Raw genomic sequence first — 72,089 nt, 5'->3', positions numbered from 1 at the left:
ACAAGGAAGCATTTCAAAGACAAGATCCTCCAGATTAGCATGTACTCTTGATTTATTCTGTAATTAATGATAACTCACAAACAGAATGAGAGGTTCCGAGAGACAGCGAATGAATATGAGCCAAATGAAAAAGGAATCTGGGATGTCAAACACGGTGAGATGTGTGTTTTGTCCCTGTCTGTGAGCCGTGGTTTGATCAGGCAGGCTCTAGTTGAGATAGGGGAATATGGAGGGAGTTTAATTTGACTTGCATGGCTTAGAACACAACATCATCCCTGGCTGCAGAAATTGATTTGAGAATACAGCTCGCCTGTAGCTTTCCTTCTGTGTTTGCCTTCAGGTTTGAGAAGAGGCTAGAAAATGCCGGATTGCAGGGGGCTTGTACCAAGTGCTGGTGAAACTGGGAATTTGCCCAGCTATTTATCTACCTCTTGATCCACAGGGAATCCAAAAATAAGAGGTCACGCTGTATTAAAAACTTATGTTCCATCAGACGCTGGTTTAAGCACTCAGTGGGTATGTCCTTCTATTTTTCTCATCCAACCTCATGAAATAGGTGGATTTTGCCCTTTGATTTAGACTAGAGGCCTCTACCTGGACCATGTTTTAGTGGATCTATTTCGGTTCTTCTCCAGATGTATCCCTCCCCAGAGGGTAAGAAGTGGCTCCATGAGGGCCAGAGGACATGTCCACCAGACACCAGGGACAAAACAATTTCCTTCTGTCATATCCCTGGACCAAATTGAGTTTCTGAGCAGGCCTCCTAGCTAGGTCTGTGTTCCTAATGTGATCCCATGTCTCCATGCCAACTGCATGGCCCACAGACACACAGTGTTTGTGTGAACTGGACTGCTAGCAAACTTACCTCCTCAGGACTTGCAGTGTGGGGAGGAGCCAGGTATGGGAAAGGGAGAGGAGGAACGTGAGCCTGGGGTGTGCTATCTCCTATACCATCAAGAGTTCTAAATTCAAACCTTGTGCTTCCAGGTGACTATAAACATGTGTTTGTCAAGCTTGGAGGAGAGAACATACTTTATTTAATCTGTTTGCTTAACTTTTACTTTTGATATAGGCTGTCATGTGTATCTTGCACTGGAGCCTGATAATGTTAGGGATGGGCTCAATGTAGGCATGTTAACAGAAGAATGGAAAACTTAGCTACTGGTTAGTAAGTGCTGATGGCAGAATTTGAACTCAGGCAGTCTTATTACAGGACTCTCAACTAGTACCTGATACTTCTTTTTATGGGGGCCTCCAGGGGTGCTGCCCATTCAAGCCAGCTAATATCATGATGCTATCAGAGTCTTTAGACAGACATGGACAACCTTCCTTTTCACCATGTTTTAGAAGAACCCTACCTCTGAGAGGGTATGGAGAGTGTGTGTCAGGGCAGAAAGGGATCAAGAGAGAATCAGAGATATTGGAGACAAGGAAACCTGTTGGAACCACCTTGTCAGTATCCTTGCCAAAAATCTGTACCCTGAATTTAATAACGAGTGAATAAGCAAATCTGGCAAGTTCAGAATGGAGAATGTGACAGGTAGATCCCTAAGACATATCCTCAGACTCCCGGGTTTGGTTGAACATGCCCAGTGTAGCCCCTCCACCGTGGAGGGGCAGGCCCTGGGGGTGATGATGGCATAGTCAATCCCTTGATTATGGTGTGTACATGCAAAGGTGAAAGGATCTTGCTGATGTGATTAAAGTCTCTAATCAGTTGACTTTAAGATAATTAGTTGGAAGGAGATTATCCCCAGAGGAAATGACTCCTTCAGTAGGATGGTTTCGAATCAGAGCTCAGCCCTTTCCCCAGGTAAAGAAGCAACAACAGACATTCTTCTTTCAGTCTTGAAGAAGGAAGCTGCTGTGTGGTGGAGAGGGTCAAATGACACGTGGTGGCCTTGGGGAATGGAGATCCTCAGACCTACAACTACGACGAATTGAATTCTTCTAACACCAGTGAGCTTGGAGGGGAACTCCAATCCTCAGATGGGACAGCAGCCCCCAGCACCTTGAGTTCAGCCTGGTGAGACTGTGAGCAGAAGACCCGTGTAACCCAGGCCCAGGCTCCTGAACGGAAACTGGGAGATAGCAAAAGCATGTTATTTTTAAGCTGCTAAATTTATGGTAATTTATTTCATAGCAACAGGGAGCTAATAGAAGGGGGATTTTACAAGACAATGGGTTGGTACTCTTCAAAAAATCAAGATCTCTCTCTCTTTCTCTTTCTCTCTCTTACATACACACACACACACACACACACTCACTCACATACCAGACATAAAAGTAGGGGGAAGATTCTAGTTTAAGAGCAAGTAGAGAGAAAATAAATAACAATACACAACACCAACAATTGCAGAGCTCCTCTGGGCCAGCAGTGATTTATGAAAGTTGGTTCACACTGAGTTTTGACAACTCAATTTTTGTTTTCCTGCCTCTTGAATGTCCTTTTCCCTGTGTTTCCAGCAGAGAGTAGGCCTTATGGCTTTGATCTTCACAATAGATAGGGACAGTCACTGGAAACTAATTACGCTGTCCCTTTGCTATGGAGAAGTGACCCCAGTCTCCAGCAGTTGTTGGAAGGCCAGATTTAATGGCGGAGGTGGGGTTCTATGGATGAACATTAAAGGTCCACACACATCCTCCTTCCCATGGCTCTGAAGGTTTGGGAAGTGAGATTATGAGCTCCTTGGACAAATTTATAGTGACACACAATGTACTGGGACAGGACAATACTTCTGCAACAAGGAATTTGTGCTCGGGGGGCCCGGGATAACTTCTGCCGGCAGTACCCCACTTGTCATTTCCCCGGTTTGAGGACTGTACTCCCCACCTAGACTGCTGTCTGTGTTAGGGAGGAGAAAATGCCTGAAAATGGAATTTACATTAAGAGGTGAACGATCTTTCTATCGCCCAAATGGCTCCCCAGCCACCCCCACCAAATTCATACGTTGATGCCATAACCTGCCATGGGATTGTATTTTGGTTGGTAAGTAAAGTTAAATGAGGTTATAAAGGTGGGGTCCTCATTGGATGGATTGGTGGCCTTATAAAATGATAAAGGGAGAATGAGCTCACTCTCCGCACGCATGGACCAGGGAAAGGCCATGGGAGGGCCTAGTGAGAAGGTAGCTGATTTACAGCCCAAAGAGATGACTCTCACAGACACTGACCACACCGGCATCTTGATCTTGAACTTTTCAGTCTCTGAAACTGTCAGAAAGTACATTTCTGTTGTCTCCGCCCTCTAGTCTGCATTTTGTTATGGTAGCCCAAGCTGATGAATTTGGACCTTGACACAAGGCTTTATATTATCTAAAAGACTGCTGGGTGAGTCCAATGCTTCAACCACAGGACAAGCTCTCTGACAGTAGAATTTTAGTTTTTGTAACACTTTGGTATTAGAATTCAACATGAAGATCTCTGGAGGGTTCTAATGATTTTACATATGGCAGTGTGTCTATCAGAGGAATTGCAAAATATGCAATATGTGCATTTGCACACACACGCACACACACAGAGTACCAGAAAAGCTGGGTAGCAAACACATTTAATTGAGCCAGAAAAAGATTCTTGGGTAGAAGTACATTTTATTCATTCATTTGTTCATTTGACAAATAGGTATTAATCATGAACTAAGGGCATATAGGGAGACTGACATACTTCTAGGCAACAATGCTAAGTATTATAAAGCTCTGTCCTTGGAGGGTCCCAGACCTACACGAACACAAGACAATGCAGGTGTTGTTTATTAAATGCCTAAAATGAGCCTGGCCTTGTGCTACATGACTTGTCTTAGATTACTTCATTTCTATACAATCAGTCAAGGTGTATGTAATTGCTTCCATTTTCTATGTGTTCTGTGGAGTCCCAGAGAATTTAAATAACGTCCCCAAAGTCACACAGACAGAACCAAGATTTGTTTGCTCTCCAATATAGCATTCTACATGAATCATGGATAAAGCGGTGTCTGATTAACCATGTCCCTGAAAGAGAGAAATAGGCTCTAAAATGTTAGAGAAAATCAGGGTTTGATATCTGAGCTTACAGTCAAGGAAAGCTTCATGGAGAAGGCGGCACTAAATTGAATTTGTATAGAAGAAGCAGAAAGGTGAGGGAGGACCTTCTAGTGATGTCACAAGTACTGTCGTGAGGACTGTTCCAGGTAAACACGTACCACCAGCATTGTACAATAACAGACACTGTTAACGTCTCCACTGGACAGAGGAGAAACAGCTTGCGAGAGGTTAAGGAACTTGTCTAAGTTCCCACAGCTTGCACGTGGCAGGGACAGGATGTGAGCCCAGAGCTGAACTTGCAGGGAGGGATCCCCAGTGGAGAGATGGCACGTCTGGGAGGGGCTTCACTGTCCCCGCCCCCTCTCTGTTTGCCATCCTGCAGTCCACACCAGACGGGCCATGGGGAACGTGTGGAAAATTCCACGATGTCTAATTGATGACAGGGGTTTTGGAAAATGTCTCTGTGTTCCCTGAAAGAAGGAGTGTTGGCTCCTCACACTGCTTCAGAACTTCTTTATCTTTTAACCATTTTTCCCTTCAAATTTAACTCTGCTGCCTTCTGCACTGAGGATTACCTAAAGGCCAAGTTTGACATTCTTAATCCAACCATTTCTGAGTTATCTGAGAACAGAGAAGGTGCAGGGATAAGTGCTTAAGGCATTAACTCTGGAAGTGCCAGAGGGAACAGAGGGGAAAGTTTCCTTCCCTGAGGACCCTGTGGGGCTCAGCCCTAGGGGGGACCCCTGTGAGCTGGGCAGAGATAGGCTATCCTTTTAGGTCCCAGAGCTCCTTGTTTGTTTTGACTATTTTTAAAAACTGCCTACAGATAAACGATGTGGCCACTGAAATCACGGGGAAGGTATTATTTCCCCAAAAAGAGCTTACCTGGAGGAATTGGAGTCATAGGAAGGCATTGAAAAGCTCAACTGTCAAGGAAAATCAGCGGGTGTTTATTTTGCGGGTATCTGCCATGAACCCTGGGAAGGACTGGGCCGGGAGGCAGATATGCAGAAGACATAGCCTATGAAAAAACCAAAACCTATAGGAATTTTTACTTCAACTCGGACATTCTTGTGCTTCTGGCAGGAAGCAGACATAGTGCTGTGTGCCGTCTGGTGAATTGGGGACAAACAAAGCAGACCTTGTCGCCTGCCCTCACAGAACTCTTATTTTCCACCATTTATATGAAATTAAATCCCCCTTTTTTTTTCAATTATATTCTGAATAGAAACAAAATAACAGGGAGACACAGAGACAATATATTCTTCAGCTGAATGGAAAAGTAGTAGGAGATTCTGACATGTTATTCATTGCAATTATAGGGACAGTGACAGTGAGCCAACACGATCTTATATACACATACACACCCCTGTGTATGCACACACAACCCGGTCATATACACATTCATTATCTCACATATGAAGGGCATATTCTTTGTTTATAATTAGCTGAAAGAACAGTTTGTAGATTTTAGGTTTTAATAAAGAGAGAAAACAGAGGGGGAAATCCTTCCTATTAAATGTCTTACAATTGGTTTGAAAAGATCTTCACATAGGCACAAATGAGAGAGCAATTTAAGACCATCTACTCAAGTTCTGCTGTTGCCCAGGCCACTTCTATCAAATTTAAACACAGATTCTGCCTCCTTAAGGGAACAGACTGCTTCTAAGAACTTGGCATTAATTACTGGGATGCAGATGGGTACAAATAGAGACTGCCAGATAAAAATGAGTCTTATCTGTCCAATAAATTAGGCCTCCTCAGAAATACGTTATATGTCCTAAAAGTCATAAAAGTGCATTTCTTTATAATTATCCTACTTTCCTATTTTATTTCTCAATTCATCTGAATTATAGGAGTTCCCTCAATGAACCTAAAGCCTGTATATTCAAGGTATGATAGTGTATATTGGGGTAATGCCGTGAACAAAACTGTCCCCTAGGTTGCCCGACCTCATGGAGCTTACATGCTGCCAAGTGACCCAAGAACAGGTAAATAAACACATACATTGAATCACTGCAGGAAAAAAGTCTATGAAAAACAGTAAGGAGACAATGAGAGAGGATTACGGTAGGGCTCTACTTTAGACCGAGCCGTCAGGAAAGACTTGAGGAGGAGTAAGGATTAGCAAAGCGAGTAATGTGGGAGAGCATTTCTACTGTAAGTAGATGAATAGAAGGGCCTGGTGTTTTCTAAGACCCAGAGAAGACAATCATGGTCATTGGCTAGTGAACAGGGAGAAGAGTGGCCAGAAGCTAAAGAGAGGGGCGAGGATGGCCAGATCCTACAGGACTTACAAGATCACAGTAAGAAGCTTGGGCTTTCCAAGTAGAATAGGACATAAACTGAGGGTTCTGAGTTGAATATTACATGTAACCGTAACATGAAGTTTTCAGTTTGGAAATGGACAAGATCTCTCCACTTCTGTGTGGAGAATAGACCAGAGGAGGTCTGGGGTGGAAACTGGACTCAGATGAGGAAGCTATTGAACTAGTTCGGGTAAGAGAAAGGGCTGACCTGCTAAGGGTTTGGACTGTTGAGATGGAACAGGTGGACATCTAAGAGACCCTGAGAATTTGCTGCTGCCTTACTTGAGGGAGACAACAGAATCGGCAAAGTCAAGGATAACTTTTTCTTTCCCTTGAGTAAATGAGTGGCCGGAGTGCCCATCTGTGATGGAAGGGAGGAAGAGGAAATGTGAAGGAAAAACAGATTTGTAGATTTGATATTTGGAGGAAAAGAGATTTTATGTGTGATGGTTTCCATTTTCCTAAAAGAAAGTGAGATCTCGGATCAAATTTTTGTTGCAGGAAAAGTAATTTTCGAAAAACACTAGCTCCCCTGCAAGGCTCCCAAATATTTTTTGGTCCATTGCCCGTTTTTCCAATTTCCCCTCGTAGCATTTTTATGGCCTCCTTCCCCCTTAGCATGTCTACCATTTCTTCCTGTTCTCTGGTCACTTAGCTTCTAGAGTGCAGGCATCTGAGTGCAACAGACATAATCAGAGCCTCCCCCAGATACAGATTACACTGAAACCCAGACCCAGGGGAACTACAAAAGGGAGGCGGAGAAGGTTCAGTATTTTTTTATTATCATTGTCAGTCTCCCATTTTAGGGCACCCTGATTGCTCTGGGGGACTATGGAGCAGTACTCTCTTCCATTGTCAATTTAATGACCCTATTATACTAATTGTCTCTTTCACCATAATATCAACTCTTCCTCCCACATCTCTCAGACAAATGACCTATCCTTCCAAACACAATCCATGGAGGGCTTTGCCACCCACCTAAGTAGACGGCAACTGTAGCACATCAGCACTTGTACCCGTAGATGCACAATGTGAGGTCACAGGAGGAAATGATATTCTAACATTAAATGCCATCAGATGATTATCCCGTAATTTCCTACCATTATTTGCGGAATCTGAGATACACCAGGTAGAAGGATGGGGGACCTGCAGTTCAGCCATTTGTATTTAGGGTGGAAACATATTCTTCCATATGATGAGTGGAGATAAAACCTGGCGATGGGGACACAAGACTTGCCAATCTGATTCACCCAGGCATTTGTTAATTCTTTCATATCTTAAATGTTCGCTGAGTATGTGCTCAATGACCTCTCCTTATGTTCTTGTCATTAGAATTTTGAAAAATGAATATGAGCTAATTACAGTGGGACGAGAGTAAGTAGAGCTAAACTCCAAGTGTCCTGGGGACTCTGATTTAGGAGAGACAGCTGTGCAGCTGGGAGTAGGGCTAGAGAAGGTGTGGGCAGGGCGGGTCATGGTCAGAGAAGACTTTCATAAAGGGGTGATATTTATGTCTCACTTCAGTGATATTAAGTGCCCATGGCATAGGGTGTATGGGAATAAGAAAAAAGAGACGATATGAGGCAGAAAAAACATGCAGGAGCTATCGATCCATCTGGACAGGTGTTCTGCTTTGCATTTCATAAACAGCTTCTATAAACATCTTGCAAACCTATGTTTACAAGGATTTGACTGCTCTGGATATTCTATCTCTACGCATCACACTCCTCAGTCTTTCTCTACTTGGGTGTTCTTTTCTGGAAAGGATTTCCATACTGTTTAATTGGGCCTGTGATCACCCCTCAGACAAAAAGCAGTTCTCTTTGCCAAGGCTGACTTCTGACCCTGGTCTTGGTCTCCTAATCAGTCAGCACCACGTACTGTGTGGATGTCAATGAATGAGTTTTCGCGAGGGGTGATGCCGCATTGAAAGAGAGATGCAACAAGCCAGAATAAAGGAACAGAAATCTGCCTTAGTCCTCAGATCCCTCAAAATCTAATTGACAGGAGAAAACGTACTAGCTTTAAGTGACTTAAGAGCACTTGCAAATGAGTTCTTACCCTCCAAGCCGAGTACCTGAGTGCTGAGTGGACGAAGGAGAAAATGGCGAACTTCCTCTGTTTCTGTTACTTTGGGAAAGTTTGCCCAGATAGCATTTGACAAATCCATGTTTTTGGGTGGAACAAAGAATGGCAGTGTGTGGGGGGGAGAGGCGGGCAGGGAGCAGGGAGGGGACCAAAGGAAGAAGGCAATGCTGGGGAACTCAGCATTGGGGAAGCCTACTTGGGAACTCCTCACTTGTTGAGTGACTGGCACAGCTAAGAACTGGTGCTCATTTATTTGCCTGACTCTGAATCAATATTCAGAGAAAGGTGAAAATAAAAATAAAAAAAGAAAAAAGCATAGTTTCTTTGGCAAACCAATAACAGGCTTTAGGATTTTGCTTTAAACTTTTTGAATAATCCTATTAGCAGCTTAGAAAAACGAGGTTATTTTAATGACAGAGTGTATATATATCTATATATTTCCCAACCACCAGTGTCTGAAGGAGATTATCCATACTCGTTGAAGCCTACTCTTTTTGTAGGGCTTATTCCTGTCACCAGGTATAGAGAGGAAGGAGAGGGAAAGAACCACTCAGCTCCTTTTCTGGGACCGAATCTGCCAGATAATGTCCTCTTTGCCCAACGTGCCAAATGGCGCATGGTTTGGTTCTCCTGGGGGTCAAGACAGCTCACGCCTAATGGGGGCAGACTCCCTGCAGAGTCAGAAGACCTAAGTGTAGGTTTTAGTTCTGACTATGATATTTCACTTACAAAATAAGAAATGACAATGATCAAGTCATGGGGCTCTCTTGACAATTAAACACCAGGTCAAGTGCCCAAAGCCATCAATTCTGGTTGTTACTTATGAATGTCTTTGATGACTGAGAGACTGTTTTGATAGTTTTGTGTTGTTGTTTTTTCAAATCAGCTACCTTGACTTGGAGCAGGCAGGGTTTGTTTTCTGGCTGATGTGTAGCCTTGCTGGAGATAGAGCGTAAATGATTTTTTTGTGTTCTCTTCCAGCCTTAGGATCAGACCAATGAGCTTATGGAGTTAGTCTCTCTGTTAAGCCATATCATGCATCTATGAGAATAGTGGATATGTTTTTGTGAATATGAGTCGTATGATTTTTAAGAAAGAATATTGCTATATGGTTGGATTTTATTTTTTAACATTTTTTTAAAAAAATTATTTATTTTTTTTAGCGTAACAGTATTCATTGTTTTTGCACCACACCCAGTGCTCCATGCAATCTGTGCCCTCTCTAATACACACCACCTGGTTCCCCCAACCTCCCACCTCCCTGCCGCTTCAAACCCCTCAGATTGTTTTTCAGAGTTCATAGTCTCTCATGGTTCACCTCCAATTTCCCTCAATTCCCTTCTCCTCTCCATCTCCCCTTGTCCTCCATTCTATTTGCTATGCTCCACAAATAAGTGAAACCATATGATAACTGACTCTCTCTGCTTGACTTAATTCACTCAGCATAATCTCTTCCAGTCCTGTCCATGTTGCTACAAAAGTTGGGTATTCATCCTTTCTGATGGAGGCCTAAAACTCCATAGTGTATATGGACCACATCTTCCTTATCCATTCATCTGTTGAAGGGCATCTTGGTTCTTTACACAGTTTGGCGACCGTGGCCATTGCTGCTATAAACAATGGGGTACAGATGGCCCTTCTTTTCTCTACATCTGTATCTTTGGGGTAAATACCTAGTAGTGCAATTGCAGGGTCATAGGGATGCTCTATTTTTAATTTCTTGAGGAATCTCCATACTGTTCTCCAAAGTGGCTGCACCAACTTGCATTCCCACCAACAATGTAGGAGGGTTCCCCTTTCTCCACATCTTCTCCAACACATGGTTGGATTTTCTTAACAATCTTCTTTATGTTACCTCTCCATCCCTTTCCCCCAATTCAAGACTTGCATGATCCCTGGACAAGAGAAACATAGATACTGACATGAGAACTAGGACTGAATTTCTACCAAAGCCTTCCTATTTCTCTGATGTTGTTACTTGCAGGGATCAGAAGTGCATGCTGCCAGAAACATTTCTTCTATATGTTGTAATGACTCATACCCCCAGGATAATGAACAAGACTTGGCAAATGCAAGTCCCTTGTACTGAGCCAACTGGAGATGTCCACAGAGATGCTAATAGTCAGAAGGTCCAAGTAGACACTCCATTAGGAATTTGCAGACAAAAAAAAAGGCATCAGTCACCAAAATCTTCTTTGATTCTAAGAAATGATAGTTCCTATATGTGTTTCTTAGATGTATTTTCCTTCCTGATCATTTAAATTTCCCTTTGTGAATCTTTTTTTTTCAGCTACTAAACAGGTAAAGAGAGCTTTGGGAGATATTAATTTAGAGTCAAAGAAATCTATTGAGAGACATACATAGACACATTCTGTTCTTGGGAAAAATCAGAATACAGTGAAGACAAAAGTATAATTTCTTTTTCATTAAACAACCAGATAAGTTCAGTTTATATTGTGCAGGGCCAGAGGAAGGAAAGAAGTGGACAGACAGGATTGTGTCCATAGTGGGTGTTGGTCAAGTGCACAGAGGGTGGTAGGAAGATAAGAAGAGATTGATGGAGGAAGGAGAGGACAGTGACAGGTAGATGGGAAAGAAGGAGAGCATGGCATGACCGGGACGGAAGGGAGGAGGAAGACACACAATCAGACACTGGATGAATCTTGAGGAAAATGCTGGAAGTTACACTCAGCTCCTCCTCTTGTAGTTTCGGAGAACTGCTGCCTGCTGAAATTATTAACTGATTAGCTCTTTTTTTCATGCTCTTCCAGTATTTGAATCTTTAAACCAAATTCCCTGTAAATGGGAGAACCATAACAACCCCATACATTATAAATTGGTCCTGGTGGGCACAGCCAGTGGGGGTGGCCAGAGAGCCAAGGAAATCAATATAAAAGTCAGAGGAGGCCCTTGAAGTAGAGGTCCCTGGCACCCTCAAGGAATCAGAGCCTTGAGAAGGACCATGCAGGGGCATGTGTTACACCGGGGAAGTGGCCATTCCTGCTCCTGCGTGTCCCACATCTGGTTGACCTCAGGGTTCAGCCATGCTCCAGTGCCCAGGACAATGTAATGGAAGAGTAAGCGGGAACATTTGTTACTTCTACCCAGGCAGAAAACAAACAGCATCAAGAACAGCAGAAGATTCCATGTAGAATAGCCTACAAACGGCAGGCTGTAAACTCTATGGTATTGATTGAGTGCACCTGTCCGTCTTCATTTTTAACCGTGAGCTTGAAAGCTGGCAAGTTTATAGGATTATGGCTTTAATTGGATGCCTGCGTTTTACTAGATGTAAGTGAAATTTATGGCTGTGGGATTTGTGGTGCCAAGGTTTACCTCAGTCACTGCCTCTCAGCTGAGAGGTCTGAGACCTGGCAGCCAATCTGGGTGAGCTCTGGGGTTCGCCTGTGAGGAAGGCACCTCTGGGGACTGCCTGCAGGCTGGGGTCACACAGAGAGCAGACAAGACCAGGACAGGATCCAGGAAATCATGCTGCACCCAGGGGCCTTCCTAGCTCTCTGGCTTCCTCTGATGCTAAAAGGAGACCTGTGACACGCATCCTGGAGAAATTATTGATATTTAGTTAGGTCCCCAAGTACTGGCATGACACAGGCAACTGCTCAGGAGCGTGGCTTCTGGGCTTTTCATTCTGCACACTGCTACTGTAATGGCTTCTAGAAGAGTCTGAGGGTTTGGAAAGTGAGAGGAGTACAGGGAAGCTCATTAAGCCTGGAACCTACTACGCCGTTGGTGTATTCATCATGGCTATTTAATAACTTGTTATGTAAATTTAAATTATTATTTCATTTTTCAAAATGTGATTGCTCCTAATAACTCATTTGGACTGCAGAGTAGCTCTTCATTCACATTTTAATTTATTCATTTAGCAAATTATTTATTGAGTGCCTAATATGTGCCATTTCCTGGGCTTTTAGGTGAGAGAGCAGGGAGAGTCCTGATTTTCTTCATGTTGAGGCTAAGAAAATGAAAGCCCAGAAAATGTATGTCCTTTAGGTCACAGAGAGACCTCCTGGAGAACTGAGAACCAGAACTCGGGTAACTTATCCGAAGTTCAGAAAGAACCTGGCCAGCTGGTTGGTGAATCAGATTCAGAGATGACAAATGAATTGTCAGGCTCCAAACAGTAAGTGAACCCCTGGACTTCTATTTGCCTCCTCAGAAAATCCAAACCCTCATTTTCTAGTTTTACTTTGTCTTGGACAATTTTATTCACCAAATTAAGCAGCCCCCAGGGAAGTGAGAGATTAGCTACAACACTGGGTCCATTCTCGGGACCAAGGGCGATAGAACACTGCCCAATGAGATCCAATCCCAATTGTTTGCAAATGATTGCATTCCTTATTCATGAAGTGGCTTGGAATTCGGGTTCTTTGGGTGGGGTCCAAGTTGAAGTAGCAAAGATCCTTCCTTATAAAACAATTTGATAAGATAAAAATAGAAAGGGCTTCAAATGTTATGTATGTACTCGGTATTCCAGGCAGCCCTTTGCTTGCAGTATCTCATTTGATTCTTAAAACACCCATTTTACAGATAAGAATACTGATTAGAGAAATTATGTAATTTTTCCAGGGCAGACAGCTTCCAAATGGGAAGAACTAGGATTCTAAGGTGCTTTAATGTGACCACATAGCCCAAACCTTTAATCAGTACACTCTGTCTAGAGAGTGCACAGAGGCAGGTGCTATTGCTTTATAAATGTACTGATTACACACCATTTTAAAAAGAACTTGAACTGTTCACACACTGACTGGCCAGGTAGATGAATAAATACATGATAGAAGAAGAAAGAATGCTAAAAAATTAGGGTGCCCAGGAGGACAGAAGAACTTGACTGCCAGATCAAAAAGGTTGGATTTGAATCAGTGGCAGTAGGGAGACTTTGAAGACTTTTTAAAAGAGGCACTGGGGGCACCTGGGTGGCTCAGCGGGTTAAAGCCTCTGCTTTTGGCTCAAGTCATGTTCCCAGGGTCCTGGGATTGAGCCCCGTATTAGGCTTCCTGCTTAGCCAGATGTCTGCTTCCCTTCCTCTCTCTCTGCCTGCCTCTCTGCCTACTTGTGATCTCTGTCAAATAAATAAATAAAATCTTAAAAAGAAAAGAAAAGAAAAGAGGCACTGGGTAAGGAGAGCTATACTGTATGCCCTGCTGACACCCACTCATGGGGGTAGGCACCTAGTGCAGCAGGAGAGGCAGTGCTGAAGCAAAGTCAGTGGGCTTGGCAGCAAATAGAAGTAGACTAGTTACAGTTAGAACTCAATACACTGACAATCCAGCGTTGGGTGGTGGGTCTGAAATGTCTGCTCAATTCATGTAGGTATCTGGAAGAATCCAGAAATGCCAGTCTGGAGGTCAGGACAAAATGAGCAGGAGCTGGACAGATGCATTTACAAATAAATTTAGATAAAGCTGACAGTTTGAAGGAGCTTAGGAAAGGAAAGGGATCTTATGGGGCCATCAGATAAAAGATTGATCTCAGACATCTCTTTTTGAGAAAGAGGAATAGAATAGAGAGAGCGAGAATTGAGAAAACAAGGAGATTCATGGGGGATAGATTTTCATGACATAGAGGATAATCAAAAGTTTCAGATTCTTTAGAGAAGGCAAGAATGAAGATATAGAAACAATGGTTAGCTTTAGAGATTCAGAGATCACTGGTGTCCTCAGGAGAACCATTCTGGGAGGCTGGTGAAGGAAAGGCATCTTGCAGCATTAACTAGCAATTGGATGGCTAGGGTATGAGTGCAGAGGGGTTGGGAGTGCACTCTTTGGAGGGGATGGAGTAGCAGCTTAGAGGTACTAAGAGATAGCTTAGCAAGAGAGCAGAGGGACATTTTATTTTATAGGAAACGAGTGATCAAATCCTGTTTTTAAGTAGAGCAAAAATAGCCAGAGAAGGAGAAAATGATTGAAGCAGTAAGACAGAAATTGAAATTTTTTTTGATTTACTTATTGGTGGGGGAGGGGCAGAGGGATAGAGAATCTCAAGTCAACTGTCTGCCCGCTGAGCACAGAGCCTGACGTGAGGCTCCATCTCATGACCCCGAGATCATGATCTGAGCCAAAACCAAAAGTCAAAAGCTTAACCAACTGTGCTACCTGGGCACACTAAGGAGAATTTTGAGAGAGCAAGACCTTCGAGGAGATAATGGTGGGAAAGAACCTAAGTGGTGAGCTTGGTCATAAGAAGAAGCAGGAGGCCTGCTTCCAGAACAAAGACTTTGAATGAAAGGCTGAGCAGAGAATGACATTCTAGGCTCCCAAAAGATTTGCATAAATATTCTCGGGGCCTTCTGCTGGAGCACACATGGGCTGAGTGGATGAAGATGCAGCAAGATTTCAGGTAACTTCCAGAGGAAATGGAATGTGGCGTGATGAGAACTAAGCACTTGACGAGACTGCAGGAGAGGTGAGAAGCCCAGCTGAGGTGAATATGACATGTGGTTAATGAAGACTAAACATGTTTTCATGAAAGTTTCCAGTTGCATTTCATAACCTTGGAGGGTGAATACAAAAAGCACAGGATAGTTTCCCAAAGTTGAGGGGTGCCAAGGAGAAACAAGGCAAGGAGAGCAAGGCGTTTGAAGGTGGTAGTGGAATGAGTCAGCCCTAAGGTGAAGGGAGAGGGGTGAGCCAAGAATGGAGGTGACAAGTTACGGGGAAAGAAGAAATGGCACACTTATGGGAACTCAAGGCTAAAACAAAGACCAGTTTAGTAAAGGCAAAAGGGACACTGAGAAGGAGAGAGACGCTGGAAAGGAACTGCTGTGAGTTCAAGACCCCAGGTGTAGGAGAGTAGGTTGTGGGTGATGATATGTGGCTGTGAGGATACACAGATCTGCTAGTCCCTGAAGATGTTACAGTTACAAGATATCTGCATGAATGCAGGCATAAAGAATCAGGGAACAATCACAAAATGTAGTGGCATTCACATGCTGAAGTCAAGGAAGAAGCAATGAGTGTTTTGGAACTCCATAGCGAATGAGGACAGTGTGGTATAGGCTTCAAAGATGAGTTGATACCTGGCGATGAAGGGATGCTGGTTTGGATGCTGCAGGGTGCACAGGCACACACACCTCCTTCTTGTGGCTCTGGGTGGTCAGGGATGGGGACTGAAGAAATGAAGCTTATTGGGAAGCCTGCAGGGGAGACAATAATGCATGATGGTTACAAGCAAGTGTTCCTGGTCAGACCTAGTTGGTTTCTCTTCTGGTCTGTCCCTTCCTAGGTGGGTGGTCATGGGTAAGCTACTCAACCACTGTGCCCCTCAGGTTCCTCAATTTAGAATGGCAATACTAGTGGTATTTACCTTATGGGGTTGCTGTGAAGACTGAAATAATTATTAAAAGAGAGTAGCATCAATGCAATAACTATGTAGTAAGTATTCAATAAACAGTTGGCTTCCATGTTGACTATTATTGTAATAATTATTACTGTTTTTGGAATGGGTATACAAGCATTGGTGTCATCAGGGAGAAAAGTGGTTTTAGTTTCTGTAGCTGGGGCAGAGTACAGGGAGGAGTATTTAAAGAAAATATCAAGAATGTAAGTAACACTGGATGAATGGTTACATAAAATGTGGTATATCAGTAAAATGGAATATTATTCAGCAACACCCCCCCCCAAAAAAAGGATGTAAGAGATTTTTTCTACAATAGGATCGGGATTCCAAGGTTTATCTGGTTCTGCTCCTCAGAAAAGCAGTGGCTTTGAAGAGGACAAAGGAACAGCTGGTTGGGGGTGACCACGGGCTGGGACGAGAGGGAGGGAGTCACACTGAAACTTCCAGAATAGATTCAAGGGAGCCATGATAGAGAAAAGCACTTTTTGATCTGAGCTTTTAAAAAAATGTTCCATTTTTTGGCTTATTTGTCCTACAATGATTTAGAAAAATGCTTTGCTTTCCTTTGATAAGAATAATAATTCACAGCATTGCTTTGGAAATTTTAAGTTTTGAATGCAGAGAGGCTTTGGTCTTAGTTTTACCAATACATACTGAATCTGATGAAGGTCTGTTCTGTTCTTTTTACTAATCCCAGTAGTTTCTAAAAGTTTTTAAAAAAATTTTGCCATCAATTTGAAAGAAAACATGCTAAAGGGTTCGTTATTACAACTCCAGTCCCTTTCTCTGCCTTGTAAAATGACAGATCTCAAAAGAGAGAGGGGGTTGGGGGGCACGAGTTTGGCTTACTCATCACCCGGAAAGGCACAAGTGCTCCAAAGAAGAGCCCCTGTTGGAAAAAGGAGGATGAATTAAGATCCATTCAAAGAGGGTTTTATGAAGAGTTTGGGGGAGACTGAAGAGAAGGGTGAGTGATAAATCTATGTTTTCCTGAGATAAAGAAATTTGGGGAAACAGGTGTTTAAAAGCACTTTTTAAAGAAAAATATGGGGTAAAAAATATGAAGGAAATAGAAAAAATAGTTCCGTGAACAAGATATTCATCATCTATATTTGACAGTTGCCATTGTTGTTCTGTATTTGCTTGATCTAGCTTTGCTTTGTACACATTTTGTGGGGATCATTTAAAAGTAAGCTAAAGATCATGGCACTTTATCCTTAAGTTCTTTAGCATGCATGTCCAAAAAAGTATCAAAGACAGTTGCAGTTACTCTTTCTGCTTAGCAAACCACTCCAAACCTAGTAGCCCAAAGTAACAACTGTTCTATGACACTCAGGGATTCTGTGGGTCAGTAATGACTGAGGGATGGCTTCCTCCTGACCCACAATATCTGGGATTTCAATTGGGAGTATCCAATTGTCTGGAATTATCTGGAGGACTCCACAGATAAACCCAGGAATAGCTTTAAGTCTGGCCTTAGTTAGCCTGTGGAATGGGGTATCCATGTGTGTCCCCTTCCTGTGGCTTGGGCATCTTGCAGCATGGCATTCAGGTTCTGAGAAGGAGCATCTTAAGAAAGGAATGGCCATTCCAGGGGAACTTGGTAGAACCTGCTTAGGCTTTTCAGATTTAGCTTTGGAAACCTTCCAGCTTCATTTCTACCAAACCCTGTTGGACACAGAAGGTATAAACATGGCCATATTTAAGGGAGGGGACCTAGATCCCCTCCTCTGCATGGGGTAACTGTGAAAGACTTTGTTCTGTAGACAAAGACAAAGACAAACTACTATATGACAAAGGCTATTATCATACAACAAAAATAATTTATGAATGTCATCTAACACCAACGATTCCCTAATTATCTAAAAAATGTCCTTAATAGCTGATGCCTAATTATTGTTTTTTTTTTTCAAAACTAGGATCCAATCAAGGACAATGTGTCAAATTTCTTATTCTATATCTTTTTTCAAAGATTTTATTTATTGGAGAGAGTGAGAGAGCACAGTGGGGGGGGGGTGCAGAGAGAGAGGGAGAAGCAGACTCCCTGCTGAGCAGGGAGCCTGACAAAGGGCTCAATCCCAGGACTGTGTGATCATGACCTGAGCCAAAGGCAGATGCTTAACCGATTGAGGCACACAGGCACTCCTCTTATTCTGTATCTTAAAGAGAATTTTAAAGAAATCTTACGGTATGATATACAATATAACATCATTCTCCATTTGTCCAAGTAGCTGACTTTCAGGAAAATCTGGAACAACTCTCTAATGACTTCAGGGGCAAATCTGTAGTCTGTCTTTGTTTGGATACAGCACGTAAATTGAGACTGGCCTGAAAGGAGACTGATTACATTTGTATTATTCATTCATTCCTTATTCATTCATTCATTCATTCTTTCTTTCTTTCATTCAATAACTTATTGAGGACATACTATATTCTGGGCACTGTGGTAGATGCTAGGCATATAAGCACAAATAAGACAAAAATCACACAGGAAAAAAACTCAGAATCTTCACATTCAATCAACTTTTAATTAGGCAGAGTAGACAAAAACTCAATAGGCAATTATAATCTGGTAAGATATCTGGTACAACTGATCTAACAGTGGAACATAGTAGGAGTCATGGGAGCAAACAGATAGGAGGTCCTCACTGTTGAGGAGTCAGTTCAGAGTCTAACAGGGAATTTGATATGTCTGTAGATAAATCATAAGAGAGTGCTATAACAGATATAAAAGAGCACAGTGAAGAAAGTGCATATAAAAAAACATTTAATGATCCATTTCCTGTAAAATAAAATCCAGATGTCCTCGCACGTTTTGCTTTATGTCTCCTTCCTTCACTCTTCTCTGATTCATCTTCCTATGTCCAAAAGCATCTTCTTAAGAGTCTTAGTCCCATTGGGTTGCTCTTTGGTCTAGCCCATTAATCTAATTGGGTCCTCAGAACATTTTATTTCATAAGGTTTAGACGTACCCCATTATACATTTAGACTTATTTCTGGGTCCAGATACAAAGTCTGCAAATTCTACTTCCCACCCTCTGTGTGCTTCCCCTTGGGTTTTTTCCTATGGAAGTTGGAAAGCTGATGGGCTCCCACAGACTCTGCCATTTTGGACAACATCACTGCCGCTCACTAGGGAAGCCATAAAGCCTGGCTCATTTGCATGAATCTCTGCAGTGGCTCTTCTGACCCCATGGCTGTTAGAAGTACTCATTAGATCCTCTTTAATTAAATATGTAACACACATCATGCCATCAAGCATAGGGGAAAAAAAAAAAAAAAGATGGAAAGAAAAATACAAATCTAACAACGGCTCCTGCTCCTAATTAAAAGCAGGCTGTCTTTGCCTGAGAGCAAGCTGGGGACAGTGCTTTTATCCTGGGCACAGCCGTGGAACCCCTGGTGCCAAAGCCAGGGGGCAGGGATATAAGGCTTTGGATGTGCCAAGGGGGCTGAGCTTTGTTGGGTGACACAGTCTCTCTCCCTTCCCAGTAGGTGGGATCTAATTTCAGCTCCTGGTATGTGATTCAAGGTAAGGACAAGCTTTCATTTCCTTTCATCTTGCTTTTCAAATGCTCTCCAACTCAATACCATATAGTAGTGTTGTAGGTAAACAAAGTAGGAACACAGTAGGATGGTCTCACCAAGCAAAACCACATGAAAGCTCAAAGAAAAGGAACCACATGCACCAGTTGCTCATATGTGATGTCAGTAGGAAGTGGAAGAGCAGATTGTCATGGGGGCAGCGGAGGGGGGTAGACTCTTAGAGAGTCTTTATTGTATGCAGAGTAGAAGGTTGAAAGCTGCATCCATAAGTAGGAGACCTTTATACTCACCATCTCATAATATTGGTTCTTAGGTACCCCTTGAGTTTTCCTCCTCTTCTCTCCAAATCTCTTCTCATCTGCACTCCACTCTTGCCAGTTCTCTTTCTTCTAGTGAAACTCAGCAGATCCTCTATACCCTTGCACTTGAGAGGCCTTTGCTATGGTGTCCAAATCTTGAAACAGCTTCCCCATGCTCAATGGAATCAAAATACATCTTCCTTATCATTTCGCTATTCGTGGCTTCTGAATTTTTATATCAGAGGGATAAATTGGTTGGAAGGGAGGCAGGGCAGGAAAGGTGGCTGGGAAGGAATTTATCCTGATGCTACATATGCTTTGTCAGCCCAGTTTTTATTGATAGTTTTTTGTTTGTTGTATCCTTGAAGGATTAGGGACCTCCCTCCTTTGGTGCTGTTCTCAGATTAACCAGGAATTCTGGTTCTTATATAAAACCTACTTGATGTGGAAAGAATGATTGTTTTTAAACCCTGCTGTCCTCTTTAGTTTTTCACTTGGGTCCACACCCAGTGTAGTGTCCTAATAGTCACCAGGGAGAGCAAAAACGGAGGCTATTCTTGATATTTATTGGCTAGGTTTGCTGCCAGCTCTTTGGGCACAAGAGCCATTGAATCTATCAAGATCCTTGAACCACAAGGACATTCATTTCACAAATAGTTATTAGAACTTAATATGTGCCAGGACTTGTTTCAAATACTAGGGAAACAGCTGCAAACAAAGGAGAAAATGTCCTTCCTCCCGCAGAGCTTACATTTCAATGTGTGAGTCAGATAAGACAATAAGCATCTAACCATATGAAATGTTAGGTAGTAAAAATGCCAGTGAAGGAAAAAAGGCCTGGAAAATTTAGAAAGGTAGGTGAAGAGGACTCTCTGATGTATGCATCTATGAACAAAGACCTGTGTGAATTGAGGGAGTGAACTATGTGAATATCTGGAGGAAGAGGACTGCCAGGATAGCATATTCAAAGGCACTGAGGCTAAAGCTTGAAGTATTGCAGGACTAACAAGGAGGCGACTGGGCTGGAGCAAGTGTCAAAGCCCAATTTTGAATCTTGCTACTGCTTTAGATCACACCTACCTCTTCCTCTTAATGTCTGAAGACTGGAGAAAGGAGATGATTGGCCGTTATTTCTAATATCTCCAATTTGGTTGTGGTTAAAAAAAAAACAATCATGGTGAGTAGTGGAGATCTTGGAATGCACAAAGGCCTTTAGGGGGCCATGCTATGGATCCCAATCAGGACATCAGAGATGCCAGGCAGAGACAACTCTTTCAAGGCTTTGGACCTTGAAAGATGGAACAAAGGCAGGGGGTGACGCAAGAATAAGGCAGTTCTAAAACCTTTCTATTTACATTGAGTAGAGAGATGTGGATTTGGATAGAAAAGACTCTACTGATTTAGGGAATGGGGAAAAAAAGCCGAAGTAGAATCAGACACTCGAGATTCAAAAGAAAAATAGAGCCTAGCTAAAGGAAGAACTTGCAGTGGAAGTGTGAAGAATGGAATGAAGGGCACAGGTGTAGAGGCAAGGTGCTAGACTTGGGAAGGGTACCACTTCTTCCCCTGGGCCAGAAAGGACAAAGGACGTACACGTAAAAGGTCTAGAGAAATATGGAAGTTGTATCTCCAGTCCGGGATTATGTCCATGATTCAGGATTTGTATATCTAGATATATCTGGATGTGTATTGCTATTTTAATAAGATACCTGACTATGTATTATATTCAATATGATTGTATTTGTATATAAATTATACATTTATTGTATACAATTATTTATCAAATAATAGGTCCCTCTATTATATTGCATACTAGTTATTATTATATAATAACACAGTAATTATCTTGTGTGATAGATCTTTCAAACTTTCCGTGTCCATACCTAAACTACCAACCTGCTCTACCCACCTCCAGATCTGCTGCACCCCGGTCTTCCCCATCGCTGATGAAAGCAGCTCTTTCTAGCTGCTCGAGCCATTCAGAGGCCTTCTTTTTCTAGCAGCTTATCCACAACTTCTGTTGTCTCTATTCAAAATATATCCCCCACCCAGCTATTTTTCACCAGCTTTATAACAATGACCTGAATCTGAATCACGATCAGCTATTGCATAATTTACTCTAGCTGCATCTTAACCAGGCTCCCTGCTCCCCTCTACCCTCATAGTCTACTCTAACTCAGAAGCCACAGGGGCTCATTAAAGATCAATGTCACATGATACCACTTCTCTTTCCAAAACTCCGGAAGCTCTTTCCCTTTCTGTCATAGTAACATCTCGAGTCCTTACACTTGATGGGACTCTGCATGATCTCCCTCTCCGCACCCCTTACCTTCCTGACTACATCACTACCACGCTCCACCTTGCCTACTCTGCTCCAGCTACCTTGGCTTCTGCTTCAGTTCTTTAAGACACCAGGCATCCTTCCATCTAGAGCTTTTGCTATCCCGTCCCTGGATCTGGGTCCTCTTGCCTCATTTAAGCTAATTCCATCACCTCCTTTAAGTCTGCTCAAATGTTACCTTCACAGCAAGGCTTAACCTAACTCCAAATCTAGTACCTACACTTTCTTAGGTCTTTTGCTCTTTACTAAGCTTGTATTGTTGACCCTTGGACAAATGACCCTTGAATAACACAGGTGGGTTAAAGGCATAGACCCCTGCACTACTGGAAAATTCACATCTAAATTTTGACTTCCTCCAAACTATTAATAGCCTGTAATTGATCCCAAACCTTACCGATAACATAAATAGTTGGTTGAGATATATTTTTTATATGCATTATATCTTCTATTCTTATAATAAAGTAAGCTAGAGAAAGGAAAATACAGCTAAGGAAATCACAAGAAAGAGGAAATACATTTCCCCTACCATACTGTATTTATTGGGAAAAACCCACACCACATGTAAGGTTCAAATCCCATGCAGTTCAAATCCATGTTGTTCAAGGATTGTCTATATTTAACATCAGATAACACGTTAGATGTTCATTATTATATTTAGTTTTTATCTCCCTGCCAGAATGCTCCTTATGTAGTTTGTCATTTTTTTTGGTTGTTGTTTTAATTCACAGATGTAGCCTAAATACTTAGAAGAGGTTAGGTGCTTTGTTTAATGAATCAGAATGGTAAGTAATAGAGGATTTTAAGGACCTTGTACTGGGTGAACTTGGTGTTCCTGGTAAAATATGGGACAAAGTCATCTGCTGAAAGAGATAGAAAGTTGAGGGACTGAGATTTGAAAATACGTTGAACTATCTCCGAAGAAAGGAGGTAGGGAATTATCCAGGTAGAAATAAAAGTAGTACTGACAGTAAGGGTCAAGCTTTTATTTAAAAAAAAAAAAGGGGGGGTATTATGATGCCAAGATGTGTGATTATATTATTATCTTCAAAAATGCTTACCATCCAGTCTGTAGTAACTTGAATGGTGGCCCCCCAAATGAATGTGTGCATTCTGCTCTCTGGAATAGATGAGTATTACTTTATATGGCAGAAGAGTGAATATTCCCTTTTATTCAGAGAAGGTCATGGAAGGTGGAGCCAGAGATTGGAGTGATCCAGCTATAGTCAAAGAATGTCAAGGATTACCAGCAGCTACAGGGACCTGGGGAAAGCGCTGGGCCACCTCCCTTCACCCCTTCACCTTCCTTTCTAGTTCCACCTGCTCATGGATTCAAAACCATGTATTATTAATTTTTAAAATTTTGATATGTAGAGAAACAGATCAATTGTTGCTTTGATCTGTATTATGTCTACTATCCATTCCTGTTGGTGTGTGTAAAAGTAGAGCATTATTTCTGTGCCTACTGTAAGCACCATCTCTTCCACAAAGCCTTTCTAATCTTTTACCTGAGTCAACTTGCCCTTTGACAGAACATTTAATTCTTCCTTCTTTTCCAGGAGTTCTGGAAAACTCTGAGATAGGTTTGTACCTCTCTTCTATTTACTCCCGGTACATTCAGCCTCTAAAGGCAGAGTGTTTATTGCAGGTTCCTTTGTATTCTCAATAGCACTGGACCTAGTGATGGTGCATCCTTTAGGCTTCTAAGATGCTTATTAAATGCATGATGTTGATACCTACAGTATATATTTGGATGGATTATTGCATATTCATTGAAGTCTGGACAGCTTAATAATAAATACATCTATTCCTCATCTTACTGAACTATTGTGCACAATCTGCTTACTGTTTGACTTCACTTACCCCCTCACTAGCTTTGTTTCATCTCTCAGTAGCTGTGTGTTGCATCTGCTAACCTGCATCGGGCTGATGTTGGAATCCTTTCTCAAATGAAAATAAGTAGATAAACAAAATGTAAGTGGGTAAAGGATTCATCAGAATCAGAGTTCTTAATTCTAGGCTTCTTGGACTGAACAAAGGTAAAGGAGGGAGAATCCAGTAATGAAAGCATGAAGACTAACAAACAGCCCCCGAGAGCATGTATGGAGATGCCATCTGTTTACTGGGGTCCCTGCTGGAGGGAGCACAATGGTTCCTGGGGCTTGAAGTCCTGGGGCCCCTGGATGGTAGCCTTTCCGAGCCAAAGAACAAGCATACTTGGGAAAGCTGAAGTGAATTCCCCTAAGCTCAAAGCATAGAGAGCAAAACACAACTTCCTTCTGAAAAGGAAATGAAGTGTTTTATTTCTTTATTTATTAGATTTGTTACTAACCGTACCCTGTGCCCGAGGCCCCAAGGCAGAAAAGCTTATTGTAAAATAATAGAGATAATTAAATTTTATATTATGAAACAGCAATCAATGTAGCAAAAACTAGTATCTAGTCCACTGGGGATATCAAAACTAAAGAGGTGGGTTCTGCATGATGTCCCAAGGCCAAACTCCACTGCTGTCTCCATTCCTCTCTCGCCTCCTCATCCATTAATATTTATTAAAAATTGTAGTTGCTGGGTACTTCACTTTTTTCCCCCTACAAAGTATGATTGGAGTTTAATTATATAAACGACAGAGAGAAATATCTCCTGGAAAATGTTTTTGGTATTGACCCATGAAGAACTTCAAGAACTATCGTCTTCCTAAGACAGATTTGTAAAATTGATTAATTTTGTCCCCAGAGAGTTTTGACCTGTTTGATGCTGCTGTTCTCCCCTTAGAATCTTCTTCCTTAAAGTTATCAGGGTCTACATCATCCTCTCAGCTCCTCTGGATAGAGTTTCATGTAGAATGTCCCAAATCTTTTTTCAGCACTCTCCTAAAACCCAGTTTTTCTCTAAACTTTATCTGCTTTTCAGTATGACATTGGCATTTTAAAAAAATAAACATATTTGCAAATATATATTTCCCACAGGAATAACAGTGCATAAATTAAAAACAGGATTTAGTGTGTAGGAGATCTGGGTTTGATCCTGGCTTCCTCACCTAGGTCGCCACGTGACCTTGGTAATTTTCTTAGTTTCTTTTAGATGTATTTTTCTGCTTTCACCTAGAAAACAAAAATGTAACTTCACTTTTCTTTGGAAAGAAAATTAAACCAATCACTTGTTTGTTGGCTGTCAAGAATTTGCTCTCACAAGAAAAAAAGCAGATCCTGCAAAAGACAATAAGCAAAGATTTCAGAGACCACGTGACGGAGGTCTGGAGCCATGTGGATACTTGTCCAAAAAAAGTAATTGCCCAACTGAGCATTTTACCGTCACAGTGGCAATGCAGCGAGAGGTATGAAGTTTACAGAGGTGTTTTAGAGCATCACAGAAACCATCACAGATTTTCAAACTCCACAACTCATGGATACTTGAGACACCAAGAGGACTGTGTACTTACATGGTAGCTAGGGACATTAAAGTCCAGCTCTGTAGAAGGTAAGGAAGTTAAGGCACAGAGGGTCTAAGTAACTTTCTGAAGAACATGGAGGTAATAAAGAGTGGAGCTTGGGATTACATGGAAAGTCCTTCAAATCTGCTCCACAAATAAAGGGAGGGAGAAGAGGTGGGATCAATAAGCCATGGTGAATAAGGAGGGCACTTATGATGAGCACCTGATGTTGTATGGAAGTACTGAATCACTATATTGTACACCTGAAACTAATTTACACTGTATGTTAACTAACTGGAATTTGAATAAAAACTTAAAAAAAAAATCTCTGGGAACATAGAGTGGGTTGGGAATAACTGTCTCTTTAAATGAAAAATAACATGGAAACTGATTGCTCTGATGTGAACATGAGCCACACTTTATCCTGGAAGAATTATTAGAAAGAAAGGGACATAAAAAAGTCATATGTAGTTATATTTTGGAGTTGAGATTGTAAGGGTTTAATTTTTTTTTTTTGGCATACACTGATGTACATTTAAAGTATTCTACAGTGGGAGTGCATAATTGTGAAATAAAATGAAACATTATTCAAAAGAAAAAAATCTGTTCTACAAAAAGAATCAAGGTTCTTTGACTTTTGGTATCAACTTGATTCAAGAGGGCTCAGTTTGACAGTGTAGATAGACAACATTCAGTGTCATACTCTGGACTCCTGGATGAATGAATTCAATGAATTTTGAAGTAATAATGATACTCATTTAGTTAAGAATACAATTCTCCATCATTTCCTCAAACACTGGAAAGTAGGTAGTAATAATATATCTGTAAATACATTTAGCTTTTTTTTTTTTTAAAAGAAAGAGTCAGAGGGAGGGAGAGGGGCAGAGAGTAAGAGAGAGAATCTTAAGCTAGCTCTATACCCAGTGCAGGGCCCAGCACAGAGCTTGATCTCACAACCCTCTGATGACCTCTCATGACCTGAGCTGAAATCAAGAGTTAGTCACCTTTCTAACTGAGCCCCCAGGCACCACATTTCTTCTACTTAAACATCACTTCATGATACTTAATATTTTTATTCATTAATTAACTCATTTGTGGTGCATCTTTGTCTGTACTTCTACCAATGGGCACTAAATATAAAAAGTACAAAAGGGCTACCTAAGGGTTTGGGGTAGTTACTGTAGAGGTCTAAGCCAATGTGTTTGCAGAAGCAAAAACATCCTGTGGTACCCAGAGCAATGGAGCAGGTGTAGAGAATCCCACTGTGGGTCCAGAGGACAAGATATGTCATAGGGAGCACCACAGAAATGGCCAATGTACATATAACATGGGAGATTGCAAAATGTGCTGCCTTCCTGTGCACTTACATCACCAAATTCTCATAGTACTTATTTTGTCCGTTTCACAAGGGAAAAAAGTCGAGTTAAAAGAAAAGTAGGAAATGTCTTTATTGAATCTGAATACCTGAGGAGATCCTGAACAACTAGGTTTTAAAAATTTTTCTTTCCCATCTTCTCGGTGACAATAGAAACTAAGGGACATGACAACAACTTTGGAAGAATAGTCCATGTTTACACTGCAGTTGTGAAAAGAGAAAAAGATTTGGAATCAGATTGACTTAGAGTGAGTAGTGGATTCACCACCCACTAGTTATGAGAACTTAGTCTTCTTAACTGGGAAAGGGGGCAGGAGTCCTCATCTGTCATGGTTGTTATGAGGATTAGATACAATGTACATAAAAAACATTAAGTTTGGTGCCTCAGAGAAATTTCATTATTTCTAACTGTAATTGTTATTTTTATTATTACTAGAAGGAGGATATGAGAAATAATCTATTGACTATACTAATAATAAGGAAAAAAATTGGTTTTCTGCATCATGGCTTATTATAAAAGAATGATGTTCCTTTGAGGGGATGACAGAGAACCTTATTCAAACACTTGGAAGAGGGTGGAAACATACTCACCAATGTGATCAAAAAATTTTTTTAAAATAATATTTTTATGAAAAAGCAGAGGAAGGCCCAGATAAAACTGATTAATACTATGGAAAACAAAATGTGTGCCTCAGGGGGAAAATAATGAGAAAATAATGAATATAATAAGAATAATATACATGGAGTTCAGGTATCTGTATGCTAGACAGTGAATATTGTCAATAATAAAATATGGCTGTTTATTTCAATACAAAGTAATGTACATATAAAGTTACACACATATATATGGGTACACACATACATATGATCTCATTAAAGTAGTACTGAGACTGAGTGGGATTTGAAGATGGCTACAATGTAGTAATAGAGAGGGAATACCTTGCATCAACAAAATTAATCTACTAGAAATTGCAGAAGAAGAGTACCATGTAAAGATTTGAGTATCAGTAATACTCTTCAACCTGCGATTGGAGCATAATGACACGTATTTGAATGTGGACTGAAAGCAGGAACGAATAGAAGTGTTTTAATGGCAGAGTAGTGTTAGAGACAGTAAACCCACCATATAGAGGTACGTTAAACGTAGCACAGAACTCCCAGGGGAAAGATAATGACCTAATGGGCTATTGTGACTATCCAGGCAGTGCTGGAGAGTCTGAATCTTCTAGAAGTGGAGCAACTTGTGAAAACCATGACGTGATGTACTTCTATTGGTAAAGAAAGTCACAAGGAGGAAATTGTTGCACTGATTTAGTTCTGTCCACTGAGGCAAAACTGGTACTGTTGTGAGAGGAGCAAGGGCCTTGGAGAGAGTAATCTCGTGATACGTAGGAAAGCCTGCAAAGACGCAGAGGTGACTTCCGAGCAATGAAGTTAAAAATAATCAGATGATGAGTGTGGGTATGTGATCCCAAGAGACTTGAAAGATAACACAGCTTGGGAGAGATAAGATGATCTGAGCACTTGAAGCCCTATATAATCAGAAATTATTCTAATGATAAAGAAAGAAAGAATAGAAATCTAAAGGAACTAATATAGCTGAAAGTCGAGTTCATGTTTTAAAAGGACAGATATTAAATATTGAAGAAGGAGAATAAACATCAAGAGAATACAGAAGAGCAGCATGAGGCTATAGGAATAATGTTAGGTAGCCTAAATGTTAAAATAAGACAAAGATGTGAGAAAAACACACACACAAAGAAATTTAATAGCTGTGTGTAGAGCAAGATGGGCAAGAAAGGTGTTCCAGCCCTCAGCCTGGGTTTCCCTCAAAGCAAAGCTGGAAACAAAGCCTTGAAGGCAGGTCTCCATTTGGAAGCCATTCCTAAGAGCAAGCTTGAGGCAGAGGGAGTAAAATGGAGGAGGAGGGAAGGTCCATAAAGGGACTACTTAGAGTTGGTCACTGTTGAGAGAGACTGGTGCTGGAGCCCATAGAACCTTCCGAGGAGACTTCTGAGGTGGTCTTATGTCTGTCTGACCTTGAAATGAAAGGTGGGCGGACTGTCCATCAGTTCCTTCCATGTGTGCAGGTGGTGCCTTGGGTGTTTACTCCCCTGTGGGTTGTGCCTAGGTGAGAACCAAGAGTGCTACCCCAGCCATCACCGCAGATGCTAGGTGGGAGGGAATGGGAGCCCAGCACAGCGGTGCAGTGGTTTAGGTTGGCCAGAGCCTTCGTGGGACTGATGGGTGGGCTGTAGCCATGACTGGAGGACGAGCTGGAGCTGAGAGGACCTGAAGTTTATGCAGGGGTGTTCGGAGAAGATGGTGTGAGGCATACAGGAAGCAGAAAGGGAAAGCAAAAATGGCTCACCTACAACTTCTCTATTAAGGGAAAAAATCATGAAACTGTAAAAGGATAAGCCAAGCATAAATAAGGGAGAACTGAAGCCATTTAAAAATGTCTGGCTGATGGTGCCAATTTTTTCCACTCAACATTCATGAAGACACAATAAAATAAGATGCACTAAAACTAAAATTAAAAGAAAAATGATAAAGAGTAAAGTATAAAACAGTGTGTAAAGAAATCATAGTATTTATGGAAGCATTATCATGTACGTTGAAAAAGTGGGACATATATATGTATATGTGTGCACATAAAGGATTCATGTATCTCTTACCCTGCAACCTTGGATTATTCCTTTCGTCTCCTCAGTGCCTCCTTGTTTAGCTCCTGCCCTTAGAGATGCTCCCACATTATGTTCACTACTGTGTCTCTAGTACCGAAAAGGTGCCAAGCTCACTGTTAAATGGATAAATGAGAAGTTGATTGAAATATGTTTGTTACAGGAAACATTCAAATATGTCTTAAGGACCTAGGTAATTTTAATATAATAAAATATAACCCCTGGATATATTGAACTTTGTATCCTACACTCAGAGCGTATATTTTATTTTCAAATTTCAATGAACAATAAAAATTAATTAAGTTCCAGGTCACAAATAAAACTCTTAAATCAGAAATTGAGCAGGAAAATGTCCTGTCACAACACAGCAAACTGTAAATTAATAACCAAAGTTTAAAAAACAAATAAAAATAAGACCCAACAATTTGGTAATTTAAAACATTCTTAAGGAAACCTATTAGGACAAAAGAGAAATCAAAATTACAATAATAAGCTATTTAGAAAATAATGGAAATTTAAGAATTGCTTATTATTGTAGTGCAAGGCAGCAAAAGTTAATTCTCAGAGGCAATCATCTTAAATACTTTCATTATTAAAATAATAATAAAATAAAGGAATTTAACAATCAACTCAATATGTTAGAAAAACAACCACAAATAAACCCCCAAAATGGAGAACATGTAATAAGTGTAGAGATTCTTAATGAGTTCAAAAACAAAATAATATAATTTTTCAATAAATCCCAGAACTGTTTCTTTAAACACAACATTCTAATATGAAGAAAAATGACAAAAAGCTAATCCCATCAAGGCAAAAACAGAAAATAAAAATAAGCTTTTAAAATGGGGACATAATAATAGAGATTTGTTTTTAATTCAAGGAAATATTACATGCATGTTATACTAACTAACTTAAAAACTACATTAAATGGATGAGTTTATAAGAAAAAGATCAATGGCCAACAATAAATTGAGGAAGAGTAGAAAATCTGATTAGAGCAGTCATGTAAAATAAATTATCAACAGTTCTCAATAATAGATTCATGATCAAATGATTTTACTGCCAGAATTTCAAAGAGTAGGTAAATCCCAGGCTACATAAATTGTTCTAATACATTGAAAATGACAGATTTTTATCCACTTCATTTTCTTAAGATTGGATGTCACAAAAAGACCGGTATAAGAAAGCTCCCACCTATTGTGAAAAACAAAACAAAACAAAAATAAACCCCAAACCCAAAACAGCTCCTCAAAGCCTATAAATGAGTTCTCTAACAAATATTAATGCAAAATTCTTAAACTATTAGCCAAATTCAAGTTATCTTCAAATAATCATACATGACCAAGTAGGATTTGTATTAAGATTGAAAGGAGAGATGTGATTTTAATATGCTGTATCTCTAAGTCCAATACAACAAAAAATAATCTCAAAAAATGCTTTAAAACTTTTGATGACAATCAATATGCCTTTAATTTTTTTTTTTAGAAAAGTATAAACACATTAAAGAAACTAGGCTCAGAAGATTAAGCCCTCAGTTACAAAAGGGTATCTATCCAAAATCAGCAGCTAACATAATACTTGATAGCAAAATGTGAGAGCCAATCCCCTTAAAAAAAAAAAAAATCCACTGTCTTCTTTACTATTTAACTTTACTCTTTTATAATTAGAAAATAAATCCTAAAATAAGAGAAGAACAGAGGCAAAGAAATGAAAGGAAAATCATCATGCCACAAGAAGAACTGGCTGTATAACTGTGGTCAAGTTACTTGTATGAACAATTTAAACCCCGGGGTACAGAAAAAAAATGATGGAAACAATTCAGGCATCAGTCATGATGTATTTTGAAGAATGGAGCCATGCCAGAGACTGCTTGAGATAAACAAACGTTGTCCTACTCTTTCTTTATGGAAAAAGGTGGATTTTAAATTACAGGCTAAGATATTGTCAATTAGCCCTGTAAATTTAAATATATATTAAAATATAAAAATTATAAAATATTACTATACCTTATGTATATTATCTTATATATGATATATATCAGTATATATCATATATATATTAATGATAGAAGTGCTTAGCTGAGGAGACAATTTGAATTAAAATTTGAATTGAACTTGAATTTGAACTGGTATTAAGAATTCTTCATCACTACAGTGATGATATTTAGATATATGTACCAATTTTAGCCACTTTTTAAAAGAGTAGGAATGAAAAAAGATGTTGAGAATGTAGGACCTCAGGTTTGGTGCATTCTCACTTGCAGCTAGATTTTTGGCAAACTATTTTAATGCCCTTTTGGATAATATGGCAAGTATGGGCCAGGCACCGTCTCTGGGGTTTGTGTTGGATGAGCTGCTGCACCAAGACCAGGCTGTGCATGGTTGAGGCAGTTCAAACGGACTTTGGGTTTGTGAGCCAGAGGGGCTTTAATTATCAGGCAAAGTCCGCGGTTACATTTGTCGGTCTTGAAGAAGTTGCTTGAACTTTGCCCAGCTTTCAATGAGGATACTTACCTTCTGCGCAAATAATGAAGACTAAAGTTAATTGATAGGAAGTGCCTGAGACAGTGCCTGGTGGTGTACAGCACAGTGTAAGAGAAGCTTCTTCTGTTTTCCCAGTGGCTATTTTAGATAGCTTGAGTAGAAGTCTTTAGCGGCATATGTATTTTCTGATTTTCTATGTTCTTAATGCTCTGACATCTGGGACCTCACCAACTGGGAGGAGACCACCATTTCCAAAGGTTAGCTAATTGCTAGAGATGAAAACACTGTCCTCTCCAAATGCAAATCAAAGAATTGGAGCCCACATCTCCAACTGCCTTCTTTTATCAGGGGCCTTCAGTCTGGGACACTATCCCCTGTTTTAAGTCACCCCAGGGCTAAGAACTGGATAGACTACCCCTATATCCTAGAGCACACGGTAATTATGCAAACTAGACAATCCTAAACCTGCTTATCCTGTTTACCCTGCCTTGCTTTCCCATCAGTTCCCACAAAAAGCACACTGAAGGCTCACATCCATGACTTCCCCTCCTTCCTGAAAGACCCTGGTGCTTCCCTGTGTGGGTGTGCCTGACATGCTGTGCCTCTTACTTTCAGGATCTGTGAGTATCAACTTCTTCCTTCATCACAGTCATTTCCAAGTCTGTGTGTCTTACTCTATCTGATGAAAACAAATCTTGGGACATTTGAAGCCAGTATATCAAAAACATGCTGCTGCCTATCTTGCTCATTACGATTATTTTTAATATCCTATAAACATGTTTAGATAGATTTGGGTAAATTAGAGCTAAAATAACTCAAATTCTGGGTAACAATTACAATTGTTGGGTAACAATTACAAGTCTGAAAAATCTTGATAGTTGAACTTATGGGGACAAATAGCACAGTCTGAAGTTTAAAAGTATATATATACTCATATATATGTATGTATACTTCATATATATATGAAGTATATCGTATATAAATACACATATATATGTATATATACTTCATATATATGTATGTGGTATACATACATATATATACATATATATACACATACATATGTATATATACTTCATATATGTATATATATGAAGTATATATACATATGTATGTGTATATATATATGAAGGCTGAAGGCAATCTACTGAATGGGAAAAGTGTGTGTGTGTGTATATATGTATAAGAATATATACACACATATATATATCCTAAAATAAAAGTATATATATATATGTGTGTGTGTGTGTGTGTGTGTGTATCCTATACTTCAAAGAAGTGATGCATTAAATGCTGAATGGCGGAAATAAAGCCTAACCACAGTCCATCAGGGAAAAAAAAGTGCATTTATACATATCTCCACATTTGGATGGCTTCAGTTTTCCAGGATTAGGCTAATGATATGGCATGTTTACTGAAGAAGCAAGAACAAGGGCAACCCATGCTAATAGCTGATTGTCTTCTGATTTGTCTGATTTGTCATCAAGACAAACCTGAGGCTGTCTTCACCCTACTGTGTGCTGGTTGGGACAAAATTTGGAGCTTTGTTCTTTATGAGTCCTAAGAACCAAGGAACACAGAGTTGGAAAATTAGGAGAGTCAAGGCAGTAAAATAATGTTGAAGAAACACTATAAGAGAGGGGGACACAGTTATCTTAAGCATCTTAAGTTCAGGTCAATAGGAAATATCTATTCTGTTTTTTCTTTATTTGATAGAACTGCACTTGATGAATAGAAGTTCAAAAGGGAGATGTTCATGTCAGGATGAGGTAAAAGAAAAGGTGGGAAGGAACTAACATTTCATTTGTTGAGCTTATTGCACATTTGTTGTGCAAGACACTGTACTCTCTTATACTCATGTAACCTTACTTTCTAATATCTAATGTTCTCCAAATATAATATTGCTATTCTACTAATGAAAGTTCATAAAGTACTTTATAAAAATCCCATGGAAGGTAAGATTTAGTATCTTGTAAGCCCTCTTCAAATACTAAGAATTTGTAATTTGTTGGTTAGCGGTCATACTTTAGGGAAGGAGTCTGGGCCAGGAGCTGGACTATTTCTCAAGGTTCCTTGTCCCAGAACAGAAGGTGAAGTGAGACATATTCTCTTTCCCTAGCAAATTAAAACTCTGCTCCCTATTACATACCTCATATAGATTTTTATCTGCTTACCTTTTGAGAAAGGATCACATGTTTAGTAATTTGTATTTAATTATAATTCTAATTATAATCATGTGAAATTTAATATCATTTCCATGGGCCAAGTGACTACAGTTGGCTGTTTAAGGTTGGCCATAAGTGTAAAATAATCAAGGAAGAGTACAAGCATCATTGGGTAAATTGACACTACCGTAAGAGTCTGAAATATCTAGACATTGAGGTATTCTTCACTTTGTGTCTTGCTTTGATTATACATAACATAGAAAAAAATTTTTAAATCCCAAGAGATAGCTGCTATTTTGTCTCCTAGGGGACTGGCATGAGTTTTTCTTAGAGGAATATCTTACTCATATGCATGAAAGATGAAGCTCAAAAAAACTTTGGAAGAAGACCATGAAATGAAGAAACAGTTAAATTGCTTGGCATAAAAGCTAAAACTTATTTGAAGAAGCAAAAAATAAGGAGTGGGGGAAAGTTCTATTACCTGTAAATAGGGCTATGCAAATGGAGAGAAGTTCAAATGTATATGGGAAGAATTCTGTGAAGAAAAGCTGGGCAATGAAGGCAATCTACTGAATGGGAAAAGATATTTGCAAATGATATATCTTATATGACCTTAATATACAAAATTCATAAAGAACCCATACAACTCAATACCCCCCAAAAAACCCCCAAAACCCCAAAACAAATAATCTGATTAAAAATAGGTAGGGTATCTGAATAGGTAATATTCCAAAGAAGACAGATGCCAACAAATACATGGAAAGATGCTCAACATCACTAATCATCAGAGAAATGCAAATAAAAATCACAATAAGATACCACTTCACATCAGGGGCGCCTGGGTGGCTCAGTGGGTTAAAGCCTCTGCCTTCGGCTCAGGTCATGATCTCAGGGTCCTGGGATCAAGCTCCGCATTGGGCTTTCTGCTCAGCAGGGAGCCTGCTTCCTCCTCTCTCTCTGCCTGCCTCTCTGCCTACTGCTGATCTCTGTCTGTCAAATAAATAAATAAATAAAATCTTAAAAAAATAAAGATATCACTTCACATCAGTCAGAATGTCTTATTTTTGTCTTATTTTTGCTGTAGAGCAAATACAAGGAATAACAAGTGTTGGCAAGGATGTAAAGAAAAGGGACCCCTTGTGCACTGTTGGTGGGACTATAAATTGGTGTAGTCACTGTGGAAAACAATATAGTGGTCTTCAGAAAATTAAAAATAGAAATATCATACAACCCCATAATTCTACTTCTGGGTATTTATCTAAAGAAAATGAAAACACCAATTCAAAAATATATATGTACCCCATGTTTATTGTGGCATTATTTATAACAGCCAAGGCATGGAAGTAACTCAGGTGTCCATATGGATAGATGAGTGGATGAAAAAGATTAAGGAAGATATATACACATACACAATGGAATATTATTCAGCCATAAAAAATAATGAAATCTTGCCATTCATGACAACATGGATGGACATAGAGGATATGAGCTAAATGAAATAAGTCAGACAGAAAAAGACAAATACCATATTATTTTACCTATGTGTGCAATCCAAAGAACAGAATAAATGAACAAACAAACCAGAACCAAACTTCATAGAGAACAAACTGGTGGTTGATAGAGGGGACATGCATGGGGGGTAAGTGAAGTAGATGACAGGGATCAAGAGATACAAACTTCTAGTTGAAAGAAGGGTGGGTGGGAAGGAAGAAAAGGAGGGAAGGAGGGAAGTAGAGAAAGGAAAGGAAAGGAACAAAGAAAAAGAGAGAAGAAAGGAAGGAAGGTTGGACAATGAACATTTCTTGGTGGAAGGGATGGCTGGAAGAATTTTAGGAAGAATTATCTTAAATTTAGTTTTGTATATTGCTGTAATTTAATAGCCATTTGTTCCACAGAAATGTCTTTTTTAAAAAATATATTTTTATTTATTTATTTGTTATGAGCAGGAGGGAAGTGCAGAGGGAGAGGGAGAAGCAGACAACCTGCTGAACGTGGAGCCCAGTGTGGGCTCTATCCCAGGACTCTGGGATCATGACCTAAGCTGAAGGCAGATACTTAACTGACTGAGCCACCAGGTGCCCCAAAAACGTCTTTTAAGAAGGGACTTTTAGGGAATAAAGGGGCTGTGTTGGTGTATGAGTTAGTACTGGACATTAAGAAAAGAACAGGAGGGCAGGTGAGGTGCAAGTTCAATGGGAATAGTTAATTAAAAATACGGATAACCATGAGAAGGTACATTTAAGATGTGTGTCAAAATCTTAGAGCAGATATTGAGCTTCTCATTAAAGATGGGCATAGTGGTTGACATTAATTTCATGTAAGTCTCAAAGGACAGGGTGACCTCAGCTGACATCCAGATTGAATGCATAATTGCATCAACTCTTTTTTTCACCAAGCTTCTGTAGAAACATCTTGAAAGCCAAGCTTGTGAAACAATTACAAACATGTTCCCATTATCTTTTTTTAAAAGATTTTATTTATTTGACAGAGAGAGACCAAGCAGGCAGAGAGGCAGGCAGAGAGAGAGAGAGAGGAGGAAGCAGGCTCCCTGCCAAGCAAAGAACCCGATGCAAGACTCGATCCCAGAACCCTGAGATCATGACCTGAGCCGAAGGCAGAGGCTTAATCCACTGAGCCACCCAGGCGCCCCATGTTCCCATTATTCATATAGCTCAGGCTTTTAATCTTTTTTTCACCAAAAAACCTAAATCTACTATTTCATGTTGAAAGTAGAAAAGGTGATATGTCTCTTGGACATGTTTTTTCATCCAAAGGAACTCATTGGATTTGACCCTTACCTAACAGGAGACAGTTTGAAACTAGTTGCATAAATTTCAAAGACTTTGATTTTTATATGGTTTCTTTAGTAAAAAGTTAGAGGGAGTCAAAGCTCCCTGTTATAAAATACCAAAAGAAAATCCATGACATGCCACCACCCCTGAGAGTTCGGGGAGGTTTCTAATTGGTAGTTAAAGGCACATGTTCTAAACTGAAAATCCTATAGAAAAGTGGCTTCATAACTTCCCATGAGCCAGGCTCTCTGACTCCTCCTTTGCTTAAACTTCCATCTGGCAAACTAGAACTTCAGCAGCTAGAATATATATTGATGAACTTTCTTTCCGTATTTTCTTTATTGATCTAGTACAACAGCAGAGAAATACATTTCCAAATTAAAGGAAATGTGGAATTGACACCCTAACAGCTTTAGAATAATTTCTGCTTTACTAGATTCTGAACTCTTTTTTCCCACAAGTTATTTGAATGTGAGCCGAAGTGTGAACAAGGCAGGAATGAGAATCAATAATTAAGCCTATTCTCTTTATACCTACTATGCTGGGAAATCCATTTCTTTTTCTCAGCCTGATTATTATTTAGCATTTATCTAATACCTTCAAGTCAGGTCTCCAAAGCAGTAGAATAAAACTTCGCTAAAATGAAACAAAACCACCTATCAGGACAACCCCCTTAGCCTGTTTCCATGAGGGTTATTTTATTGTCTTGGAATGGTCAACTCCTGGTGGAAGAGGCTGGTATAGCATAAGAGGGGAGCTAATTTTGTTATCTGTTTTCTTGGGTGTGAAATGTCATACACCATCCCATGGGGCCACTAGCATGTGTGACCACTGGAAAAAAAATGGAAGAAGGGCCCCTGGAGAGATGCCTCATCCAATTTCTCCAGTCTGTATTGCTCACCTATAATTCTGCCAAGAAAATGTGAGTATTTCTACCCCTATTGACCCGGGAGCAGGTCATCGCAAACAAGAAATGCCTTGTGAGAATAGGTCCAGAACCTTGCACATTAAGAATACTCCATGAAATCTTGCAGCCATATTTTCCAAGGAATCAGTTATGGTATAGCAATGTGCCCTAAAAGACCAAAAAAAAAAAAAAAACCAAAACAAAAAAAAAACCCCACCCCAAAAAACAAAACAACAATAAAAAAACAACAAAAAGAAAAGATAAAAGAAACATGACCTGAGACACAGGTGATACTTGTTTATTCCATCATGGCTGGGAATGAGTTCTACTGGGAGCTCAAGTCATCTGAGTTTGCTGGTTCCAAGCTGATTGTCTGAATGCAGGGTGGGGAAATTGGTCACAGCTGGAGAGAAGCCCTACTTACATTTCTCCTTTCATTATTTTCCCCGGAAGACTGCAAATCATCTGAAAAAAACGGTGCCTCTCCCAACATCTTCCTGGGCTCTGATGCTGTCCAGACACAGTTACAGGTACCATACTGGGGCAATGTGTGGGTAGATGTTTTATTCCAAAAAGAAATGGGGCAATTCTTTATGTAATCCAGATGTCTGTTGAGGTCATACCAAGTTTGAGACCAAGTAATGTTCTAGAGAATCAGGCCTTTCATACTTGATGTTTAATATCCTAAAACAGGTTTACTCTATGTTCCTGCTTTCTAGACTCTTCTTTGGTTTTTATTTATCTAAAAATTGGCTTCTATTGACAGCAGCCTATGAAGAGGAATTAATTCATTAGCATCATTTGGGGGTTCATATGGTTTTCTCTCTTACCTCTCTAATGAACTTCTCTATTTCTCCTACTTTGCTAGCCATTGCTCAGCTTATAATTTTGACTTTTTAAAAAAGATTTATTTATTTATTTGACACAGAGAGAGAGAGATCACAAGTAGGCAGAACAGCAGGTAGAGAGAGAGGGGGAAGCAGGCTCCCTGCTGAGGAGAGAGCCTGATGTGGGGCTCGATCCCAGATCCCAGGACAGTGAGATCACGACCTGAGCCAAATACAGAGGCTTAACCCACTGAGCCACCCAGGCACCCTCAGTCTTAGCTTTTTTTAAAACCCAAATGATTTAGCTGTGTGTTCATAGTCCTTTTATTCATATATTCATTTTCTTAGTGAACTCATCCATTTTCACCTTATGCTAATTAGCCTCTGTGCACTTTGCTCTTCCTCCTCTGACTTCAGTCCTAAGCTTCCAAATGGAATTTCCATGTAATTCATGCCTCAAACCCAACCTGTCCCAACTACAATTCTCATTTTCTTCAGCATCCATTCCATACATTACCCAGCTCCGTTGTGCACCCTTGATGTGCCCCTGCCTCTAACTGCTCAACTCAATCACTACCTTCCCAACAAGGTCCTGTATGTTTTGGTTGCAAGTAATCCACCCCCCCCCCCATAAAAGCCACAGAATTATGCAATTATTTCTTTTTAAAAAAGATTTACTTATTATCGGAGAGAGTGGGAGGGGCAGAGGGAGAGGGAGGACAGTCTGAAGCAGCCTCCCTACTGGGTGTAGAGGTGGATTGTGGTCAGTCCCAGGACCCTGAGGTATGACTTGAGCTGAAATCAAGAGTCGGTTGCTTAACTTCCTGACCCAACCAGGTGCTCTAATTGTGTAATTATTTCTGTTATCATGTATATCAAACTTACTTTGTATTATTTGCATTTCAGATAACACTTTATAATTCACACAATTTGCATCTGCCATCACATTGACTCTGTTTTTCTCACTCTTCTGTAAATTTCTTTGAGGGTCCAAGATCTTGGATTATTTATAATCATACCTGCTAAAATTTCTAATACACTACATTGTATGCAATAGGTGTGCAATAAATCATTGTGGGTTAGTAGATGTCTTACATTTTAACTCTTTTTTTTCCTACACAATCCAACATTTTTTCTTAAGTAACTCAATGCTTCAATTATGCTACTTCCAAGAAATTCTTTCTCTTGTTACTCATGTCCCAAGAAATTCTTTCTCTTGTTACTCGTGTCCCAAAATATGAGAGATGAGTGGGAGTTTTGCATATGATGAACATCAGCATTTAAAAACATTGACAATGGTTGCAGATACTGGTGAAATTTTCTAAAAGAGTTGACCATAAAAGTCATACTGATTACAGCCATTTAAATGGACTGTGTACAATGCGACCCAAAACATAGTGATTCATAACAGTAATACATGTTAAATTAACTTTGTTATAAATTTTACCTGATATGATCTTCTTGATGATACTGCTAAAATATTCATGTGTATTTAATTGCCATAAGTTGTTTCAATTTTCATATGGCTGTCTTTTGAGAGTTGAAAAAGAAATCGATGAAACTGCTTAGCATGATCTTTAGTGTTGTTGGTTTTACCAGAGGTATAAATAAGAGTTGCAGTCATTAAAGAGATTGTAATGGCACTTAAAAAAATAAACATACAGTAAAATTAACATTTTTGTGGGTGAACAGATCTGTGAGTCTTAATACATACATAGATTCATGGAGCCACCATCACAATCAGGATATAAAACAGGTCTATTAATAAGAAAAAATTCCATTTGCTTTTTTTTTTTTTTTTTTACTACAGTCAAATTCACTTCCATCCCAGCTCCTTGTGACCACTAATCTCGTTTCAATCCTTTAGTTCCACATTTTGCAAAATTTTGTGTGAAGAATCATGTAGCCTTTTGAGACTGTGTTCTTCACTGAGATTCATCAGGTTACTGTGGATCAATCCTTGCTCCCTCTTTCCTCCTGAGTAGCAAGGCTGTCCCTGCTTACCCAGAGTGGATCCCTCTCAAGGCCTCCAGTGGATGCCTGAAACTGCAGGTAGTCTCAAACCCTATACATAGCAAGTATGTTTTCCCTATACAACCATGACTATGATAAAACCCTGTACATAGGGCTGCCTGGGTGGCTCAGTATGGTAAGCCTCTGCCTTCAGCTCAGGTTATGGTCTCAGGGTCCTGAGATAGAGCCCTGCATAGGGCTCTCTGCTCAGCGGGGAGCCTGCTTCCCTCACACCCGGCCCCCTGCCTGCCTCTCTGCCTACTTGTGATCTCTCTCTCTGTCAAATAAATAAAGTCTAAAAAAACCAAAAACCAAAAAACAAAACAAAAAAACCCCATACATACTATGGTTTTTCCTATACAAACATAACTATGATAAAGTTTAATTTATAAATTGATCACAGTAAGAGATTAACAACAATAACTAAGAATAAACAGAACAATTGTAACACTCGGCAGGCCTTGCAACATAGTGATACACTGCTATTGACCTTCTGAGGATGCTTCAGGGAAGTTTTAATTTTTCTAGAGTAATAAACAGCAGTGCAATTTCTGGGTCTTATAGTAATTGTATGTTTCACTTTGTAAGAAACTGCCAAGGAGCGCCTGGGTGGCTCAGATGGTTAAGCTGCTGCCATCAGCTCAGGTCATGATTTCCAGGTCCTGAAATCGAGCCCCATGTTGGGCTCCTAGCTAAGTAGGGAGCCTGTTTCTCCCTCTGCCTCTACTTCTCCCCCTGCTTGTGCTCTCTCTGTCTCTCTTTCTTTCTAATGAATAAATAGAATCTTAATTTTTTTTTAAGTATTAAAAAAAGTAAACTGCCTAACCGATTTTCTAGAGTGGCTGTACCATTTTGCACACCCACTAACAATCAAGAAGAGTTCTAACTGTTCCGTATCCTCACCAGTACCTGATATTGTCGTTTCTACTTTACTTTATCTATTTTAATAAGTGTGCAATAGCATTTCCCTAGCATCTAATGATGTTGAGTACCTACTCATGTACTTATTTGCCATCTATAAATCTTTGGAGAAGTGTCTGATGAAATCTTCTACCCACTGGTTTTTTAAAATAGGCTGTTTGTTATTGTTGAGTCTTTAGAGTTCTTTATATATTCAGCATACAAATACTTGGTCAAATATGAGAATTGCAAATGGGTCTTTTCTTTCAATTTTCTTTACAGTGTCTTTTGAAGAACTAAAGAATTTTTAATTTTGCTAAAATTTAGCCCATTTATTTCCCATTTATGGATTGCATCCTTGGGTCGTATTTTAGAATTATTTGCCAAACACAAAAAGCATGAAGACTCTCTCTTGCATTTTCTTCTAAAAGTTTTATAGTTCTATAATTTACAAATAAAAATACGGTTTAAGTTACTTTTTGTCAGAGATGTAAAGTATAAGTTTAGGTGATTTTTCTTTTTTTAACGCATGGATCTCTAATTGTCTGAATGCCATAGTTTGAGAAAACCATCTTATTCTTTCCCTCACTGAATTGCTTTTGCATCTTTCTTAAAAATTGACTTATGTTTCTGTGAGTATATCTGGACTCTAGTCTGTTAAGTGGTCTGTGTCTATAGATACCACATAGTCTTGACTGTTGTAGCTTTGCAGGTTTTAATATGATTTTAAGAGTATAGTTGTCTCTATAAAAGAAAATCCTGCTGATATTTTGATTAGAATCGTGTTGAATCAATAGTTCAATTTGGGAAGATTATACATATTTACTATATTGAATTCTTTAATCCACGAACATGGTATGGCTCATCTTTTGTTTGTTTGTTTATTTATTTATTTATTTATCCAAGGGATTCTTTATTTCTTTATACATGTTTTACCAGTGGTTGCTCAAAGAACACAATATTCGCACTTAACTGTCCACAGCCTACTTAGAATTAATATTTTACCACTTCAAATGGAATGTAAAAAGCTTGCCAGTATATAGATCCTTTTACCCTTCCCCTTTCATGTTTGACTTATCAACATAAATTGGAAGTCTCTCAGAAAATGTTATATATATTTTATATTTTAAGATACATAGTTTAAAGAATTTAAGAAGACAAAAATTAGTCCATTATATATATTCAGAATGGAAATTTCTATTGTTTTTCCTCATTTCTAAAATGCTAAGTTTTCTTGTCATAACAGATCACTTTCTCTGAACTTTCTTTAGTGTTGCTTTCAGAGCTTATCAGTTGGTGGTGAATCCTCTTGGTTTCTTTCATTCTAGAATATTTTTATTTTGCCTTTGATTCTGAATATAGATATAGAATAACTGGATAAGGAATTGTGGGCCAACAGTTATTTGCTTTCATCATTTAAACAATGTTGTTTTGTTATTTTCTGACCACCACACTCTTTCATGAGAAATCTGTAGTCATTTGTATTGACTATAATCAATTCAAGTGTTCCCCTGCATGTGATGTGCTGTTTTCTTTGGTTGCTTTTAAGATTTTTCTCCCCAGTACTTTGATTATGATATATTTGGGCATATATTTCTCAAAGTGTATCCTGTTTTGGGTACACTGAGCCTCTTCATCTGCTGGTTTATATCTTTCAACAAATTTGAAAAGCTTTTGGTAATTATTTCCTTAAAATATATTTTTTGCACCAAATCCTTTCTCCTCTTTTTCTGGGGCTCTGATAACATGTGTTTTACATGCTTTTATATAGTCTTACAGGTGTCTGAGGCTTTGTTCATTTTTTTAAAATACCAGTTTTCTAATTCTTGCTCAAAATGGGTAATATCTATTGACCTATTGTTGAGGTCATGGCCTCTTACCAATGTCATCTCTATTCTGCTATGGAACCTACCTATGGTCTTTTGTATTAATTAATGTATTTTTCAATTCCAAAATTTCCATTTGCTTCTATTTTATAGCTTCCATTTCTCTGCTGAGACTTTCTGTCTTCTTGTTTGTTTCAAGGGTATTCATTTTTACTTCATCATGGTGATAATAGCTATTTTAAAGTCCTTGTAAGATAATTTGGACAAATTATCTGATTATTCTATATTATCTCAAGGCTTCTGTTAGTGTCCTTTGAGAATTTTTCAAATTTTCTTATGCTTTCATATGGTGTATAATTTTGAATTGGTCCTGGAAATTTTGAAAATTATATTATGAGACTCTGAGTCTTTAAAAAGTCTTACAGAGATTGTGTTTTTATTTTTGCATTTTAAGCCATCGATCAATCTGGTTATGCTCATGCCACAAATTCTGATTTATCTTCTGTGGGCTATGTTGCTAAAGATCTGTTCTGTTTTTGAAGGCTTTTTAGTGCTATTTGGGCCTCCCGAGAACTGTCTGCAACCTGACAGTGGCCTCACCCATAGTTCAGTTCCCACAGCTTTTGAGAGCTTACTGGGCATTTAGGGACACATCCTTCCACGAGAAGCTGGGCTGAGCTCAGAAGTTTTCTTTCTCATAACCTGTACTCTTTACTATCTCATTCGCCATCTTTAGAACCTAGAGGTCCACTATTGTTGTTCTTTGGGGGAAAAACAAAAAAACAAACAAACTTGATATTTCAATCTGTCTGTGTTTTGCTGCTTACCTCTCATAGGTCAGCCTTTAGGGCCAAGTGTCAGATGGTTAATGGGAGAGGAAGGAACAGCATGGATACCCTGTACACCCTTTAGACCATAATTCCTCTGGTCAGAGAGAATGATTTTCCAACTTTGGAGTTTTAAGTGCATGTTTGGTAGCAACTGCTGTAGAATAGTTGGAGTTTTGGGAGTGGGATTGCCTGGGTGCCTGATGGAAGAAAGAACAGAGTTTGTCATACTTCCTCTGTCCTGTAGGGGGCGCCCCCTATCCCATTTCAGTACTCGAAGGAGAGGCTTCTCAAAGACTTTGTGTCCACACATGGTGCAAAACTCCAAGATTTATGTTGCCTTTGAACCCAGGCGGAGAGATATGAAAGGAAAAACAAACTAGGAAACTCACTGCCTAATCTACTGAAACTTACATTATGCTTTATGTCTCCACCATATGTACTACCACTTACTTTTCAGAGTCTTTAGATAATTGCTCTGTTCATTCTATCCAAGAATTTTAATTTCACTTAATGAGAGAGACATGATTTAGCATGCTCTCTCTATCTTAACTTGACCTGGAACTTATCTATAAAGTAGCTTTGGTGATGATCATACCATGCAGGAACTCACTACTGGTGAGACTGTACATTTTTCAGAACTAAATTTAGTGCTAGTTTGTAAACAAACTAGTAAATAGACTCATAAAACAAACAGAAAAGAAATTATAAAAAACTATATTTCCTAGGAGTTTTTTTGAGACATCTTGAAGGAGACCAAATCCATGGTAGGATTTGGTGAGATGAAAAGAACAAAGACATTCTCGATGACATATTCAGAGTATAGGCCCAAAGAAAGAGTGGAGATATCCCTCTAATACTAGATGACTTGGTAGATTTTCTAAGACTCAATTTATCATAACTTTTAGTCTGCTACTCAACAAGTTCCTGAGAAAGATCTACTTGCCTTCCAAGTTCAAACACTCCAGCTACTTGCAACACCTAATAATCTACTAACATATCAACTCACAAAGAATATGAGGAACTGCAATTTTTCTCAAGTAGTTCAGTGGAATTAACTGGCCCTCAAACCAAGACTTCGGACTCATAAATCAGTGCATGACCTAATTGTTGTACAGACTTTTCAAAAACCCTGAAGCTATTCTCTGTGGTAATATACAGAAAACATAACAGTAAGCCAAAGGGTTGAACCAGACCATTTTAAATCACCAGGCCACTTGATTTATTTATTAAACTATGGGAGGGCCTTTCTACCTTCTAGAATTTTCTATCACTTTCCTTCCTGCTTTGAAAGACACACACCTTTGCCTTCATGCCTAAATGCCTTCTTTAGTATTTAAGTCATCAGAAAAAATAATCTCTCCCTATGGAAGGCAAGGATTACATAAATGGATTGACAGATTGAAAATCTGTAGTTAGAAAGATGCTCCATGAAATCTGTCATTTCTGCTACCTTCTTTCTAGTCAAATCAAACCAAGATTTTATTTTTAATAAATTTTTAATTTTTTTAAATAAACATATATTTTTTATCCCCAGGGGTACAGGTCTGTGAATTGCCAGGTTTACACACTTCACAGCACTCACCATAGCACATACCCTCCCCAATGTCCATTACCCCACCCTCCTTCTCCACACTTCCCTCCCCCCAGCAACCCTCAGTTTGTTTTGTGAGATTAAGAGTCACTTATGGTTTGTCTCCCTCCCAATCCGATCTTGTTTCATTTATTCTTCTCCTACTCCCTTAACTCCCCATGATGCATCTCCACTTCCTCATATCAAGGAGATCATATGATAGTTGTCTTTCTCTGCTTGACTTATTTCGCTAAGCATGATACCCTCTAATTCCATCCACGTCGTCGCAAATGGCAAGATTTCATTTCTTTTGATGGCTGCATAGTATTCCATTGTGTATATATACCATATCTTCTTGATCCATTCATCTGTTGATGGACATCTAGGTTCTTTCCATAGTTTGGCTATTGTGGACATTGCTGCTATAAACATTCAGGTGCATGAGCCCTTTTGGATCACTACGTTTGTATCTTTAGGGTAAATATCTAGTAGTGCTATTGCTGGGTCATAGGGTAGTTCTATTTTCAATATTTTGAGGAACCTTCATGTTGTTTTCCAGAGTGGCTGCACCAGCTTGCATTCCCACCAACAGTGTAGGAGGGTTCCCCTTTCTCCGCATCCTCACCAGCATCTGTCATTTCCTGACTTGCTAATTTTAGCCATTCTGACTGGTGTGAGGTGATATTTCATTGTGCTTTTGATTTGTATTTCCCTGATGCCGAGTGATACGGAGCACTTTTTCATGTGTCTGTTGGCCATCTGGATGTCTTCTTTGCAGAAATGTCTGTTTATGTCTTCTGCCCATTTCTTGATTGGGTGTTGAGTTTGCTAAGTTCTTTATAGATTTTGGACACTAGCCCTTTATCTGATATGTCGTTTGCAAATATCTTCTCCCATTCTGTCAGTTGTCTTTGGGTTTTGTTAACTGTTTCCTTTGCTGTGCAAAAGCTTTTGATCTTGATAAAATCCCAATAGTTCATTTTTGCCCTTGCTTCCCTTGCCTTTGGCGATGTTCCTAGGAAGATGTTGCTGCAGCTGAGGTCGAAGAGGTTGCTGCCTGTGTTCTCATCAAGGATATTGATGGATTCCTTTCACACATTGAGGTCCTTCATCCATTTGAGTCTATTTTCATGTGTGGTGTAAGGAAATGGTCCAATTTTATTTTTCTGCATGTGGCTGTCCAATTTTCCCAACACCATTTATTGAAGAGGCTGTATTTTTTACATTGGACATTCTTTCCTGCTTTGTCGAGGATTAGTTGACCATAGAGTTGAGGTTCTATTTCTGGGCTCTCTATTCTGTTTCATTGATCTATGTGTCTGTTTTTGTGCCAGTACCATGCTGTCTTGATGATGATGGCTTTGTAATAGAGCTTGAAGTCTGGAATTGTGATGCCACCAACTTTGGCTTTCTTTTTCAATATCCCTTTGGCTATTCGAGGTCTTTTCTGGTTCCATATAAATTTTAGGATGATTTGTTCCATTTCTTTAAAAAAAAGATGGATGGTACTTTGATAGAAATTGCATTAAATGTGTAGATTGCTTTAGGTAGCCTAGACATTTTCACAATATTTATTCTTCCAATCCAGGAGCATGGGGCATTTTTCCATTTCTTTGTGTCTTCCTCAATTTCTTTCATGAGTACTTTATAATTTTCTGCGTATAGATTCTTTGTCTCTTTGGCTAGGTTTATTCCTGGGTATCTTATGGTTTTGGGTGCAATTGAAAATGGGATTGATTCCTTAATTTCTCTTTCTTCTGTCCTGTTGTTGGTGTAGAGAAATGCAACTGATTTCTGTGCATAGATTTTATATCCTGACACTTTACTGAATTCCTGTACAAGTTCTAGAAGTTTTGGAGTGGAGTCTTTTGGGTTTTCCACATATAGTATCATATCATCTGCGAAGAGTGATAGTTTGACTTCTTCTTTGTCAATTTGGATACCTTTAATTTCCTTTTGTTGTCTGATTGCTGAGGCTAGGCCTTCTAGTACTATGTTGAATAGCAGTGGTGATAATGGACATCCCTGCCGTGTTCCTAACCTTAGCAGAAAAGCTTTCAGTTTTTCTCCATTGAGAATGATATTTGCAGTGGGTTTTTAATAGATGGCTTTGATAATATTGAGGTATGTGCCCTCTATCCCTACACTTTGAAGAGTTTTGATCAGGAAGGGATGCTGTACTTTGTCAAATGCTTTTTCAGCATCTATTGAGAGTATCATATGGTTCTTATTTTTTCTTTTATTAATGTGTTGTATCACATTGATTGATTTACAACCTTGCAGCCCTGTAATAAATCCCACTTATTTTGCTTAGCATTATACTCTCTAGGTCCATCCATGTTGTTGTGAATGGGAAGAATTCATTCCTTTTTATGGCAGAAACATATTCCATTATGTATATGTATACAATACGTTATATCCATTCACCACCACTTGGTCGTGGTGAATGATCTTTTTAATCTACTGTTGAATCCTATTGGCTAGTATTTTGGTGAGAATTTTTGCATCTGTGTTCATCAAGGATATAGGTCTGTAGTTCTCTTTTTTGATGGGATCCTTGTCTGGTTTTGGGATCAAGGGGATGCTGGCCTCATAAAATGAGTTTGGAAGTTTTCCTTCCATTTCTATTTTTTTAGAATAGTTTCAGGAGAACAGGAATTAGTTCTTCTTTGAATGTTTGGTAGAATTCTCCCGGGAAGCCCTCTGGCCCTGGGCTTTTGTTTGTTTGGAGATTTTTGATGACTGTTTCAATCTCCTTACTGGTTATGGGTCTGTTCATGCTTTCTATTTCTTCCTGGTTCAGTTGTGGTAGTTTATATGTTTCTAGGAATGCATCCATTTCTTCCAGATTGTCAAATTTGTTGGCATAGAGTTGCTCATAGTATGTTCTTATAATTGTCTGTATTTCTTTGGTGTTAGTTGTGATCTCTCCTCTTTCATTCATGATTTTATTTATTTCGGTCCTTTCTCTTTTTTTCTTGATAAGTCTGGCCAGGGGCTTATCAATTTTATTAATTCTTTCAAAGAACCAGCTCCTTGTTTCGTTGATTTGTTCTATTGTTTTTTGGTTTCTACTTCATTGATTTCTGCTAAGATCTTTATGATTTCTCTTCTCCTGCTGGGTTTAGGGTTTCTTTCTTGTTCTTTCTCCAGCTCTTTTAGGTGTAGGGTTAGGTTGTGTACCTGAGACCTTTCTTGTTTCTTGAGAAAGGCTTGTACTGCTATATATTTCCTCTCAGGACTGCCTTTGCTGCGTGCCACTGATTTTGAATTGTTGTGTTTTCATTTCCTTTTTTTTTCCATAAATTTTTTCAATTCTTCTTTAATTTCCTGGTTGACCCATTCATTCTTCAGAAGGATGCTGTTTAGTCTCCACGTATTTGGGTTCTTTCCAGATTTCCTCTTGTGATTGAGTTCCAGCTTCAGAGCATTGTGGTCTGAAAATATGCAGGGAGTGATCCCAATCTTTTGATACCAGTTGAGTCCTGATTTAGGACTGAGGATGTTATCTATTCTGGAGAATGTTCCATGTGCACTAGAGAAGAATGTGTATTCTGTTGCTTTGGGATGAAATGTTCTGAATATATCTGTGATGTCCATCTGGTCCAGTGTGTCATTTAAAGCCTTTATTTCCTTGTTGATCTTTTGCTTGGATGATCTGTCCTGTCACCCTTGGCCCACAAGAACGACAATCAGCCTGGTATGGTGTTAATGCTTCATTCCGTTTATTTTGTCAACTTCCTTAGCTTATATGTGTCAGGGTGACCAATAAGGGGCCAAGCAATGGGGAGAGCCAATGAGAGTTCTGTTACTATGCTGATTAAATTTGAAACAGTCAATGACTATGTCCTCCTTTAAGCGGGATTCACCAGAACATTCGTTGTTTTCTTGCAGCGTATTTTGCTGGCAGTGAGCCAAGCGCCATCTTGTAATGGCAGGGACTTTCCCGGCCAGAGGCGGTCCCCGACACTGTCCATTTCAGTGAGGAGGGTGTTAAAGTACCCTACTATTATTGTATTACTGTTGATGTGTTTCTTTGATTTTGTTATTAATTGGTTTATATAGTTAGCTGCTCCCACGTTGGGGGCATAGATATTTAAAATTGTTAGATCTTCTTGTTGGACAGATCCTTTGAGTATGATATAGTATCCTTCCTCATCTCTTATTATAGTCTTTGGCTTAAAATCTAATTGATCTGATATAAGGATTGCCACTCCGGCTTTCTTCTGATGTCCATTAGCATGGTAAATTCTTTTCCACCCCCTCACTTTAAATCTGGAGGTGTCTTCGGACTTAAAATGAGTTTCTTGGAGGCAACATATAGATGGGTTTTGTTTTTTTATCCATTCTGATACCCTGTGTCTTTTGACAGGGGCATTTAGCCCATTAACATTCAGGGTAACTATTGAGAGATATGAATTTAGTGCCATTGTATTGGCTGTAAGGTGACTGTTACTGTATATTGTCCTATTCCTTTCTGATCTACTACTTTTAGGCTCTCTCTTTGCTTAGAGGACCCCTTTCAATATTTCCTGTAGAGCTGGTTTTGTGTTTGCAAATTCCTTCAGTTTTTGTTTGTCCTGGAAGCTTTTAATCTCTTCTTTTTTCAATGATAGCCTAGCTGGATATAGTATTCTTGGCTACATGTTTTTCTCATTTAGTGCTCTGAATATATCATGCCAGCTCTTTCTGGCTTGCCAGGTCTCTGTGGATAAGTCTGCTGTCAGTCTAATATTTTTACCATAGTATGTTACAGACTTCTTTTCCCGGGTTGCTTTCAGGATTTTCTCTTTGTCCCTAAGACTTGTAAATTTTACTATTAGGTGACGGGGTGTGGACCTATTCTTATTGATTTTGAGGGGCGTTCTCTGCACCTCTTGGATTTTGATGCTTGTTCCCTTTGGCATATTGGGGAAATTCTCCCCAATAATTCTCTCCAGTATACCTTCTGCTCCCCTCTTTCTTTCTTCTTTTTCTGGAATCTCAATTATTCTAATGTTGTTTCATCTTATGTTGTCACTTATCTCTCAAATTCTCCCCTCATGGTCCAGTAGCTGTTTGTCCCTCTGTTGCTCAGCTTCTTTATTCTCTGTCATTTGGTCTTCTATATTGCTAATTCTTTCTTCTGCCTCATTTATCCTAGCATTGAGAGCCTCCATTTTTGATTGCACCTCATTAATAGCTTTTTTAAAAATTTCAACTTGGTTAGATTTTAGTTCTTTTATTTCTCCAGAAAGGGCTTTTATATCTCCCGGAGGGTTTCTCTAATATCTTCCATGCCTTTTTCGAGCCCGGCTAGAACCTTGAGAATTGTCATTCTGAACTCTAGATCTGACATATTACCAATGTCTGTATTGATTACATCCATAGCCTTTGGTACTGCCTCTTGTTCTTTTTTTTGTGGTGAATTTTTCCATCTTGTCATTTTGCCCAGATTAGAGTATATGAAGGAGCAAGTAAAATACCAAAAGGGTGGCAATAGCCCCAGGAAAATGTCCTTTAACCAAATCAGAAGAGACCCCAAGTCATGGAGGGGGGAGAAAGGGGATAAAAAGAGGTTCAGGAAGAAAAAAAAGAAAAAGAAAAAGAAAAGAAAAGAAGCAATTAAAAAAAAAGAAAACAAATAAAGAAAAAGTATAAAAAAGAAAAATATATATATTAGATAAACTAGTTAAAAAACCATTAGAAAAGGGTAAAAGTTAAAAAAAATTTAACAGAAGAAGAGAAAAAAAAAGTTGAAAAAGAAAAAAAAATTAAATTAACTACAAGACTAAAGAATCACAGGGAGAAAGCCATGAGTTCTGTGCTTTGCTTTCTCCTCCTCTGGAATTCTGCTGCTCTCCTTGGTAGGTGAACTTGTTCCTGGCTGGATTTCTTGTTGATCTTCTGGGGGAGGGGCCTGCTGTAGTGATTCTCAAGTGTCTTTGCCCCAGGCGGAATTGCACTGCCCTTACCAGGGGCCAGGCTGAGTAAGCCGCTCGGGTTTGTTTTCGGGAGCTTTTGTTTCCTGAGTGCTTTCCGTAGAGTTCTGGAAGACTGGAAGGAAAATGGCGGCCTCCCGGTCTCTGGCCTGCAGGAGCCGAGAGCCCAGGGCCCCACTCCTCAGTGCGCCCTCAGAGAACAGCGCCCAATTACTCCCATCTCCGTGGCCTCCAGCTGCGGTCCGAGCTCACCAAGCCTGCGACCGGTTCAGGGTAACCCCAAGCTGGGAGCTCACTCCTCGGCTCTGTCTCTGTAGCCGGCTCCCCCATTCTAATACCAGTAATCTCTGACACTCAGACACCCCTAATCCTTCTGTGACCTTGTGGGACCTGAGGCCACTCTGACCCCACGTGGGCTTCACCCCGGTCAAACCAAGGTTTTAAGACAATCTTTTCCAAAGAAAAATGGTAGAAGTTAGTGAAATTAGTCACAACTATTAGTGTCTGTGAGGCAGCCAAGACTATTACCAGTGTAATGTAGAGAGAGAGGAAGAAATATTGTCTTACTACTATCACAGAGCTTTAATTATATATCTACCACATGGTGTCATCTCCTGGGGGGTTCATGAGTTCCTCACTTTTTGAGACATCCATGTATTGGCTAGATCAATCTGGACAAGACATTATGAAAAGAATTTACTTTGTGGATGAATAGTTGAACAAAATGAACCTTAATCTCATATTCAACCCTGCTATTACTTAAATAACAGTGTGACCTTAGCCACATGGCTTTGCTATATTTAAATCCTTGAAAGCATATTCTATAAAGTGAGGGTAAAGTTTATTTTGTGTAGCGCAAAAGACAGAAGCAAAATTAATAAAACTGTAAAAGATACATTTTAGTTCATTATAGGGACTTTCTCATTTTTACAAATCTTTAATGTAAAATATGACAAAGAAAATACACAAGGCAAAGGATGGGCTTTCCAGTTTATTGAAAAGAAAATGTCCTTAGGGAGAAATAAATGTGCTAGCACCCCAGGAACCCCAAATGCCCCTCCCATCATGGGTTCCACTGTCTTCCCAAGATAAGAATTGTTCTGATTTTGGGGGCACCTGTGTGGCTCATTGGTTAACCATCTGCCTTCAGCTCATCCTGGGATTGAGTGCCATGCTTGGCTCTCTGCTCAGTGGGGAGTCTGCATCTCCCTCTACCTCTGCCCCTGTCCCCTGCTCATGCTCTCTCTCTTGCTTACACTCTCTTTCTCAAGTAAATAAATAAAATCTTAAAAAAATTCTGATTTTCAGTAATTACTTCTTAGTTTGTTTATAGACTTATTGCCTATATATATTCTTTTGTGTTTGCCTTCTCTCAAAAATATTTTATGAAATAAATGGGTTCTACAAACTGCAGTTTATTTTCATTGTTGTATAATATTCCATTGTGTAAAAACAACATTCATTCCACCCTTTATGGACAAATTGGGTTGTATCCATTCAGGATTACTACAAAAAAACTGCTGTGAATATTCCTGTATATGTCTCATGGTACACATAAGTCATAGACTAAGACTTAGATACTGCCAAATTTTTGTTGAAAGTAATCATGCCAGTGTATACTCCTACTTGGGAGAGATGAGAGTTCCAGATGTTCTATATCCTTGCCAATGCTAACACTGGCAACATATTGTTTTTGAAAAATGTTTAATCCTTACAGGAGGTCTTTAGTAACATCTCTTTGTTATTTTAACTAATATTTCTCTAATTATTAATGAGGTTTTACATGTCTACCTATTTTCTCGTCATTTTAATAATTTATTTTATAAAGTAGCTATTCAAGTTCTTCATTCTTTTCTATTGGGTGTTTTTCTTTTTCTTATTGATATATGTCTGTTTTTTATTTATAGAATATGATCATGGTGAATATCATTTTCTTTTTTTGTTGCTTGACTTTTCACATACTTAATAGTGTTTTCGGAAGAACAAAACTTCTTTATTTTTCATTTGTATCTACTGATTTTGTGTCTTGCTTAAGAAAAGTTTCTATATCCTGATTTCTATATTAATTTATAGAAATCACATATCTACAATCTTCTTGGAACTTATCTTTGCAAATAAAGTGATATCAGAGTCAGTTTTCATTTTCCACACAGAGATCTGATTGAATACCACATTTCCTATTTAGTTAGCTATTTAGTCAATTTTTTTTCAATGGTTGTGATACTACATTTATCATAAGTCAGGTATGGATCCAAAGTCAGACACTATTCTGTTCAACTTATTTATTAGTCTCTACTTGTGCCAATATTGCTCTTCAAAAAAATTACTACAGTTTTAATACCTGATAAAGTAAGACTCAACTTTATTCTCCTCAGGCTTAGTGCTATGACTGAATGTTTATGGCTGCCCCAAAATTTGCATACTAAATTCTAAACCTCCATAGGATGGCATTCAGATGGGAAGCCTTTGGTAGGTGATTAGATCATAAAAACGGAAACCTTATGAATGGGCCTAGTCTTTATAAAAGAGATTTCAGAGGACTCCCTTGACCCTTCTGCCATGTGAGGACACAGCAAAAAGACAGTCATCTATGAGTCAGAAAGCAGGTCCTCACTAGACACCAAATCTGTTGTCCTCTTGATCTTGGGCTTTCCAGCCTCCAGAACTAGGAGAAATAAATTTGTGATTTTTATAAGCTACTGAGTCTATGGTATTTTGTTATGGCAGTCTGAACAGACTAAGACAATAACATTAGTTCTTCTTATTTTGCATTTTCAAGTTAATTCTAGAATCAGCTTATGTATTTCCACAACATAACCTCTGGAGATTTTTATTAGAGTGGTATTTAATATACAGATCAATTTGGTAAAACTAGTATCTTTATAATATCCAATCAGTCAAAACTTGGACATAGTTTATACTTGTAGCTATGTAGATATTTCTTAATTTCTCTCAATATTACAATTTTATAATTATAAATAATTTTATAATTTTCTGTGACAGGATATTGAATATCTATTGTTATATGTATTCTTATGTTTTCTAATGTTATGGTGAATATTTTTCAAGAGCTGATATATTATCCAGAAGTGGTACATTTAAAACAAACCAATAAATGCTGAAAATAAGTGGAAAAGAAAGATACAGTATGTAAATATGGGTAATAATTGGGGAGGGTATGTGCTTCAGTGAGAAAAATAAAAACAAACAAATAAATAAATAAGGCTGTAAGATGGATCTTAATATTTGAAATCAGAATTAAGGCAATAATCTTATAAAACACAAAGAATGACATCACACACTGCTAAAATTGACTATAAAATAGTAAGGAATGTTCATCATAAACACATATGGACCTATCCTTATAGTCCCTAAACAGCTACCAGAACTGAAATAGGAAATCCATGAAATAAACATTTTAAATTGAGTTTGAACATATTCTTTTCAAAAACTGTTAGAACAAAGGGACAAAATCTGAGCAGATATATTAAGCATGTAAACTATAAGTTTATTAAGTTCATGCAACTATATATGGAATTCTATAGTCAAGAGACAAAAAAGGATACATTTTCCCTAAGGAAACATGTAATATTCATAAACATAGATCATGTATTAGGCCTTAAAAAAAGTCTCATAAATTTCAAATATTTAGTGCATACCCATGATCTTCTCCAATTATAATGTAATAAAATTTAAAAGGAGTAATAAAAGGGGGAACCTTGAAAATCTACAAGTATGGACTTCAGCTTCTGGGTAAAATGGAGCAATAAGGATTGAATTTACTCTCCCATCTCAAATAACAAAGGAAATGAACAAAATACTACATAAAATGTTTCTTAAAACACTGGACATCAGGTGATGATGGACAGTGATCTCTCAGAGATGGAAAACAAATGAGGTGAGCACTATGATTGTCTAAGTTTACTGCATGGAAAAGATTTCAAGGATGTGGTCCAGGGAGAGGGAACACTGAAAAAAGCCCAAGAGTCTCCCTGATTCAGGAAATGGGACTGGAATTTCAGAGAAACTAGACAAACAATGATAATCCCCCCCCCAAATTCAATAGAACTATAAATTCCCAATCCAAGAAGCTCAGTGAACCCCAAGCACAAGACACACGAAAGATACTACCCAAAACACATAAGAATAACTCTACATAAAATCAGTGGTATCCCGAAAATCTAGACACTTTTCAAAAAAAGACTCTGGATGGCTAACAGACACATGAAAAGATCTTCAACGTCTCTCAGCATCAGGGAAATACAAATCAAAACTATTATGAGATACCACCTCACACAGGTCAGAATGGCTAAAATTAACAACACAAGAAACAACAGGTGTTGGCAAGGATGTGGAGAAAGGGGTGCCTTCTTATGCTGCTTATGGGAATGCAAGTTGGTGCAGCCACTCTGGAAAACAGTATTGAGGTTCCTCAAAATGTTAAAATAGAGCTACCCTGAGACCTAGCAATCGCACTACTGGGTATTTATCCAAAGGAAAAGATATAAAAATACAGATTTGAAGGGATATATGTATCTAGATGCTTCTAGCAGCATTATTAACAGTGGCCCAACTATGGAGAGAGCCCAAATGTCCGTCCACTGATGAATGGATAAAGATGATGTAGAGTGTTGGAATGGAATATTACTCAGCCATCAAAAAGAATGAAATCTTGCCATTTGCAACAACAGATGGAGCTAGAGGGTATCATGCTAAATGAAATAAGTCAGACAGAGAAAGACAAATACTATATGACCTCACTCATATGTAGAATATAAGAAAGAAAACAGATGAACAATGGAAAGGTGGAAAATAAGAAAAAGGAGAGAGGGAAACAACCATAAGAGAATCTTTTTTTTTTTTAAGATTTTATTTATTAATTTGACAGGTCACAAGTAGGCAGAGAGACAGGCAGAGAAAGAGGGGGAAGCAGGCTCCCTACTGAGCAGAGAGCCTGATGCACGGCTCGATCCCAGGACCCTGAGATCATGACCTGAGCTGAAGGCAGAGGCTTAACCCACTGAGCCACCCAGGCACCCCATCCATAAGAGAGTCCTAATGATGGAGAACAAACTGAGGGTTGGTGGAGGGAAGTAGGTGGAGGACGGACTAGATGGGTGATGGGGATGAAGGAGGTCCCTTGTTCTGAAGAGCACTGGATGTTGTACATAAGTGATGAATCACTGAATTCTACTCCAGAAACCAGTATTGCTCTGTATGTTAACTACCTAAAATTTAAATTTTAAAAAAATGGTCAGACAAGAAAAGGATACGTTACATGAAAGGTGGAAAGAATAAGATAGCAGATTCTTGAGGAACCACCAAGCCAGACAGTAGAACATCTTTAAGGCAATGAAAAGAAAAGCAAAACATTAAAAAAATACTTCCAACTTAGAATTCTTTATCTTATGACATTACCTTTCAAAAATTAAGGTGATATAAAGATATTTCCAGACATACAAAAGCTAAAAGAATCCCTTACTAGCAGACTTGTATTTTAAGAAATGTTAAAGGAAGGAGAAAGTTGGTGGGTGGAAACCTGTAACTAGGAAAAACAGTGAGGATTACTGAAAATGGTGATTAAACGGGTAAACAAGAAACCTTTTTTATTATTCAAATCTATATAAAAGATAATTGGGTGCTTATAACAAATAGGGCAGCAATGTGTTGTGGCATTTATAACATATGTAGAAAGAATATATATGACAGGAGTAACATAAAGGTAGAATAAGTACAAATGGAAATAAAGTGTTGTGTAGGCTTATAGGAAAGGTAGTATGACTTGAAGGCAGGCCTTGATAATTTATAAAAGTATATCAGAAACGGTAAATATAATACTGAAAAGTTGCCGCTAAAAATCAGACAAAAATGGAATCATTAAAAAATATTTCATTAATACAAAATGAGGCAAGGGAAGAGGAAAAAAAGAGAAAAGAAAGCAGATCAAGCAAATAGAAAACAGATATCAAAGCAGTAGGGTTAAACACTACTCTCCATGACACATTAAAGGTAAGTGTTCTCGGTACCCCAATTAAAAGGTAAATATTGTAATCTTAGGTAAAAAGCAAGATCTAACTATATGTTGCCAATAAGAAATCCACTTTAGGGGTGCTTGGGTGGCTCAGTGGGTTAAGCCTCTGCCTTCGGCTCAGGTCATGATCCCAGGGTCCTGGGATCAAACCCCGTGTGGGGCTCTCTGCTCATCAGGGAGCCTGCTTCCCCTTCTCTCTCTCTGTCTGCCTCTCTGCATACTTGTGATCTCTGTCTGTCAAATAAATAAATGAAATCTTAAAAAAAAAAGAAATCCACTTTAAGTATAAAGACACAATCAGTTTAAAGTAAAAGCATGAGAAAGGTAAACATGTTAAGGGTAATTAAAAGAAAGCTGGAGTGGCTATATTCATGTCTGACAACATAGATTTTAGGACAGGGATGAATGGGATCATTTCATAATGATAAAGATGACAATTTAGCAGAGAACATAATCTTAAACTGTTTTCCAGCCAGTGAGTTATAAAATATTGACTTGCCCCATTTATTGTATTTCCCCGAACTGTACTTCAGATACTGACCTTTTTTTTTTTTCCCAACAAACTGAAGTTTTGTGGCAATCTTGTGTCAAGTCTGTAGGTACCATGTTCTCTAAGAGCATTTGCTCACTTTGTCACTCTGTGTCATGTTTTGGGAATTCTCACAATATTTCAAACTTTTTCATTACTACTCTATTTGTCATGGTGACCAGTGTGATCAGCATTTTCTTGAAATTCAATCTACTCTGGGCGAGGCTGTGAAGATTGTTGAAATGACAACCAAGGATTTAGAATGTTATAGGAACATGTTTGATAATGGTGGGGCAGGGTCTGAAGGAACTGACTTCAGTTTTAAACAAAGTTCTAACTGGGGGTAAAATGCCGTCAAACAGCATCCCAAAGGTCTAGTGAAATCATTCATGAGAAAGAGTCAATCTATGGGGCAAAATTCACTCTTGTGTTATTTTAGGAAATGGCCGTAGCTGCCTAACCTCTGGCAACCATCATCCTGATCAGTCATTAGCTGTTGACACTGAGGCCAGATTCTCCACCAGCAAAAAAAAAAAAAAAAAAAAAAAAGAATTACAGCTCATTGAAAGCTCAGATGATGGTTAGACTCTTCTGGCAATTAAGAATTTTTATTTGTTTGTTTATGTAAAAGAGAGCATGAGCTGAGGGGAAAGGGCAGAGGGAGAGGGAGATAGAGAATCTTAAGCAGGCTCCATGCTTAGCACAGAGCCCAGTGGGGAGCTTGATCTCACGACCCTGAGATCATGACCTGAGCTGAAATCAAGGATCAGACGCTAAACTGACTGAGCCACCCAGGCATTCCAGAAGTAAAACATTTTTAATTTAAGGTATGTATGTTGGCTTTATAGCTATGCTGCTATTGCACACTTAATAGGCTACAGTATGCTGTAAACATAACTTTTATAGGTGCTGGGAAACTGAAAAATTTACTTGACTTGCTTTATTGTGATATTCACTTTATTGTGATGGTCTGGAACTGAAGCTGCAGTATCACGAAGGTATGCCTGTGAAGCAAAACTGATAAAGGAAATGGACAAATTAACAATTATAGTTGGAGATTTCAATATTCCTCTCCTAATAATTGATAGAACAAGCAGACAGCGAATAAGAAATACTGCCGGACTAGATGACTTAACATGATCAACTAACTCGATCTCATTGCATTTGTAGAACAATTCTCACCACAGCAGAATACACATTCTTTTAACTACACGTGGAACTTCTACCCAGACGGACTAGTTTCTAGGCTGGGAGTCAGGAAACAGTGGCTCACTGGCTAAATATAGCCCATTCTATATTTTTCTAAATAAAATTTCATGAGAACACAGCCATGCCAATTTACATAACAACTGTAGAGCTATGTGTTTATGACAGATACCATTTGGCCTGAAAGTTTCAATTATGTACTATTTGAACTTTTATAGAAAATATTTATTGACCCCTACTTTAGGCCACAAAACATACCTCAAACCAAAGAGCACAATCCATGAAGAAACAGATTAACACATTAACATAAATTTAACTTCATTAAAATTAAGAACGTATGCCCTTTAAATGACACTGTAGGGAAAATGAAAAGACAGAGTAGGGGAAAATTCTGGCAGGCCACATATTTGTTAAAGGACCTGTGTCTTATAATCTGTAAAGAACTCTCAAACTTGATAAGAAAACTCAGTAACAATCTAATAATAAAGTAGTTAAGAGATACATAAATGACAAATGAGCACATGAAAACATGCTTGACCTCATTAGCCATTAGAGAAAAGCAAATCGAAACCACAAGATAGCATTGCATATGTAGTTGAATATCCAAGATTAAAGACCAATGGCGTCAAATATTTGCATGGATGGGAAAAACTGGAACAGTCATACATTACGAGCAGGGATATAAAATGGTATAAACAAGAGTTTTGTAAAAGAGTTTGGAAGTTTCTTTAAAAAGGTAAGCATACATCAGCTATTTAACTTAGTCTTTCCCCTCTTACTGATATATGGAAGAGAAATGAAAGCATATATTTATAAAAGGATCGGGGCAGAATTTGCTAAAGCAGCTATGTTTGTAATTGCCCCTAACTGGAAATAACCGAAATGTCCATCAATAAGCAAATGGGTAAACCTATTGTGATATCGTATAATGGAATACTATTCAGCAATAAAAGAGAATAAACTACTGATGCGTACAGCTGCACAGATAAACCTCAATAAAATGATGCTGAGTGAAAGAATTCAGGCAAAATCAGAGCACACGCTGTGTGATTCCACATACATAAAATCTTAGGAAACATGAAGCTGTACAACTGAATGCAGATCAGTTGTTGCCTTAGTGTTATTGGGGGGATGGGGAGGAGGAGGAATTACAAAGGAGCACAAGAAGACATTTGGGGTCCATGGATACATTCATTATCTTGGTGGAGAGGGAAAAAAAATAGAGAATTTAATAAAGAGGTCATTACATTGGTCCCAGCCAGAAGTAGCGTTTCCAATAACACTTGGTGGTGGTTTACCTATATGCCTCTATGAACATTAGTTCTTTGACCCAGACATTGCATGTGAAGAAGTAACATATTTTTATAAAGTTGAGATTGAATTCTGAGTCTCTAATTTTTAACTGATTTGAAGTTTCATAGTATTTGTTTACGTATTGAAGCATACATATGTCAAACATGACCTTGTTATCAGGAGCCCTGATTAAATTGTAAGTTGTTTGAGGGCTTACAAGACCCTGTTTTCTAAGGTTTTGTAATTACCTCCAGCACAGCAGAAGTAGTCCATTAATACTTACTGAATAAACCAATGGGGAAATGAATGTATTGGTAAAAACTTTGAGGCTGACACTACACGAATGCTGGTTAGGAATTATATACAATGTCATCGTTTCTATAGGTCTAGGTAGAAATTCTTTATTATGTTTTATTTTATTTTAAAAAATATTTATTTATTTGAAAAAGAGAGAGAGAGCATGGAGAGGGGTGCAGAGGGAGAGGGAGAAGCAGACTCTCTGATGAGCAGAGAGCCTGACTTGGGGCTCGATCCTATGACCCCTGAGATCATGACCTGAGCCCAAGGCAGATGCTTAACTGACCGAGCCACCCAGGCACCTCTCCTTTATGATGTTTTAAATCTCCAAAATACTATAATTCTCTGAAAACATTGAATTTCCACTCTTATATTATTATTATTTTAACTAAAATGATATCTGGGGATCATTTCTATTCTTACCTTTCAACTACCTTGCTCTTCTAGAAAGAGTTAAAATAGGTTCCTTCAGAGATATCCTCATTGGTACTTAAACGGAGTGTCAATGAAGAAGATACTTGGGAGAGGGGGTACCCATGAAAAAAGATAGTGATGCGTGGAATAGGTTTTCTTATGAAAAGTATTTAAAATATGTATATACGTATGGGAAAACATTAAGGACATTTCTATGTCTGTTCATTTTACTGTGCTATCCTCTGCTTTCTAAGAGGTGGGGTACAGTCATGAAGAATACCAAGGTGTCGCATGATTGATCACCTGATGCACGTGTAAATGACATTCAGTTTGTTCACTGATGCATAGGCAGCATTTACAAACTATCATATTGATGTATGTGGTCTATTTTGTTTTTGCTGGTCTATCTTGTATATCTTGTCTTATTTTCTTACATGTATTGTGATATTTTATTATCTTGTTTATTCTTGTTTTTAATAAAGTATTTTCTCTCTATAATTTGGATTTTTTCTATTAGGGAATAAAAAACTCACATGAATCAAATTTGTATCACTCCTCACAGTAATTAAGCAATCCGTGATACCGCTTCTTGCTGTCTACTTTCATTCATTTGCCCCTTATATCTTATGATCTTCTATTGGTGTTGCCTCAATACATTTTCATTTTTAATAGATTGCATGTTCCAAAGTTTGGGAAATGCTGACTTCGTCAAATAATTATTTATGTGACTATTTGATTAATGTTCCTATTTTTCTTGAGAAAATAAGTTTCAAAACAGACCACATCTGTTTTTTTCCTGTTTTATCTCTAGCACCTTGCTCTGTGCCTGATACTTGCAAATACTAAAATAAAACAAAACAAAAACTTGTGTGTTAATACAATCAGGGACTCATAATTGATGCCGCAATTGATGCCTATTAGGCACCCAGGCTCATGATAGATGAGGAATGAAGTTTTGTTACTTCCAATGGCTTGTTTTTATCATCAGGTCTGGGTTGTTCCAGTTCAAGCCAGCAATCTATCAGTTTGTTCTAGATGGAATCACATATTCCACTGATTGAATATGTTACTTTTTGCCTTGTCCTTTGTGGCAAATTTTGCTTTGCTGGAAAAGAAAGTTTAACTTACCCAATTTCATAAAAGCTGCCTTTAGTAGCTTGTGTAATTTAAACTATCAAAGTAACTTGCTTCTCTATTTTTAAATGTCACCTTTCTAAAATGTTTCAGCTTGTGTTTAAATTGGAAATGTTCTTAAGCATTGTTATAGAGCAGTTATTCTGCAACTTACTAGGGGAGATCAACGAGATTTAAGGACATACACATTTGTACATCTAGACTGTAAACTGTTTAATTTGGCATTTTACTGGTGATGACTTCTGCCATATTCTCTTTAGTAGAAGGGAGTCACTAAATTTAGCTCGCACTCAAGGTGGAAGGGAATTAGTCTCTATCTTTTGAGGAATGGACTGGAAAAGATTGTGTAGACATACTTTTAAAACACCACATGCAGATACAAACAAAAATTAACATTCTTAAGGAAAAGACGTTACTTCATTTCTAAAATAAGCACATAATACTACAAGAATGGAATAGTGAGATAACAAACAGAAACTATGAAAAATTAAAGGAAAAATCACTGATACAATTGCTGAAATACATACATACGAATATAAAAGAAGGGGTAAAACTTAAAAATTGAGAATGGTGCTTATATTTTATTATGAGAACCCGTAAGGGTAAAAATGTGGAAAAGAGTAAGAACATAGATAGTTGATAATGAACATCTAAGATCCGAACAATGGTAAATGCACTGTGGAGAAATAAGGAAAATACTTATCAACAAAGGAGAAGGTAGAGGAGAAGGAATGGAAGGGAAGAGAAAGAAAATTGGAAAAGGAGGAGGAGGGAGAGAAGGATAGAAAGAGGCAAAGGAAGAAGAAACAGAGAACCAATTTCCCTGGATCCACTGAAGCTGTGTTCTCATTAGTAACTCTGAGTGCTGGAAGAAAATATGGCAAATTACTTCAAAAATCTGAATGGAAATGGTGGTCATTCTAAGCGGCCATAGCCAGAAAAAGTTCCAGTTACATGAGATTACAAATAGTTTTAAGATAGGGGAGGATAAAGAATTTTGATCTGTCACAAGGGCAAATATCAGAGGTAAAAATTTTATATTGGAGAGTAAGGATTCGTGGCCTGGGTGAAAGTCTCCAGAGGAAAAGTGGGATAAGTTATATAAAAGTCAACATAAAAAGGCAATTGAGACTTCCTCTTCCACTGAACACTCCCAACGAGCAAAAATAGAAAATCTGGAGAAAAGAATCTGTTTGAAGTATTGGGAATTAACAAGACAGTGAAAGTGTAGGGAGCCAAAATTTCCTAAGAAGAAAGCCTACAGAGGTAAGCTTTTAATCACAGGGACATCTATGGACTTAAGAGGCAGAGCTGGGTAGAGCTTTAGCAGACTCAAATGACTTGGGAACAAATACTGGGGTTCATGGTCTGTACACAAAAGGGCCTTGGTGAGTCTCCCATGCTTGGGTGAGGGCATAGAAAGGAAATATGCTAGGATCAAGGGTAAATCCTAAATGAGTCAGATCTCGCATGGACTGAAGCCTAGTGTTAATCATATAAGTCTTTTACTGGGCTAAGGTGGTTTGGGATTGCTACTTCCCTAGTTACCTGTCAGAAGAAAATGTTCCAAGGAAAGATAATATTCTGGATGGCAAATATCTTTTTTAAAAAATAGAGGATGTTCTATATTCTTAAATTCTGACAACCCCTAATATGTTGTTTATGTATAATTTTTTTTCAAAACTGTTATATGAATGGGATTATATGGCATGTAACTTTTGGCTTTTTTTCTGCTCAGTGTAACCCCAAGTACTCATCAAGTTGTTGTATATATTAATAGTTGGTTAATTTTATTTCCTGGATAGTATTTGGTGCTAGGTTTGTGTCATGGTTTAACCACTTGTAACCAAACCAATGTGAGTTTGCTCCTTGGTGAGTCAGAAACAGCACCACGTTGGGTTGTCACACAGAGAAAACTTTTATTTGCAGAAAATAAGGAGATCAGGAGGAGTGGCTTCCAAAGCTATGACTCCCTAGGACATGGTGAATGTGTTCCTTTTGTTTACGGTTAGGATGACTATTTAGATAGGAAAGACTTGTCATCATATAGAGGTGGGCACAAGGTTCACAGGGGCCTTAAGAAAACATGCTTATACATACCTGGTATCTTATGCAAATAGAGCTGAGGCTTCCTGTTGGGCAGAGAATTCAATATTAAAATGAGGTAGAGGTAATGGTAGATCATTCCAGAGGTCACTCCGAGGTCCATCTGCACAGGTGCGAATCAGGGGTTTAGCTCAAAAGATCTGGGTGATCTAGGCCAGTGGGAGGTCTTATTAGGGCAGCTTCCATCCCCTGAGGGATGGTTTCTGGTTTCATTTGCCTGAGTTAAGAGGTAAGCCAGAAAGAAGAGATTACAGAGAAATATAAGATAGAGGTTAGTGAAGAGAAGTAGGTGGGTGGTAAAGTCAGGTCTTGGGGTCTAGCTGGTGATGCAGTCATTGGTTGAAGGACATCTAGTGCTTCCAGTTTGGGAATATTATGAATAAAACTGGTATGAACAGTTACACATAGGTTTTTGTGTGAATATATTTTTCTTTCTCAAGAAGGCATTTTCTGGGTCACATTGCCCTTGAATGTGTAATTTTATAAAAACTAACAAATTGTTATCTAAAATGGTCACACCATCTTGACCTTCTCACCAGCAGTATATGAGGGACCCTGTTTCTCCACATCGTCGCCTGTATTTGGTGTTGTCGCTTTTTTGTTCAAGGCCTTCTGGTAGGTGTAGAGCAGTATCTCATCAAGGTTTTCCATTTGCATTCCGTCCATGGCTGATATGTAAAGCATCCTTTCATGTGCTTATTTGCTGTATGCATATCCTCTTCAGCAAAATGTCTCTTCCTGTCTTTTGCTCATTTTCTAATTGCATTTTTTTTAATGGTTGAATTTTGAGAGTTCTTTATATATTCTAGATACAAGTCCTTTGTTAGCTATTTGGTTTGCAAATATGTTCTCTCAGTCTCTAGCTTGTCTTTTCATACTTTCACAGGGACTTTTGCAGACAAAAATTTTAATTTTGATGAGGTTCAATTTATCAAGATTTTTTTTTTTTTTTTTAAACAGATTGTGCTTTTGGTGTCAAGTTTAAGAACTCTTTGCCTGGCCCTAAACACTGAAAATTCTTCTCCTATGTTTTTTCTGAACGTTTTACTTTCTACATTTAAGTCTATAATTCATTTTGAGTTAATTTTTATATAAGAAGGACTTATCCTTTTCATTTTAGGTCCTTCTCTGTAGGAATTAAATTCTAAAATATGGCAACATATTTCTTTGATTTTCAAATAAACCAGGTCACATATACATAAGCTGAAAGAACATCAATAAAAAGGAAATAACATGTTTTAGCTTTTGTAATTTCATGCCTTTGTTTTTGCTGGCCTAACTGCCAGAAATACATAGTGTTTTCCTTTCTAAAATCTTCACTTTCTTGACAGTTTACCTCCAAGTCCCATTTTGCCTAAGAAAACTTGTCCTGACCACCTCACCTGAATAGAAACATTCTTCCTTTCATGTTCTGTGGTATTCATTTTTTGTACAGTTTGTGCTACATCCAACTAGTTTCCAGTCATGTCTCACTTTAATACACTGTGCTCCTTCCTACCACAGGACATTTGTGCATGCTGTTCTCTCTCATTGCAGTCCTTCACCATACCCTTTACCCAGATGCCTCTTCCTTATCTTTCAGTTGTCAGGTGTAATGTCACTCACAGAACAGGTTAAGTCCCCCAGTCTTAATCTTTCATAGAACTGGTACTTAATATAATTTTTAAGTGGGATTTATTTATTTGATTATTTGACTTTTTGTCTTTCTCACTGAACTATTTGATTGTGGTCACTCTTGTGTATAGAGAAAAATGCGTGGCAACTAGCCTATGCTCATTAAGGGTTTCTTAAAAAAAAAATAGAATGAATGAATGAATTTTTGGCTTGTAAATATCTAAAGCAAGGTGGTGATTTACTACTTAGAAGTCATCATAGAATCTAGGTGCTAGAAAGATTTAATAGTTAAGGTCCCAGTGAGAAAATGGAGGACTTAGTTTATCTACACAAAAAATGTATAAGAGAACAGCAATATTTACTCAGATAATTTTTATTGGGAGCAGGGGGAAGGGCGGGACATAAAAGCCTTCCTGAAATGCCCATGCAATTGGAGTTAAATAGCCATAATAATTTAAATGATCTGAGTAATTACTTACATTCCTTGATTCCTTTGCTAACAGAACCTATTATTTTCTTCATACAGTAAAATAAAATGACTTAAGAAATACGGGATGGGGGGGCGCCTGGGTGGCTCAATGGGTTAAGCCGCTGCCTTCGGCTCAGGTCATGATCTCGCATCCCAGGATCGAGTCCCGCATCGGGCTCTTTGCCGGCAGGGAGCCTGCTTCCTCCTCTCTCTCTCTCTGCCTGCCTCTCTGCCTACTTGTGATCTCTCTCTGTCAAATAAATAAATAAAATCTTTAAAAAAAAAAGAAAGAAAGAAAGAAAGAAAGAAATACGGGATGGAGGGCACCTTGGTGGCTCAATTGGTTAAGCATCTGCCTTCAACTCAGGTCATGGTCCCGGGCTCCTGGGACTAGCCCCATGTTGGGCTCCCCGCTTAGTGGTGAGTTTGCGTCTCCCTCTCACTCTCCATCTGTCCTTCCTCCCAACCCCCTCTCTCCTCTCATGCACATTCTCTCTCTAATAAATTAACAAAATCTTAAAAAAAAAAAAAAGAAGAAAAAGAAATATGGGATGGCCAGGCAAAGGAGGGTAGTAGTGGCTAGATTTGTATCAGAGCTCTTTAGAAAGACTGAATGTAATTTTGCTGGCCTATTTATGAGTTAAAAATATACATTATTTTGTTTGGCCCATTTTCCATTTTAGGCTCCCCTTGGAGCCCAGTTGAACTGTGGCTCATTTTTAACTCTCCCATAGTTCCTTATTTTCCTTCCACCTAGGCTGTATGGGCCTGAAAATCCCTTTGCCATTGTCAGCTGCTTTGGAGCACACTGAATCTCTCCCAGAAACAGGGAAGGTAAAAGCCTTTTGTAGAGGACTTTCCATTCTTAGCCTAACCTAGCTGCTTTGGCCTGAGGGTCTAATCAAGTATTAGAAATGCTGATTAAATAAGGTAGGTCATTTCCATCACTGTTTTCCAGAGGGTGAAATGGAGGCACCTCACTTGGGAATGGTGTTTGCAGACTCAGGAAAGACAATTTACCAGTTGCCTCCTTCCTTCCGTCTTGCAGAACGCCAACAGAGAACACTCAGGCGTTAGATAGGGTTTGAATGGTATTCAAACGGGTCACATTCAGGGGCTGAGGTGTCTCATTAAGAACATCCTGTTTCACTGCTGTATATCCTTACGGTGTATATCCACACCCATGACAGAGGCACTGTACATCTCCCTGTCTTAACGGCTAATAGTCTTTGCCAGGCAGAATGAAAAAGTTGATTACACACAGCTTTGCCAACATCTCTTGACAGAAAAGAGCCAAAAAAAATCCTCTTGAACAAATGAAATGTCAGTCAGAACTCAAACATATTAAAGCAAGATATGCTATATTATTTTCTTAGATTAGAGATTAACTGGTTTCTAATTAATTCTTTGAATGTGTAATAGGCTAGCAAGACTGGATTTATTATTCAGGAATATTCTTTTTTTTTTTCTTTTTAAAGATTTTATTTATTTATTTCACAGAGATCACAAGTAGACAGAGAGGCAGGCAGAGAGAGAGGAAGGAACAGGCTCCTCAGTGAGCAGAGAACCCGATGCGGGGCTCAGTTCCAGGACCCTGGGATCATGACCTGAGCCAGAGGCTGAGGCTTTAATCCACTGAACCACCCGGGTGCCCCAGGAATATTTTTTAATCCAGTATTTTTTTCTTTCTTTTCTTTTTTCTTTTTTCCTTCTGTGCTTACCTCTTTCTGAAGTAGGTGTTACTATGCAACTCAGAAAGCCACTGTGTGGGGACTGGAAGAGTGTAGTGCTCAAAAGTTCTTTCTTAATAAGGTATAGTCTATAAAATGTTAGAACAGGCCAAGATCTTTGAGGGCAGAACAAAAACCCAAACAAAACAACTGAGTTTAAGCAATTTGCATCTTGACAATCGCCCACCCCCAACCTTGCTCTGAGCTGTGGTTTGCCTCACAGGGATGTTTCCAAAAAACTAGATTGTGTGGCAGCAAGGGCGGCGGGTGGCAGGAAAAGGAGGATTTTAGAATTAAATAGGGCTTTTGAAAGGTATCGCAAATTTTCATGGCAGGGAATGTGGCATGGGGAATCGCTGGAATTACTGCGTTGTCTATGGCATTCACACTCCTGTTTTCTTTCCCTAGGCTTCTTCTTGAAGGTTGGATATGAGCAAATCTCTATCTTGAGGCAAGGAATCTTGAAGGAGAGATACCCGTCATTCATTGCTCCTGCTGAGGGTGGAATTTATGAAACTGGAATCCAGAGATCTCCGTATGACCTTCAGATGATGTCTTCTTTGGTTTAGAACTTTAGTGCTTAAAGTGACCTCATAGTTACTTAGATTCCATCACCAGGAAGCTTCTTAGGGATGTAGAATTTCTACTCCAGAACTCCTGATCAAGAGCTTGCCTTTGAGAGGGATCCCCTAGTGATTCCTATCCACATTCACATTTGAGAAGCATTGTTCTAGCTCAAAGTCCTTATGTTATAGATTAGGACACTGTGGCTCGGATCTAGGGAGTTATTAGTGTCATACAACAAATCAGAGCCTGCTTTTCTCTTTCTCCAGGCATTCTGCTTTCTTTTCCTGAGTTACTGCTTCTCCTGAAACTCGAATTAAGAATACTCGTCTTGGGGCTCCTGGGTGGCTCCTCGATTAGTGTCTGACTCTGGTTTCTGCTCAGGCCATGATCTCAGTGGTCTTGAGGTGGAGCCCAGCCTAGCGCTCTGTACTCAATGGGGAGTCTGCTTCTCTCTCCCTCTGCCCCCCCGCCCTGCTCATGCTGTCTCTCAAATTAATAAAATAAGATCTTCAAAAAAATTACTCATGTATTTTCAGGGGCACCTGGGTGGATTGGTTAGTTAAGGGTCTAACTCTTGATCTCAGCTCAGTTCTTGATCCCAGGGTGGTGAGTTCAAGCCTTGTATTGGGCTCCATGCTGGGTGTGAAACCTACACATGAAAAAAATGTTAAGAATTACTCGTGTTTGTATTCACTAATAAAAAAGAAAATGACTCCTCATTCAGATAAATATAAATCAAGTCTGGATTTTCTTTATTTCTGATTGACTTATAGAAAATACCAAGCACTATGCCTACTGTATACAGGAGGTGCACAGTGAATATTATTATCATATTAATAATTATTAATACTAATAGCTATTTTCATTAATATTGAATGTGCAAAGGAATAACAGAACATACTGAAATTTTCCCATACAGGTTGTATTATTCACCCAATTGGCTTGCAGACCAGGAAATCAGAGAGGCTGGTAACATGGCACATGTGTTTGTTTTCCCTTAAATTCCTGCTAAAAGCTGGGAGGAGGTTGGATGGTGAAACATCTACGGTCACCTTATAGCTCTTTGTCATCATAAGAAGGTTATCTTTGCCCACTTCCCTGGCATTGATAAAGCAGAGGATACCGAATCATCAGAAACACTACCAGTATCTTCTGGGGGAATCGGTCCTGCTAATTAGAAGCTCAGTGTTCTGTATTATTGAGAGAAGACCCACCTCCTAGTGTTATGCCCCAATAATGGGTTTGTGATTAAAGGAGCGAGACTGATATAAAGCGAAGGTCAAGCAAAGCTTTATTTCATGCCAAGCATCAAGAATCTAACCGAACGTTTGGGGACGCACCTTTGCAAGAGAGGGTGTGACCCTTCTCTGTTTCACAGACTAGCTTTTAAGGGCAAAGGCCATGCGGTCGGGCCTGGCCACACACAGGTGGCCAATGAGATTGTAACACACACAGGAAACTCCACAGTGATGCTAGGTGACCAGTTGAGTTACAATTTACCTTAGTAGACATTTGAACCAGTATATTACACCTTGATTGGGATTGGTGCCCAAAAGGCTCCCAAAGGGTGGGGCCCATACTCCTTGGTAACCAGGGAGACAGTATGCATCCCCCCACTGATCTGATGTCTCCACCTGGCCTGACCCACCTTTGTATCTGGGCTTTGTTACCTGAAGCTGGTTTCTGGGACTTGTCTCCAAGTAAATCCCCTGGGGGAAGGGGAGCAGGGACAGTTTCTAAATAGGTCCTTACCCTAGCATGTGCTCTCTCCTCTCTTAATTCTTTTCTTCCTCTGCTCCTTCCTTTGCTTCCTTTGTTTCCCCTGCTCAACATTTATTGAGCACCTACTGCCTACTAGGCTCAACAAGAAACACTGTTAAAATAAGCAGTACTAAATTTCTTTCTTCAGAAAGATCTTATTACAGCAAGGGAAACAGGCATATATGCAGCTACTTACAATACAGGAGATAAGAGCTGTAAGAAAAAAGGAAGAAATACTATGAGAGAGCAAGAGATGGTTTGGTTAACGGTAACTTGGATTTATTGAGTACGTAGGATGGTTATACACTGTGATGGACACATGCCATACCTGTGTTACTTAATTCTTTCCAACAGCAGATGATGAGAAGGTCTTTATTAAAGGAGTAATATTTGAGTTGGTTCTTTATTATTTTTTTTTGCAGGTGATATGAGACTTTATTTTTTAAATTTTTATTTATTTATTTGTATTTCTTTTCAGTGTTCCAGAATTCATTGTTTATGCACCACACCCAGTGCTCCATTCAATACAGTGTTTCACCAGATTGTAGAATGGAGGAAGGTTCTGGTTGGCAGAAAGAACGGCATAAGCAAAGATGGTGATGGAACTGGAGTATGTTCAAAGAATAACAAATAAGTTTATGAAATCATTGGTGTATAGAGAAGAGTAACAGTAAAAGATACTGGAAAGGTAGATTGAGTTTTATTTTTAAAGGGTCCCAAACATTCTGCTAAATAATCTGGCCTCTGTCTCATCCACTGAAAAATTTTAAGTACTGAAGTAACATAAATCAAGTTGAATTTTAGAAAATATGTGTGGTATTCGGGCTGGGAGGAGAACTTAGACACAAGATGCCCAGTGTACAATGCTATTAAAATAGTTCAGACAAGGGTGGCTGAGCCCTGGAACCAGAGCGGGTACAGAAGGACAGGGAAGTAGATTAGAACAACCAGGATGCAATACAGTTCCATGTCCCCAAAAGACTTTCCTTGTGTAACTGCTTTGTAGACTCGTCAGACCCCTGACTCTTGGCAAACACTGATAAATCCTCAATTACTATAGATTTGTCTTTTTTTTTGAGAATATCATTTCAGTGGAATTGTGCATTCTATGATCTTTTGAGACTGACTGCTTTCACTCCATATAATGCCTTTGAGATTCACCCAGGTCCTGGTAGGTATAAGGAGCGTGCTCCCTTCTATTGCTGAGTGTACTCCGCTGCATGGATGTCTCATGGTCTGCTCACTCAACGAAAGATA

The sequence above is a fragment of the Mustela putorius genome, unplaced genomic scaffold, assembly GCF_011764305.1.
Source record: "Mustela putorius furo isolate JIRA1106 unplaced genomic scaffold, ASM1176430v1.1 tig00000460_pilon_pilon_pilon, whole genome shotgun sequence".
Taxonomy (NCBI): domain Eukaryota; kingdom Metazoa; phylum Chordata; class Mammalia; order Carnivora; family Mustelidae; genus Mustela; species Mustela putorius.
Note: the sequence above shows the minus strand (reverse complement) of the source record.